Consider the following 72089-nt stretch of genomic DNA (forward strand, 5'->3'; position numbering starts at 1 on the left):
TGTTTGGAGACTACAAGTGAATAGTGCTTCTTGGGGCCCCAATACACCATGCTTTGTCCTATTAAAAAGGCATTCTGAAATTTTATCAGGTCATAAAGATGCAGTGTTTTTGGCTTTGGCTTTGGAGAGTGCATTAAGACCTGTTTCATAGTGATAGTTGAGGGAACTATGGTTGGGGTATTTCTTGTGAGGAAGCTGGGGAAAAAACTGTGAAAAACTGGAGATTAATTTATCAGCCAGTAGATTTTCTATATCCTCCAGCTCTGTATAAATAAGAGTCTGGTGGTTTTCCTTACTCTGAGAGGCTAAGTTTTTATCTCAGATTTGTCTTGAATAGGCTTTATTAATCCAGAGTTGTTTATTTAGTTTCACAGGGGAGGTTCTTACATTATTAGGTATTGTAGTTCCTATTTTTGTCTATAATTTTCTTTCTTTTGTTATATAACCAACTGATGTTGGGATTCTACAAGGCTGGCTTGTTTTTTTTTTTTTTTTTTAGTTTGTCTTTTGCTTATTTTGGTGGGTACCAATGCCTCTATACAGATGTGTATGTACATGATTGTAAAGTTTTTTGTGGGGAATGCTGCTGAATAGGAAGTGTGTTCTCTTGGTTTGGAAGGCATTGACATTTTGCCATGGTGTCACTTAAACATAGGAAATTTGCAAATGAAGAATTCCTACAAATTCCAAGGTTACCTGTTATCCCATGTTTTATTTTTATTTTGAAGGAGACAGCTTTGTTTGTCCTATCTAACCATTTTAGACTTTATGACCAAGGGGAGGGGGGTTGCAACATTTCCCATTGTTGCTAGTGAGGACTAGGCTAAGGATATTGGCTATCCTAGTAGGTGTAAGGACTAGCTGGTTCAGGACAGTCATGCTGACAAAGTAAATGTTGTATTTACATGATCAGAATAAATGGCATAGTAGTTTGGACCCCATATTGTTGCATTATGTGTAACAGCTCTATGTCTAGTCTACCATCTGCCATCACTTTATATATGTAGTTAATGAAAGATAAAGAATACACAACCCACAGGTGTTACTAGTAAATATATATGTCAAGAAGTGATGATTTTGACATGCAAAGGTACAAATCAAATGTGCTTTACATACTACATTATTTTTTCTCAAAAAATGGTGCTTAAAAAAATCTGAAAACTTCATTATCTGCACTTGTTAATAAAGTAATGTGTATAAAGAGCTGGGTTCACAATCTGTCAAGTCAAAAACACTTAGTATTCCACTATTTGTTATCATGACCTAGAGTGGCTGTTGAACATGTATACTCTAAAGCAGCCATAGGCAGTTCTAAAAGTGAACTGGAAAAATGACAAATACATTACCTATATTATATTTCTTTGCCATATTTCATGTAAATGCAGTTCTTCACAGTATCCATCATTGCACAAAGGATGTAATATACAAAATCTGTTTCAGGCCATAATTCCCTGCCATTTTTCCTGTGGATCTTGGAAGGAGACACATGGCTATATTAGTTAGGCCATGTTCAAATATGAGACATTAATGAAGCTCCAGGTAAATGCTATATATATATATATATATATATATATATATATATAGATATATATATATATATATATATATATATATATATATATATTAATAACATTGAAATACCATAATGTGGAATGTCATGTGGTCAAGATATATGATCAAATTGCCAGAATGTCCAGCAACAATATAAAAACAAAAATCTATTTTTTGTGAGGGGGAAAGGCTGTTCCCCCCATAACATATGAACTCTGAGATCCCACTACAGTAGGAAGATGGGTAAGCTTCCTGATCTCCACTGTAGCATGATCATACATCAGCTTCAATGTTCTGGCAATTCGATCATGTGTTCTCGACCATATGATGTTCAACATTATGTAACTTTGATCTGACATGAACCCATTTACCTATACATATATATATATATATATATATATATATATATATATATATATATGTACACACACACACACACACACACACACACACACACACACACACACACACACACACACACACACACACACACACACACACACACACACACACATACATCCAGGATGGTCTCACACAGACTAACGACTGGTGTATTAGTCACGGTCCCAAATTGAATGCAAAGAAATGCATCATCAATTCCTTCAGCACAAACAATGTCAATAACAATACCCTAAGTACCCATGAAGTCATAAGGGAACTGGGATCACGTCTTTGGAACAAGCTACCAACTTGTGTGAAACAGAGCACCTCTATGACTCTGTTCAAGAGGAACATGAATCAGTGGTTGGGGCACCATAAATTCTTACCGGGGACAGTGCCCACAACCCTCCTGGACATGGGCAGTCATCACTAAATGCAATCTTGGGCGTTGAATAGTATCTCTACAGTATTACATTGGCATATATATATATATATATATATATATATATATATATATATATATCTATGGGTCCACCTTGTAATTTTGAAATACTGAAATCCCGAAGTTCAGTATTTCGAACTTACAAAGTCGAACACTCACATTACCAAAACCAGCAGAAGATCGAAATTTAAAATACTGAAGTATTGATATTTCAAATGTCGGCTTCCGGTGGAACGGAATGTGGATGTTTAGGTTTTATTTTGATAAGTTTGTGTGTGTTAGTATGTTGGTTAGTGGTTTAGTGTGTGTATGCGTGTGTGTGACTGCAGTGTGTGTTTGATGGACTGTAAGATGTGTGTTTTGAGTTTCGTTTGTGTTACTGTTTGTGCGATCTCGGAGTTAGAATATATAAGTGGGAAAGTGTGGGGTAGTTTAGATTAATTTGTTTGATTGTGGGGGGGGGGTTGTGTATGTTTATATGTGTGCTGTATGTGTAGTGTGAGTGCAGGATTTTGAATTTCGCTGTTGTGTGTTTTCGAATTTGTGAGTTTGGTTGGGTTTTCGGCTTTGTGGTTTCAGAATACTGAAATTTGGGATTTCAGTATTTTGAAATTACAAAGTGGACTTGTGTGTGTATATATATATATATATATATATATATATATAAAATAGCAGGGATATGCCTCATTTTTATTTGTCTAGTGTCTTGTCTGCTACAAAAAAATGGCACCCAAGTTGTTTTATCTAAATTAATCTTTAGATAATGATGAATCAGCTAATGTTCAAGAAGTCTAGACTTGACATTTTTGATAGTCGTGTCATCTTAACTCATTCATACTTATAAGGCTTTTTGGAGGCCTCTGTATAATGGCTATAAGTCCGTATAGAATTCTGACATTTGTTGGGGGAAAGGGGGCTGGATTCCTTAATTAAGTGACTGACCAATTAATAATAGGAATTTTGAGAAAGGGCAAATTATAAATAAAATAATTACAAAGTCTGTTAAGCTAAGTCATCCTGTAGTGAAGATAATAACCTGTTTTTTACTTATTATTCATATACTCATATTTACATTTTTATTTTCATAGCTGAGTGAGCTACATATTACTAATAGGCATGGTGCAATATTATGGTAGGAAACAAAAAATATATTGTCACTGTCTATATATAATACACTTTACTTGAGGCATTAATAGGTAACTGCATTGGGTCCTGAAGATATACAATATTTCCATATGTAGATCAAAATGTCCAATGCTAAGTGATCTACACACAACTGCATGCATTCAGGTGAAACCATAGTTTATTTTGCACAAAATTATTATTGATATTTGAGAGATAATCTGTGCTGTTTTTGTTGCTAACTATTACAATTTGCACTGTTGCATATTTATGCAAATAAGTCAGAAAGCAAGCATTCAAAAAGGGCTTTCTTGCTGTCATGTTAAAACACAAACTTGAAAAAACAAATATGCTACGACTCTTTTTGTCTACACTGTACAGTTTACACAACATGAAACTTTGTGAAAGCTTAGAAAAAAATTATAATTCTGGGTTTGTGTGCATTATAATATATATATGTAGCACTATAACAATATTTTACTAATAGCATTACCATTTGTAACTTTACAGTAGCATTTGATGTTCACAAAAATTCATAAAAATAACTTGGTTTTCATTAACTTATCTGGAACTTAAAGTTGTTTTAAGGTTACTAGATATCTGACTTTCCACAATACTGATGTGTCAATGAGTTAATGGACTCTGCTGTTCCTTCTTCATCTCCCTGTTATTGTGCATGGTGGCCACACCCTGGAGTTTGGTCTCAAAATGGCCGCTCTTCATGTGATAATTGAGGATAAACTAATGGTGTCAGATAACATCTTTAATACCATTATGACATTTTGTTACCATCTTTGGAATGTCATCACAATCATCTTTCACGCTCCTGCTCAGGACATTCTGATAGCCATCCATGTCTCTAACTTTCCTTTCCTTTAAATGTTTTTTACTCATTGCTTAATGATATTATGTGAATTGTTCATCATGTTTAACTATTAACCAGACCACAAGGACAAGGATAAATGTAATATATATGGATTGCATGTTTTGGAAAATGAAATGACACTATTGTATCCAGAGAAAATCTATAGAGACAGGAGGAGATAGAGCTAACTCCACACAGACATTGAATAAATGTCCAATTTGAGCTTTATAACTGAAGTTGAGAAGACGCGAGCCATTTACTCGTCTTGTTGCTCTTCTTATTTGGTTTGTTGCAGCACGTTTCGCCTGGACTGAGCAGGAACAAGGAGCAAATTCTTTTAATAGGAACAACAACTACAAAAAATTATAAAGTAGGATTTTTTTCCTCAAATGTTCAAGGTCATCCTCCTTTTGATGTATTTTTGGACTTTGAGAAAAGCAAAAATGGTAAGTTAAATAATGTTTGTTTTGTACCTATAATGTTTAATTACATTGGTAGGATCCTGACTAACTTTACTGCTGCAATTTTGAAAAGTGGTTTGAAGTTTTATCTTATGAATATTCCTAGAGCTCATGTACATTTTCTGGATTTAGGGAAACTTGTTTGAAAATTGCATTTTGAGGTACCTTTTCTAACCATAATCCACAGGATTTGAACCTGTATGCGGAAACCTCAATGAATTTTAAGCCCATCACTTTAGACACTAAGCCACAATTATATAATGTAATAAAAGCAATGTGCAGTATTAGAACAGATCAGGATCTATCATGCACTATCACAAATAACAAACTAAAAATCTCAGCATAGGTGAAAAAACTTAGAAGATAGGCAGGTAAATATAAAGGAAAGGTACACACACACACACACACACACACACACACACACATACATCCAGGATGGTCTCACACAGACTAACGACTGGTGTATTAGTCACGGTCCCAAATTGAATGCAAAGAAATGCATCATCAATTCCTTCAGCACAAACAATGTCAATAACAATACCCTAAGTACCCATGAAGTCATAAGGGAACTGGGATCACGTCTTTGGAACAAGCTACCAACTTGTGTGAAACAGAGCACCTCTATGACTCTGTTCAAGAGGAACATGAATCAGTGGCTGGGGCACCATAAATTCTTACGGGGACAGTGCCCACAACCCTCCTGGACATGGGCAGTCATCACTAAATGCAATCTTGGGCGTTGAATAGTATCTCTACAGTATTACATTGGCATATATATATATATATATATATATATATATATATATATATATATATCTATGGGTCCACCTTGTAATTTTGAAATACTGAAATCCCGAAGTTCAGTATTTCGAACTTACAAAGTCGAACACTCACATTACCAAAACCAGCAGAAGATCGAAATTTAAAATACTGAAGTATTGATATTTCAAATGTCGGCTTCCGGTGGAACGGAATGTGGATGTTTAGGTTTTATTTTGATAAGTTTGTGTGTGTTAGTATGTTGGTTAGTGGTTTAGTGTGTGTACGTGTGTGTTGTGACTGCAGTGTGTGTTTGATGGACTGTAAGATGTGTGTTTTTGAGTTTCGTTTGTGTTACTGTTTGTGCGATCTCGGAGTTAGAATATATAAGTGGGAAAGTGTGGGGTAGTTTAGATTAATTTGTTTGATTGTGGGGGGGGGGTTGTGTATGTTTATATGTGTGCTGTATGTGTAGTGTGAGTGCAGGATTTTGAATTTCGCTGTTGTGTGTTTTCGAGTTTGTGAGTTTGGTTGGGTTTTCGGCTTTGTGGTTTCAGAATACTGAAATTTGGGATTTCAGTATTTTGAAATTACAAAGTGGACTTGTGTGTGTGTATATATATATATATATATATATATATATATATATAAAATAGCAGGGATATGCCTCATTTTTATTTGTCTAGTGTCTTGTCTGCTACAAAAAAATGGCACCCAAGTTGTTTTATCTAAATTAATCTTTAGATAATGATGAATCAGCTAATGTTCAAGAAGTCTAGACTTGACATTTTTGATAGTCGTGTCATCTTAACTCATTCATACTTATAAGGCTTTTTGGAGGCCTCTGTATAATGGCTATAAGTCCGTATAGAATTCTGACATTTGTTGGGGGAAAGGGGGCTGGATTCCTTAATTAAGTGACTGACCAATTAATAATAGGAATTTTGAGAAAGGGCAAATTATAAATAAAATAATTACAAAGTCTGTTAAGCTAAGTCATCCTGTAGTGAAGATAATAACCTGTTTTTTACTTATTATTCATATACTCATATTTACATTTTTATTTTCATAGCTGAGTGAGCTACATATTACTAATAGGCATGGTGCAATATTATGGTAGGAAACAAAAATATATTGTCACTGTCTATATATAATACACTTTACTTGAGGCATTAATAGGTAACTGCATTGGGTCCTGAAGATATACAATATTTCCATATGTAGATCAAAATGTCCAATGCTAAGTGATCTACACACAACTGCATGCATTCAGGTGAAACCATAGTTTATTTTGCACAAAATTATTATTGATATTTGAGAGATAATCTGTGCTGTTTTTGTTGCTAACTATTACAATTTGCACTGTTGCATATTTATGCAAATAAGTCAGAAAGCAAGCATTCAAAAAGGCTTTCTTGCTGTCATGTTAAAACACAAACTTGAAAAAACAAATATGCTACGACTCTTTTTGTCTACACTGTACAGTTTACACAACATGAAACTTTGTGAAAGCTTAGAAAAAAATTATAATTCTGGGTTTGTGTGCATTATAATATATATATGTAGCACTATAACAATATTTTACTAATAGCATTACCATTTGTAACTTTACAGTAGCATTTGATGTTCACAAAAATTCATAAAAATAACTTGGTTTTCATTAACTTATCTGGAACTTAAAGTTGTTTTAAGGTTACTAGATATCTGACTTTCCACAATACTGATGTGTCAATGAGTTAATGGACTCTGCTGTTCCTTCTTCATCTCCCTGTTATTGTGCATGGTGGCCACACCCTGGAGTTTGGTCTCAAAATGGCCGCTCTTCATGTGATAATTGAGGATAAACTAATGGTGTCAGATAACATCTTTAATACCATTATGACATTTTGTTACCATCTTTGGAATGTCATCACAATCATCTTTCACGCTCCTGCTCAGGACATTCTGATAGCCATCCATGTCTCTAACTTTCCTTTCCTTTAAATGTTTTTTACTCATTGCTTAATGATATTATGTGAATTGTTCATCATGTTTAACTATTAACCAGACCACAAGGACAAGGATAAATGTAATATATATGGATTGCATGTTTTGGAAAATGAAATGACACTATTGTATCCAGAGAAAATCTATAGAGACAGGAGGAGAAAGAGCCAACTCCACACAGACATTGAATAAATGTCCAATTTGAGCTTTATAACTGAAGTTGAGAAGACGCGAGCCATTTACTCGTCTTGTTGCTCTTCTTATTTGGTTTGTTGCAGTACGTTTCGCCTGGACTGAGCAGGAACAAGGAGCAAATTCTTTTAATAGGAACAACAACTACAAAAAATTATAAAGTAGGATTTTTTTCCTCAAATGTTCAAGGTCATCCTCCTTTTGATGTATTTTTGGACTTTGAGAAAAGCAAAAATGGTAAGTTAAATAATGTTTGTTTTGTACCTATAATGTTTAATTACATTGGTAGGATCCTGACTAACTTTACTGCTGCAATTTTGAAAAGTGGTTTGAAGTTTTATCTTATGAATATTCCTAGAGCTCATGTACATTTTCTGGATTTAGGGAAACTTGTTTGAAAATTGCATTTTGAGGTACCTTTTCTAACCATAATCCACAGGATTTGAACCTGTATGCGGAAACCTCAATGAATTTTAAGCCCATCACTTTAGACACTAAGCCACAATTATATAATGTAATAAAAGCAATGTGCAGTATTAGAACAGATCAGGATCTATCATGCACTATCACAAATAACAAACTAAAAATCTCAGCATAGGTGAAAAAACTTAGAAGATAGGCAGGTAAATATAAAGGAAAGGTACAAAATAAGCAATCTATCGATGACCCAAAAAAGGTTTATGGAGAACTGGGAAACAAGGTAAAAGGAATTGAAAGACCACCAAAAAAAGAAGAAATAGATACATTTTGGGGAAGTATTTTTGAAGATCCTGTGAAACATAACAAAGACGTTAAATGGATAGAAAAAGTAAAAGAAAGAATACGAAGTTTAAACATACAGGATGGGAAGTGGGATGAAATAACAGCCAGAGAGATTGAAACAAAGTAAAGAAAAGCCTCTAATTGGAAAACTCAGGCCCAGATGCAGTACTTAACTTCTGGTTAAAAGTATTAACATCTTTGCTTGAAGATTTAGATACAAGTAAGAACTATTTATATGTGTACCCCCAAAAGACACCAACCTGGCTAACAACATGAAATACAATGTTCCTACTTAAGAGTGAACCTGCAAAGTACCCTAAAAGTATACACCCACGGCCAGCCTTAGGCATAGGCAAACTAGGCGACCGCCTAGGGTGCTGTACAGGCTGGCTTTGAAAAGGGCGCAATTTTTATCTATTTATCTATTTATTTATCTGTTCAAGGGCACCTGAACCATTGGGAGAGGGGGAGGGCGAGTGCCCTCCCACTTATAGTTGCAGATTGGCCAGGAGGCTTTAACATCACAGCATGCGTGATACAGGAGTCTTCTCCTTTATGCGTGTATCATGATGCTAACGTGGATTTAAATACGTTCTGAAGTTCCACGTGGAATTTAAGCCAGCAGTCATTTTAAGCGATGAATAATCCAACCTTCGTCAATGAAACTACGATAAAACCAAAAAGCTCACGTTTAGTCCAAAAGAATCCACAGCTCGGCCAGGGAGATAAAAAACGTTTATTGAAACAGTTATTTGTGGTTAAGCGCTTTCATCTGTTTCAACAGACTTCTTCAGAACTCCAAAAAACTCAATCAAACACATTTTAAGCGATGAGTTAAGTCCATGTGTTTGCATGTGGCCGTTTGGTTTAGAAAGAAGGTAAGTGTGTGTGTGTGTGTGTGTGTGTGTGTGTGTGTGTGTGTGTGTGTGTGTGTGTGTGTGTATGCATATAACTTAAATTGTCTGTTTGTGTATGAGAGAGAATATGTGTGTGTGTGTAATTTAAATCATTTGGGTACTTTTCCGTTAACGGGGCAGCAGTCGTCCACAAACATAAATGTTGCCGCAAAATGTACAGGTCAAACTTCCTTTTTTTTCTTGTAGATTTGTTTCTGTGTTTTTGCATTAACTGGTCAAGGGAACCTGGATTATTTATTACAGGTTGAATTAGGGGAATGAGAAGCAATAACCGTTGTTTCTACAGACTACGGGTTGTATCATACCATTGGGTATAGTAGATGGCAGTGAAAAGAAGGATATAATGGTGCCTGAGCATGCGTATTCATGTGATGGTTTTGTAAACAAAAAGTGGGAACTTTTATTTAACTTGGTTTATGTTTAGCTAGATATTCCGGACACATTCATGTATTTAATGGTTTGTTTAACTTTGTAAGAAAGTGAAGAAATGAAGTAAAACAAAAATCACACAATGATACAACTTTACGGATGAAATTTCTGTGTTGATAGATGGCAAGTATTCTTACTTTGCACTTATCAGAGACTGAAGCAGTGTCGTTTGTGTATGCGTGTGTGTTTGTGTCAGAGCATGAAGTGATGGAAAATATTGTTTTTGTGTGTTAGGGATTATACGATTTGTTTTGTGTCAAGGGTTTATTCTTTATTTGTATAGCATTAAATGCCTTTTTATTATTGCAGAATAATATATGCTTGTATGTGTGTAGATTTTTTTGAGATTGTAAAGATTGGGTCATGCCTCATATATTCAGTCTTTATTCTTATTTTTTTGATTTGAACTGTTCATTTGTCATAACAGACATTTCAGAATATAGCATAGGACAGTTTTGCTTGTCCTGTTTGAACTTACGTATGCTAGTGTGACTCCCAAAACTGTTTATTAGGTTTAAAGTGCTTTCATAACAGCTCCCAGCATACACACAGTCAGACAAAATATGATAGATTGCTTTACATTTTGTGGTTTTACTACCAAAAAATAACAGTTGCAGACCCAAATGCCTCACTCATCTCTACCTCATTATAAAAAAAAAGTTTATCAATGTACGTATGTATATATATATATATATATATATATATATATATATATATATATATATATATATATATATATATATATATATATATATATATATAGAGGGAGAGAGGTATATATGATGTTACAATAAGTGTAGGTCATACACCTTTATTGTCTCTAGCACTTCGGCTAAGAAAATACAACAGCCTTTGAAAAACAGCAACATGTGTTGAAAATGTGAACTACAAAGGGAGATAAAGGGTTTTGAGAAATAGGAGCATAGGGTGAAAATGGGAACATGTAAGTAGGATGAAATGTGCAGGAAGTTTGACCTGTACATTTTATGGTAACATTTATATTTGCAGACAACTACTGCCCCGTTAACGGAAAAGTACCATCATTTGTTTGTGTATGAGAGAGAACTCTCTGCATCACTTACAATTCTGATTTGGACTTATGTTTTTTTTTATTAGCCAACTGATTTAGGACTCTCTAAGATGAGACTTGCAATGTTCTTTTTCTTTTTTCTTTTTTTTTTTTTTTTTTTTTGAGTCTACTTTCACCTCCCACCTTCTGGCTTATGAAGGCCTTTCTTTGCAAGGTATTTGCAGGCTACCTGTAGGTCCCAGCTACTTTATTGGTGTATTTATCTGTTCCTAATTGGTAGATGAAACACTGAAATGTAAAACTGTTTGCCAGTAACAGACTGTTCATTATTAAAAAATCTCTTTAATGTAGAATTATTCGGATGAGCTTTACTTCTGCAGATATTGTGCTTATTGACTTGTGGATTGTAATGACAGAACTTTGAGTGGCCTTTTATAGGTTCATAGTTTAGTACTAAGCTAACTGCCCTTGTGAGTCATTTTAAGCCTAGCCAATTATCCCTTTTAAGACTCAAACCCTGCACTTTGTGTTTGTAAGGCAAACACCATAACCATGAGGCCATACTCCCATCCCCTCTTTATGGTTAAAATGTTTTGAAATGGGCAGGTTTGTCGTTACTGGGTCATGCATTTTGTTTTATTGCTTACTGGAAAAATGTTCAAATCTACAAATTTAAAAAACACACTAACAGTGGTACTTTATTATACAAGGAATGTAATTTAATACAATCAGGAAGGTGAATCAAAGAACACATACATGTATGTATGCATGGCCCTAAAAATGTGTGCAAGGAGGCCATTTTGAAAATAGCCCAAAGGTAAACTTAAGCTTCCACTGGCCATATGCATTTTTTATGAATGTGGATTTTCATTCCGTTTCAATGGCAGAGAAGTTCATTGCTCATGCTAAGTCTGTTTTCATTGTGAGACTGTATTGTTTAGCAAATGTCTGTCTGTGTTTGTGCTATTCAAACTTAAGCTACTGTACACAGGGAGGAGGGAGATTGCTATTCTGCTTTCACTGAGCTGTAAGGTTCACTCGCCTACCCCAAAGTAAATTAAAATGTTTAGATTAACTTAAGCAACTCTTTGAAATAAGGCATATGAGCTTCAATTTTCTGAGGACATGACTTTTATACTAAAATATATGTGAAGGGGCAACTGATAAAGCAGGTTTATTAAAGGAAAATTCCACTGTCCTTCACTTGCACTTTAACTACATTACAAGGTATCTTTTCTTCATATGCATTTAAATGAAGGAAATGGCTGGAGTGGCTTTCCTGGGGAGTGACTGACCTGTGGGTGTGGCTTATAGGGGTGTTTCATGATCACGGTATGGGTGGGGCTTAAGGGGCGCCAGAGTACTACTTCACCTAAGGCACCAGTTCAGCTAAGGCCGGCCCTGTATACACCAGTAACTTGCCTTCTGATAACATATAAACTATACACTGTAATTGATGCTGACAGAGCTTATAGTCATTTAGAAGAAAACTCAATTATGACAGTAGAATAAAAGGGCAATAAAAGAAAGTCATATGGAACAAAGGATCATTTGTTGTTAAATAAAGTCATAGTAGAAACTGCAAAAAGAGGAAGAATCCAAGAATGGCATGGATTGACTACAAAAAAAGCATTTGATAGTATCCCACATTCATGGATAAAAGAGTGTTTACAAGTGTATAAGATACACCCTATACTAATTGACTACATTACAGTGATGATGAGACATTGACAGAACACTCTGCAATTAAGCCAATTAAAGGACAAATTATTATTCCAGGGATAAAATTTCAAAAGCGAATATTCCAGGGTGACTCTCTGTCCAGTTAAACTGTCTCTTAACAGCTTAGGCCATGGCTATAATTTGGCTCCTAGAAAAAAACAAAGTGTAAAGATGTTTCATCTTCTCTTTGTCGATGATTTAAAACTGTATAACTCATCATATGAGGAACTGAAAGCACAACTGCAAGTTGTCAAAACATTTTCAGAGGATATAAAAATGCCATTTGGTCTTGATAAATGTGCAAAAGCAACCTTTAAACCCTGGAAAACTGCAGAACCAGGAAAACATCAGTTTATTACAAGAATGTGACATAAAAGAACTTGAGCAAGAGGGAGTGTATAAATATTCGGGAATTGATGAAGGAGGAACAATAAAACATGAACAAATATGAATAAAACTTAGTAAGGAAAACTTTAGAAAACTTAAATGAATCCTGAAAACCATATTGACATCTAGGAACAAAATCCAAGCTATAAACCAATTTGCTCTTCCTGTCCTAACTTACAGTTATGGAGTGATTGAATGGCCCCAAAACGTGTTGGATAGATTATATAGGAAAACAAGAAGGATGCTTCATGCTCACCAAATGATTTATAAAAAAATCAGTGCATACCAAGATTATATCCTCCTCCCTTCCAAAGGAGGGATGGGTCTCCTTGGTATTGATTACATGTCCAGATCTGCAGTCATGGGACTCCACACATATCTGCTGACCTCACAAGACTCAAACATAGTGAAAGTTTTGAAACATGAGGAGATTCTCTGCTTAATCCAGCAGAAGCATATCAGCATCAAGCAGGAATAGAAATCAAACCAGAAGTTGATAAAAATCAGGCAGCAACTAAATGTGACAAAAAACAAAAGAAGGAATATAAGGTGAAGGAACAGATGAGATGGCAAAAAATGTGGAAAATGCATAAATATAGTCGCAAGTATAGAAAACTTCTGGAAGAACCTCATGTTGATCAGGAAGAAATGTAGGGATAGTTAAGGAGAGGCAAATTCAAACCAACAGATGAAAGGTTAATATTGGTGGCTCAAGATAGAGGGCTATGCACACGTTAGTTTAGAGATCTGATGGCTTAATGGTCAAGGTCTTTCTCTCCCATACATAAGGTACAAGGTTTGATCCTGACCTCCAACCAATGCCTGTTTGGAGTTTGCATTTTCTCCCTGTTTCTCTGTGGGGTTTCTCCCATGTCTAAAAAACATGCTGAGTGTTTCCATCTCAAACTCATCAATGAATGGAGCTGTGGGCAGTAGCGCAGACTCTACATGGTGGCCTGTAGGGGGAAGAGTTGTACAGATCAATCATTTTGGGGCAACTACTGCAGTGCGCAGTATCCACAAGATAGGAGAACATGGATCACAGACTGCATGCAGTGGCAGATCTAGCCATTTGACATTGTAAAATATGGCTCTAGGTGATGACTAATGTCATCAAAAATGGGCATGGGTAGTTACCGGTGATAAGTGGGTAGAGGACCCAGCCTACTCTGACAAATGCCAGGGACCCTTGCTAACAGCAGGAGGGGTATATGTGCCCCTATTGGCCGGTGAGTGCCTGCCATAAAGCCCAGCAGCCCTGGGTCAGTAAGCTACTGGCTGGCTGGTATCTAGTTGCTCTGCCTGGGTTACCTGGGATAGCTCTGTTGAGCAAAAGTTTGGAGTAAAACCAACCAACCTGCCAAACATGAACTGAGAATTGCCATACTTAATGTAGGTTCATTGACAGGATGCAGCTTGGAAGCAGATGACATAATGATACTGAGGAGGGGATCCAGACTCTACTACTCAGGCGGGGGGACAGGCTAGAAATGGTATAGGAATTGTGGTGAGAGACAGGCTTCAGAAGGCAGTGAGGGATATCATCAGAATTAATGACAAACTCATGGCAATCAGACTCCAGTGTAATGATAGACCAGTATTCATTATCTCAGCCTGTGCCCTACAGCAGGGTTGTGATAGTGAGGAAAAGAGTGCATTCAGACAGCAGTTGTAGGACCTACTAGATAAACCAAGACAACATGAATTAGCATTGATAATGGGTGACTTGAATGCACATATCAGGACAGACAGAACAGGATATGAGGACTGCCTTGATCCACATGGGTGGGGCAACAGGAATAAAAAAGGAGAAGCCATTCTTGCCTTCTGTCTGGCAAATGACTTGATTGTAGCCAACACATAGGTTCATAGTTTGGTACTAACTAGGCTATAGGCCCTAGGGCCTACACAAGCCTAGCCATAACAATTCCCTGGCTATTTCTTCCCACAGTATTTACTTCCCTGGACCCCTGTCTAGCAGGGCAACTGATGTGATCTTCTGGGTGAATTTCCTAGCTCCCATCCAATCATCAAGGTTCCTTTTGAAGAGGGCCAAAGAGTTTCAGAAAGAGACACAGTCACAAGATCACATACAAGAGTAGCCAACATGCAACTCAGGTAGACTTCCTCCTTATAAGGAAAAGGCATTGGGGTAGAATCCATGATTGCAAAGTCATCTCCAGTGAAACAGTCGGCCCACAGCATAAACCAGTAGTTGCCACAATCAGCTGCAAGCAGTGGTCAGAGAAGGCTCTAAGGTCAACAGAGACCAGGCTGAAGACCTGGAAGTTGACTGGAGAGAAAGTACAGCAGTTCAAGGAATTACTCAGGGCTCTAGCACCCCAAGAAGAAGAGGAAATAGGTGGAGTTGAAGAACAGTGGCAGCGCCTAAAAACAGCACGTGTTAGGACTACAGAAAAAATATGTGTCCAAGCCAGGTATGGAAATAAGGTACATAAGGAAAGCTGGTGGTGGAATGCAGAAGTCTAGGAAGTAATCAAAAGAAAGAAGAAGTGCAGGAAGAAGTGGGAGATAGAAAAAAATGACCAGACTAGGAAGGACTACTGGGTGGCTAACAAAGAAGCTAAGAAAGAAGTTGCAATAGCAAAGAATAGGGCATCGGAGGCACTCTACCAACTTCTAGAAAGTGACTCAGTAAGGGGCAAAAAGAAACTATATCAGGTTGCAAGGCAAAGACAGAAAGATAAAGAAGATAGTCAGACACCCTTCATAAGGGATGCCAGCAACAACCTGCTCACCAGTCCACTGGACATCAAAGGCAGATGAAAGGAGTATTTACAGCAGTTTCTGAATAAAGAAAACCCCAGTACTTCCCCAAAAACAGCCTACAATGAGAGAAGAAGAGGAGCCCACCTTAGAATCAGTAAGAACAGTACTAAGGAAGATGAAGTCAGGGAAAGCCGCAGGCTCAGATGAGATCACAGCAGATATGATAAAGCTGATGGGTGAGATAGGGGAAAAATGGCTCTTGAGGGTAGTAATAGCAGTGTGGATAGAAAGGTGTATCCCAGATGACTGGAGAATAAGCATACAACTGTCAGTGTAGAAGAACAAAGGGGACATCCACAACTGTGGGTAGTACAGAGACATCAAACTCCTACCACATTGCATGAAAGTTCTGGAGAGGGTGATTGACAAACAGATATGCAGAGTAGTAGAATGTAAGATGGGAGATGAGCAGTTCAGATTCAGATTAGGATGCAGCAAAACTGACCCGATGTTTGCATTGAGACAGATACTTGAGAATAACCTAGAGATGATGAGAGAGTCCAACTGGGCATTCCTAGACTTGGAGATAGCATATGACAAGGTCCCAACAAAGCTGACCTGGGCAGTACTGTGGTGGTTTCATGTCCCAGAAACACTGGTGGAATTAGTACAGGCTACGTAGAAGGACCCTGTGACTCAAGTACGAACAGTGTTCAACCTCACAGAGGGGCTACTAGTGGGAGTGGGTGTACACCAGGGTTCATCTCTGAGCCCACTGCTGTTCATACTGGTGATGGATTACATTAGCAAATAGGTTGGAGGGGATAGATCAACAAAGCTGCTGTATGCAGACAATGTGACAGTACAGGCAGACTCTGCGCTAGAACTTCAGCAAAGGATAGGAGAATGGAATGCAAGTCTGAAGGCACATGGGATGAAACTAAGCACAGATAAGATGGTGGTAATGGCAGCAAAGTGGGGCAATCAGAAGAAGCTGAGAATAGAGATAGAAGAGAAGATAGTGGAACAGGTAAACAGCTTCAAGTATCTGGGAGGGGTGGTTGAGGAAAAGGGTAGTCTGAATGAAGAGGGCAAAGCTAGAATCAGAGGGGCTGCACCCAACTGGCATAGAGTATCAGGTGTAGTGTATGACAGAAGAATGCCAACAAAGCTGAAAAGTAAGGTGTACAAGACAGTGGTGTGACCAGTACTACTGTATGGTACAGAAACCTGGGCAGTAAAGGCCGAACAGTTGAAGAAGCTAGAGGTGATGGAAATTAAGTGCCTGAGATGGGTGGTAGGATGCACACTGTGGGACAGACAAAGAAATGAGGACATAAGAGCAGAAGCCAGAGTAGCTCCAATTGCAGGAAAGATCAAAAAGAGCAGATTACGGTGGTGTGGGCACATGTGTAGAAAAGCAGAAGACAAACTGGTGAGGAAGATTTGGGACAGACAGGAAGAAGGTAAGAGGATGTGAGGATGTCCAGCAAAGAGGTGGATGGATTGTGTGAAAGAAGATTTGTGACAGTCAGGCATGAGTGTTGAAGAAGGCAGGAGTGTGACACTGAATCGAGAGAGTTGGTGACAGTTAACACAATGGCCAATCCCAAGAAGAAAAAATGGGAAAAAGGGGGCTGATGATGTACACATTGGTTTACAAGGTCCATTAAAAATGTGGAGAAACAGACAAATGTAGGTTTTGTAAAACAGTTGCACACCTCATTGCTGATTGTGACATACTAATGGCAGAAGAACTGTATACTGAAAGGCATAATAATGTGGTAAGACTGTTTCCCTGGGGATTGTGCAAACATTAGTACTGAAGTGCCTGAAAAATACTGGAAACATAAGCCACAAAGCATCATAGAAAATGATGAGGTCTACATCACATGGGATCACCCATTACCAGCAGTTCAAAAGATAAATGCTAGAAAACCAGATATAGTGGTGAATGAAAAGAAGACAAAAGTAGCATTGATTATTGAAATTGCCACACCCAGTGACTACAGTGTATTGCATACAGAGAGACACAAAGTCATAAAATATCAGGATTTGCAGGCAGAAACAAGATCAGTGTGGGAGAAAGATACCCAGACAGTTCCAATAGTAGTAGGAGCAATGGGTCTTATAAAAAAAAATCTATAATCATATTTAGATATGTTACCAATACATGTAAGCCTATATGAATTTCAGGAGTCATTATTGTGCACATTGCGGGTGCTGCGATGAGCACTTTTGGCTGACATCAAAGATTGAAACAATACTAATTTCATGAACTTTAATCGTACTTTGACTTAAGAATGGAGTCCATTCCTGTCATGGTATTAAAAACCCAAAAGATTTGGAGAAATTAAAAAAGGAAAAAAACACAATTAGATTCATAATAATAAAGATCAAGCCACTTTTCAAAATTGCAGCAGTAAAGTTAAGGGTCCGAATAGACAGATGATAAAATCAGCAAAAGGACAGAAGTATTGCTGGAATTGAATTTATCCTCAAGTCTTAGGTTCATAGGTTCATAGGTTCGTACTAGGCTATCTGCCCTAAGGCATTTATAAGCCTAGCCAGAGTGTATGTGGCTTACATCACCCCTTAGGATGAGAATACTATGCCCTTTTAGGGTTTAGTTTACTATGCCTCTGTCTAGTAGTGACACAGAGATGACCCCCGGGGTAAACCTACGATCTCCCATCCACTCGTCGAGATTTCTTTTGAATAGAGTCAGTGAGGGGCTCTGCCTAACATGGACTGGGATTCTGTTCCAGAGTGTAGGGAGCCTCTGGGTTATGAATCTGTGCCTCCAGCACATTCTATTTATTTCTGTGTTGAGGTTTAAGTCACTTGTTCTCGTGGCTCTGATGGATTTGGATTTTCTGAGGTGGAGCATGTCCATTAATTCAGGATTGGACATGGCCTTGTACGTCAGGCAAAGATCACCTCTGAGTAGGCGGTATGCGACTGAATAGAGCTGGAGTTTTTTCAGTCGGGCAGCATATGACATATGTTTAAGACCCTTTATCCTCTTGGTGAGGAACTTTTGGGGTCTTTCCAACTGCTGCAGGTGTCGGGTGAGATACATCCCAAATGGGGCATTGTACTCAATCATTGGCCTGATAAGAGAAGAGTACAGGGGCACAATGACCTCTCTTGATCTAGATGTGAAACCCTTCATGATAAGGTGGGCAATATAGAAGGTCTTCCTAACCACTTTGGCAATGTGAGTGTCAAATGAGCGGTTACTGTCAACCTGGGTCCCTATGTCCCTGATTACCTCTTCCATACTTAATGGATTACTGCCTATGTGGTAATTTGTCGGTACCTTGTTTTTCCCAAAGGGTATGACTATACATTTTTTGGCGTTCAGCTTAAGGCCATGGCTCTGGCACCAATTATCCATTTCTATGAGGCCTCTCTGAAGGATGTTTGTGTCCGCTGGAGTATCAATTATGGCGCCCAGTTTGCAGTCATCTGCGAACTTTGTCAGCCACAATCCTCCTATGTTTGCCTGTACTTCGGAAAAATAAATGCCGAACAAGAGGGGTCCCAGGACTGAGCCCTGTGAGACACTGCTTGTGACTGGCTTAGAGTCTGACATAGCTCCAGCAACTCTGACCCTGTGGGTTCTGTCCTTGAGCCAGTTTGCAACCATCTTGTGACATATGGGTTTACATTTAAGCTGATGAGTTTGTCTATGATGCCCGAGTGGGGTATTGTGTCAAAGGCTTTTGCAAGGTCAAGGTAGGCTGTGTGAACTGCCTTACCCTCATGGCCTTAGTGACTGTTTCAAAAAAGTTGACCAAGTTCAAAAGGCAGGATCTTCCCTTGACAAAGCCAAATTGAGTAGGATCCAATGTCTGTAGGTCCCCAATGTCTTTGTTTATGAGTTCCATAATGATCCTCTCCATAGCTTTGCAGACCAGGCTCATCAAGCTTATGGGGCGGTAATTTCCAGGGTCCGTAGAGGCACCGCCTTTGTGAAGTGGGACCACTGTTGCCGTACGCCACTCTTTGGGTATGTATCCTGTAGTAAGGCTAAGATTAAACAGCAGCCTTATGTGTGGGTTTAGTTCCTCTTGGAGTTCATGTAGCACACAGCCCGGGACGCCATCTGGTCCCATTGATGCTGTGTTTTTAGCTTTAGAGAGGGCGGCTCTCACTCACTACACTCTGCTGGGATAGTTATTTCTCCTTTTGGGGGGGAGGGGGAAGAGAAATTTGCACTGAACCTGTCTGCCAGAATGTTGGCAATGTCAGTGGGTTCAGTGTATTTTGTGTCATTTTGGACTAACTCTTGGTGTGTACCTTCAAGAGGTGAACCTTGTTTTCCACAATAACTCACCAAGACAACACTGATGTATAGACTGAGTTTTATATAGCATATATCATGGACAGAAGTAGGTTAAAAAATAAAGATAGCTGGGTGCACATATCCCAGGATAAAAAAGTGCCCAGTTCTGGTAGGCGCACTGGTACCAGAATTGGAAAAAATGACAGTGTAGAGTCCTCAAGACACGGGAATATTCTTACAATGGGGCTAAGTCAGGCCCAGGTGGAGGATGGCCCCCCTGTTGTAGAAGGAAGTAGCAGTCCACAAAAATCACAAAAACTGACAGGCCAAAAAAAGAGTCATACAGACGATAGAGTGGACTATTGAGGATAAGAAAGAAATTATGTATTGTTACTAGTATGCATTACACACAGAGATATCTGAGGAGGAGCAGCTGATCTGTGATATATAGCAATAACTAGCCTATTTTTTTTGCTTATTTGTAGTAGTTATTGCTTATTCTAGATATTTATAGCAATTTTATTGTATACTGCATACTTGTACTGTATTAAATAGCTATTGGCTCACTTGTGATAAACATTTCTATAGTGTTTTCTCTCACCCTCCCTCCATATTGGCATCTTGTCTTTATACCTGCTGGCCTTGCAGTTGCCCGACCCTGCTCTAAATTTGATCTTGAACACTCCTTCCAGTCTAGTGTCATTAGCTTATTCTAACTAATACAGAGAGAACATCTGAGAAGGCAAACCCACTTAGAAACTTTCCTTCTTTCCTTCTGTTCCTCCTTTCTCCCTTTCTAAAAAAAAAAAAAAAAAAAAAAAAAAAAAGTTGCCTTATTATCCTTGTGTTCTGACTGTGCTTCTCAACCATTTTGGAAATATAAAGTATATTTTGGTGCATTTATTAAAACTGTATTTGCCTTAATATTGCTACAACTCAAGTCCTCTAGGTTGCACTGCATCTGAATTGTTTTAGCGTCTTTTAGCTGCTTTTCTGTATATATAGACTTTTCGGTATATGTAGACTTACTTAATACAGAGTTACTTATTCTGCTGTATTACTGCCTCTTAAATCGTTTTTCAGTTGTGCACTTGCCTTGCTTTATTTAAATAGTTTTAAATTCTAATTGTGTAGAGTTTTAATTGTATTTACTGTTTAGGGCTACACACTCAAATGTGTTAGACTTTTCTGTGTTTACTTAGTGTATTATTGCATTGTTTAGCCTGTTTTAATAAAAAAAAAAATATTATCTTGTTTGCTTGTTTCCCGCCTTTCCTAGCTAGTATAGTCCAGATCCCAGGCTTTGCTGGTTTCAGGACTTTATTTTCTGTGTTCAGAGCTATCCAGACCTTGCTGTGGTAAAGGGAAGTCCTACTGCTTACCAGTGGGAGTGGTGAGCATTGTACTGCCTATCTAACGCTAGAGGAGTGGTTTCCAGCTCTGAAAATGTAATTTTATCCATTTTGGGCTGATTTCTATTCCTTTCAACTTTCTGGCTTAAAAACCCACATTTTTTGTACATTTTTTGCATCGTGCAGCACCGCGGGACTACGGTTAAACTATTCCAGGTGTCAGAAAGTCTGCTCTTCAAATTTTCCCTTACGACTAGCTGGTTTCTCAGTAGTAGCACTAAAATCTGTACCCCTGTGACTAGCACTTGCTCTAGAACCTGCTGGAAAGCACTAGGAAGCCTTAAACTGATACAAGCACTCAACACTCCTTATTAATAAGGAAAAATTAATCATAGGCACTAAACAGCCTATAACTGCAAAGTACCTTGCAAAGGTAAGGGAAAACAGCTCTTGTACTTTACAAAAAAGCACCTAAACAGGTATGTCCAAGGGTCAGTTTCTGGTAATTTCTCCTGTCCACCTGGTGAATCTGGGCATACTGGGGCAATGCAATAACTGTCTCATGTACACAGACAACCCTTTCCTCCTACCACCCAACACTACAACCTGTGAGAGATGCACTTACATAGCCAAACTGGAAGCAAAGCTCTCTCCAGCCAAGATTGTGCTAGACAGTCAAGAGGAGAAGGTTAACACCTGCACTACACCTCAAGCAACACATAGCCCTTCAAAACCCACACCACTGGGATTCAGGTTACTGGCTAAAGCTCTTGCCACCCCTGTAGTGCCTTTTATAGGCAAGGCTCAAAGGACAAAGCTACCACTGTAACAGATACAACCATGCAAAATCTGAAGATAATGCTACTCAATGCTAGAAGTCTAAACCTCAAAATGCACTCTCTCGAGGCACTCCTAAAAATTGAGAACATCAATATCTGTGCAGTAACTGAGACCTAGTTCAAGGGTCCAGAGAGCACCCCTGCAATACCAGGCTACAACTCTTACCACACTTTTTGGCCAGCAAAGACTGAAACACTAAAGGTGGAGGAGTGTCCATATTCACCAAGGATATTCACACCTCTAGGCTAGTTGCCCAACACAATGCATCTGAAATTCTCCAGGTGCAACTAACACTAGGTAAGACTAAAATGCAAATTGTAGCTTGCTACAGATCCTCCACGATGCCCCAAGATTCTCACTACACCTTTCTAAACATACTGGAAAATATTAAGATACAAACAAACACCCTAATACTGGGTGATTTAAACTACCTTGCTATTAACTGGGAAAACTACTCAGGTACCAACACCTTTTCCCAACGGTTCTTGGAATTCATAAATTCCAATGCCCTGGATCAACTAATCCAATGTCCCACCAGAGGCTCCAATATCCTAGACCTGGTCATTACCAACATGGGAGATAGATGCTCCACACCAGTGGTCACCCACTCATTGGTCAGGTCTGACCATAAGCAAATCACCCTTGACATCCACATCCCAACCCCACCCCCCAAGTAAGGAAACCTACGTAAAAAAACTCCTACAAAGCCAACTTCATGCTACTCAAGTCAGAAGTGACAAACTTCATGACACCCATGCAGACAGGAGCTGAAAGTACGACTTCTGAATCCTACACTAAGGCACTGCCGAGCACATCCACTCGTGCATGAATCGTGCCATCCCAAATAGAACCAAGACGCTCTGCTACCAAAAAAAGGAAGCCAATATGGTGGTCCCCTGCCATAAACAAACTATAAAATAGAAGAAAGAAACCTTTGCAGAAAAGAGGAAAATCCCAGGATGCAAAAAACTCCCTTACCAGTCTCAGTAAGAAGCTGAGATCCTCATAAAATCCTCCAAAGCTAGTTACGACAATAAAATTGCCAAATATTTCAAAGACAATAACAAGGCATTCTACAGTTATGTCAAGAATCTAAAAAAAAATCTAAAAATCACCCAAAACTTGATATTTGTCATGGTCAACTTTAAATATGCTCCAGTTCTTATGCAAAACATCTTTAACTTGTTGATACAGGGGACTGTATTGTAAAATACAAGTATGCTCAAAATTGGTTTCATTAAGTTTTTTATCAATCTTACCAGAAGTTTCGTTTTTTTCTAGTCCCTTATGTAATAATGGGGTATATCTCTTACCCCATTCAACGTACACTTCATAAAGAGTTTTTTCCACCAGACCCATAGGGTAACCCCTATCCAAAAACATGTTTTTTAGATATTCAAACTCAGGTCGAAGATCTTCCACAGAAGATGTCATTCTAGCTACCCTAATTGCTTGACCCTTAATTATACTTTTCTTCTGACTGAAAGGACGATGACTGTTAAAATGTAGATAATTATTACAAAAAGTTTTCTTACGGTATATTTTTTATTTAAATTTGTCCTTATCTTTAATAATGAGTGTATCAAGATAACTAATTTCATTAGCATCAAACTGAAAAGTGAACTTCAAAAAACTGGTAGTACTGTTGAGATATTGGATGAATAAAGGAATAGTCTCAACTGTTCCCTTCCAAAAAAAAAATATCATCCAAAAATCTACAGTAGTAATTAATGTAATCAAAATATTCACTTCCAAACACATATTCTCTCTCCCATCCTAGTAAAACGATGTTTGCATAAGTTGGGGCGCAAGCAGCACCCATTGCCACACCTCTAACCTGCTGGAAATATTCTCCCTCAAAAAACAGGTAGTTGTGGTCTAATATAAGTAACATCATTTCACAAGTTAACTTGATTTCATTTTATTTTTTGGTAGGGAACAGTTGAGACTATTCCTTTATGTTTTTGGATAGGGGTTACCCTATGGGTCTGGTGGAAAAAACTCTTTATGAAGTGTATGTTGAATGAGGTAAGAGATATACCCCATTATTAGGTAAGGGACTAGAAAAAAACGAAACTTCTGGTAAGACTGATAAAAAACTTAATGAAACCAATTTTGAGCATACTTGTATTTTACAATACAGTCCCCTATATCAACAAGTTAAAGATGTTTTGCATAAGAACTGGAGCATATTTAAAGTTGACCATGACAAATATCAAGTTTTGGCTGAAAAAACAGTGTTTACTACAAAAATTGGATTTAATTTGAAAAAGATTCTAGAAAGTGGACCAAAATGTCTTGTAACAGATGAAGTCATTAACAATGGTACTAGGTATTGTGGGAGATGTAAATATTGTTCTTACATCTTACAGGATACTAAAATATGTTTGAAAAACCAGAACAATAATACAGTTTACCCTAGGAGAGGCAACTGTTTTTCTAGCAAGTTAGTTTATATTGCTATGTGTGACACCTGTAGTTCTTTCTATATTGGGAAGACTGAGAGGCTACTCAAGAAAAAGAATTTACGAGCATTTGTATGACATAAAAAATAAAAAAGCTACAAATGCTTTGTATAAACATAGTATGACATGTAATGATTATACAGGTTTTCATTTTGCTATTTTAGATTTAGTTCATTTGGAAGCCAGAGGTGGAGACTGGCAAAATCTATTATTGAAAAAGGAATTGATATGGCAGCTTAGGCTTGCAGCAAATGTTCCCCCTGGCTTAAAATAATGTTTGAATTTGGCACCAATTTTAAAGGAAAGGGCAGAACAAGTTTAAGTAAAATGAGAAATAATTGATATTTGTATACAAATAATACATATTTATTTACTTGTGATATTTGTCTTTATTACCATTACATATTGTACTGCTACAATGTTTTTAGAACATTAAGAATTTTGCAGACATTTTATTAGATGTGATAAATTAACCTTTGGTATTTTAAATCTCCATTAAGTTAATGGACTTGTTAATTGTTTAAATTACTGGATCAATCACTGACTAGCAGTCCATATATTACAGCAGGGTTTTATCTTTTGAATTTAATTCTGATGAAGTCAAGTTTCAACTAACGAAAGCGCTTAATTTATTTGGTGTTACAATAAAGAAGGTATTGGACTCGCAACGAGTAGTGCTTCTTTTGGGTTTTACAGTTTTTTACAAGCACTATTGCACCTTTCTTAAGTTATGTTAGGAACCTGGGTGGGAATTCCCAGATATGCTCAGAATTAGTCCAAAATGACAAAAAATACACAGAACCCACAGACATTGCTAACATCCTAGCTGACAGGTTCAGCGCAAACATCTCCCCCCTTCCCCACCAAAAGGGCAAATATCTATCCCAGCAGAGTGCTGCCCCCCTGACATCTCAGATGTTCAGATAAGAGCTGCCCTCTCCAAAGCAAAAAACACAGCATCAGTGGGACCAGACGGTGTCCCGGGCTGCGTCCTACATGAATTCCAAGAAGAACTAAACCCAAACATAAAACTACTGTTCAATCTCAGCCTTACTACAGGATATGTACACAAAGAGTGGTGTACAGCAACAGTGGTCCCTCTCCACAAAGGTGGTGACTCAATGGATCCTGGAAACTATCACCCCATAAGCCTGACTAGCTTGGTTTGCAAAGCTATGGAAAGGATCATCATGGACCTCATAAATAAAGATATTGGGGACCTACAGACACTGGATCCTACCCAGTTCGGCTTTGTTAATGGTGGATCCTGCCTCTTAAACCTGGTTGATTTCTTTGAAACAGTCACCAAGGCCATTGACAAGGGGAAGGTGGTCCACACAGCCTACCTGGACCTCGCAAAAGCCTTCGATACAATACCCCACTCAGGCATTATAGATAAGCTCACCAGCTTAAATATAAACCCCTTTGTCACTAGATGGGTTGCAAACTGGCTCAAGGACAGCACCCACATGGTTAGAATTGCTGGAGCCATGTCAGACTCAAAACCAGTTACAAGTGGTGTCCCACAAGGCTCAGTCCTGGGACCTCTCTTGTTCGGTATATATTTCTCGGAGGTACAGGCCAACATGGAAGGACTGTGGCTGACCAAGTTCGCAGATGACTGCAAACTGGGTGCCATAATCGACTCTCCAGCTGACACAAACATCCTACAAAAGGGCCTCATAGAAACAGACAACTGGTGCCAGAGCCATGGCCTCAAGCTAAACGCCAAAAAGTGTATAGTCATCTCCTTCGGCAAAAACAAAGTGCCCACAAATTACCACATAGATGGTAATCCATTAAGTACGGAAGAAGTAATTAGGGACCTGGGGACCCAAGTTGATAGCAATCTCTCATTCAACAACCACGTGGCCAAAGTGGTTAGAAAAACATTTTATATAGCCCACCTAATCATGAAGGGATTCACATCTAGATCAGGGGAGGTCATCGTGCCTCTTTACTCATCCCTCATCAGGCCCATAATTGAGTACAATGCCCCTTTTGGGATGTACCTTACCAGACACCTGCAGCAACTGGAAAGACCCCAAAAGTACCTCACCAAGAGGATCAAAGGGCTCAAACAGATGCCATATGCTGCCCGGTTAAAGAAACTCCAGGTCTACTGAGTGGCATACCGCCTGCTCAGAGGCGACCTGTGCCTGATGTATAAAGCCATGTCCAACCCGGAATTAATGGACATGCTGCACCTCAGAAATCCAAATCCCATCGAGCTACGCGCTCGAGAGACTTGAACCTCAGCACTGACATAAATAGGACATGCTGGAGGGACAGATTCATAACCCAGAGGCTCCCTTCACTCTGGAATAAAATCCCAGTCCAGGTTAGGCAGAGTCCCTCATTGACTCTCTTCAAGAGGAATCTTGATTAGTGGATGGGAGATCATAGATTTACTCCAGGTATCACTTCCGTATCACTGTTAGACAGAAGCACAGTATACTAACCTCAAAAAAGGGCATAGCAAAATTCATTTAAAATGGGTGGCGAAAGCCAAACACACTCTGGCTAGGCTTGTAAATGCCCTAGGGCAGATAGCCTAGTATGAACCTATGAACCTATGACCCTATAAAGGTTTAATGTGCATTTATAAACTCCAGACCCATGCACACCCTAGTGCCATTTTGTAAGAGCAGCCAGAGTGAAAGCATGCATGATTGCACTTGGTAGTTTGTATATGTTACTTAGGTTAAAGTCAGCAAACTTCTATCATGATGTGTTTGTATAAAATAAAGCTCCTTGAACAGAACCCATGAAAACTCTTCTATTGTGTCCAAAGTAGGAGAGTGACATTGTGTCAGAACTGGGATAGAAGAGAATAATATCCAGAGCCATGAGGTGCAGAGACGACACTGAAGATAAAATTAAGAGAAATGAGCGCAAAAACAGCTGGAAAAGAATCAAAGGTAATGAGAGATAGCACAAACTGTTTATGTGATAGAAGAGACAAAACAGGGCATTAGAAGGACACAAACCGCATTACTGAGCAAGCAGAAGGCACGAAAAGTTTGTTGGCTAAAAAGAAATGTTTAAAGATAAAACAAGGATATTTAAAGTAAAATGAGTGTGTTTAAAGCAAAACAGCACATGTTTAGAGTAAAACAAGCACAAGAAAAGTACATTTATTTATTTCCAGTTTGATTACCGGGGAAGTCCACTGGGCCCAAAGGACCCATTTTCAGTGGAGGCCTGGGGAGAAAAGCTCCAGTAAACATAATACAGTACAAATATAAGAGATACAGTGATACAAATTATAGGACATACAGGGAGATACATGGTATAGGACAATTAGAAAATATGCACAGAGTAAGTCAAACAAAATAGCTTAAGGCTGTTCAGAGGATTATACAGATACTTTTAAGCAAACACTCTAAGAAACACAGCAATAAAATAAGGGTAGAAAACACTTTACATGCACTCATTTAAATATGATGCTATTTACAATATTTACACAGTTGTGTTGTGTGATAAGTAGTTCTCGGAATTGTGGAGACCTTAGACACACTCATGGTGAAGTAAATACAGGAGATTTAGAGAGGTTAGGAACCTGTGAGGAAACCACATGGGGGAAAATACTTAGATAGAAATTAGGTAGGGTGATGGCACGTACATTTCCATTTAGTGGAGAGGTGTTTGAAAAGCTGGGATTTAAAGTTATCTGAGTTTGGTATAGTTCTTAGGGTGGAAGGAAGGGAATTCCATTTCTTGCCTATAGAGAAAGAGAGGAGAAGTTGGCCAGCAGGATGTTTAGGCTTGTAGATAGCAATTAAGTTTTGATGTACAGATCTGAGAGTTCTGTTGGGGGTGTAAGGGGGAAGGATATTTGCTAGAGCAGGACATTTAGTAGGGTGAAATATAAGTCTGTGTGCAGTGGTGAGTTGGAGGTAGTTTAGGTAGTTTGGGAGTTCTAGCCATTTCAGAGATTGTAGGGTAAGGCAGTGATGGGTGGAATTTCTGGATTTGGTGGCAAAGAGATTTTATTATAGCAGTTTTCTAGTTTAGAGGAGATGGAGGTGGACAGGTTGGTTAGGAGAGGGGCTCTGTATAATAAGAAGGAAAGAAGATAAGTAGTGGCCAGAGTTTGCCTAGTGGGGTTTGAGAGAAAGCAAGTATTCCTGTATAGCATGCCTAGTTTTTGGTGGGTTTTCTTAATATTTTGTTGAATGTGGATGTCAAACTTGAGGTATTTGTCAATAGTAATGCCGAGCAGTTTAACAGAGTTAACCACTTCTATAGGTGAATTGGATTGACTAAGGACTTTGAAAGTACTTGTGTTGTAGGTGGCAGTCTTAGTGAGGGGTGAAGTAACATTTTTTATTTATTAGCATTGAGAGAGAGGTGGTTTTGGCACATCCATTCTTCGGTGGTTGAAAGAGCAGTTTGGGTTTTGTGGAACAGTTCAGAGAGGTTAGAGGCAGAGCAGACTAAGGTTGAATCATCTGCATATTGAATGATTTTGGCATCAGGAATAGCAGTGTGAAAGTTATTGATGAAGATGTTAAAAAGCATAGGCCCAAAGATGGATCCCTGTGGTACACCAGTTGGGGTTGGTAAGAAGGAAGAGGTGGAGTTCTTCCATTTAACTGCCCAAGGATGGATCCCTGTGGTAACCCAGTTGGGGTAGGTACGTAGGAAGAGGTGGAGTTCTTCCATTTAATTGCCCAAGGATGGATCCCTGTGGTACCCCAGTTGGGGTAGGTCAGAAGGAAGAGGTGGAGTTCTTCCATTTAACTGCCCAAGGATGGATCCCTTTGGTACGCCAGTTGGGGTAGGTAAGAAGGTAGAGGTGGAGTTCTTCCATTTAGCTGCCCAAGGATGGATCCCTGTGGTACACCAGTTGGGTTAGGTAAGAAGGAAGAGGTGGAGTTCTTCCATTTAACTGCCCAAGGATGGATCCCTGTGGTACACCAGTTGGGGTAGGTAAGAAGGAGGAGGTGGAGTTCTTCCATTTGACTGCCTGTGATCTGTCTGATAAGTAGCTGGAGAACCAGGATAAAGTGTTTGGTGAGGGATGGAGGTTTGAGAGATGAAAGAGATGGTGTTTGTGGGAAACAGTATCAAATGCTTTAGACAGATCAAGCAAAACTATAGAAACCAAGTGTCCTGAGTCTCGGGCTTGATTAACAGTTTCTAGGAATGACATTAGAGCAGTTATAGTGCTATGGCCTGGGTGGAAGCCATGTTGAGTAGGTGTTAGAAGATGGTTTTGGGTAAGAAAAGGCATAAATTGGAGGTGGATAAACTTTTCTAGGATTTTGGAGATTGGTGAGAGCAGAGCAATAGAGCAGAAGTTTGAGATGTTGATGTTTTTGCCTCCTTTATGAAGAGGAAGAATATAAGCTGAGCGTCAGAGTTTGGGGACACATGATTCCTTTATGGATCTGTTAATAATGATGCTAATTGGGAGAGCTATTCCATCAGCTGCACATTTTAGGAAGGAGGAGGGAATATTCTCAGGAGCATTAGAGCAAGGTCTAAGTTTGGAAAACAGCTTTTTTATAAAGTTAGTGGAGACAGGTTTGAGCTCAAACATAAGGGAATGGCAGTTAGGGGAATTAGATGGAGAAGAGTGAGGGGCTGGAGGGTTATTGTTGGGAATGTCTTGGTCAGGTCAGAAATAGTTTCTATGAAAAATTAGTTAAATTCAGAGCCTAGTTCAAGATCGGATTTACTGGGGTCAGGATAGGGGTTATTCTTAATGCTGGGATTAAGAAGTGAGTTTACTGAATTCCAGAATTTCTTGGGGGTTTTATTATTTTTAGATCGAAGCCTGATATAGTAGGATTTTTTTGTCCTTAGTGATTAGCTGTTTTGGAAGGTTGAGGAATTGTTTGTATTGGAGCAGGGTATTGGGCAAATTATTGTTCTGGTAAAGCTTCCATAATTTGTCCCCTTGGAGCATAATTTGTTTTGTATGTTTGGTTAACCAGGGAGATGTATTAGTCTTTATCCTTTTGTTTCATAGTGGGGCAATAGAGTTTAGTGCCTAGGAAGACAGAGATGAAGTAGTCTATGGCACTGTCAAAAGGAAGGGTGTTTAGAATTTGCCAGTCCATTTGTCTGAACATGTTAGAGAAAGTTATGGGCTTGAAGTTACTGATGTTATGAGTGAGAATGTATTTATGCTGATGAGATGAATAGGTAGTTACACGATGAATGAAAGCTGGGAGTTGGTCACTGATGGAGTCAGGGATTGTGCCAAAGTTAGTTATTTTATTTAGGTCAAAGACTAGGATCCAATCAATAGTGGATCTGGGGAGGGTTAGTTTTGTTAAGTCGGGTGATGGGAAGAATCATCTGAGTGAAGTTATAGAGGTTAATGGATAGGGAGGGAGATTGACTGTTAACTTTATTCCAGTCAATATTTACATCACCTAGAATGTAGGTTTCATATTTAAGTTCAGTAGATGCCCATAGGAGAATGTCTTCAAGGGTAGAGATATTATTACCAGGAGAGATATATAGAGCAATAATGCAGATATTTTTGTGTTTATTAAGTTTTAGTAGTCCAGCTATAAGTTTGGTGTTGTTGAATTGAGGGATTGGAGTTTGGAGTGGTATTAAGGTTAGAAGGCTAGAGTAGACTAAGGCAATGCTACCAACTTTTTTGTGCGTTCAGTTATGTCTGTGAGTATGGAATCCTGGGGGCATGATGTCAGAATCGGAGATATGGGGTTTGAGCCATGTTTCAGAGATGGCTAGGATGTCTGGATGGTTATGGTTTAGCCAAGCTTGAAATTGGTGAACTTTGTTGTTGAGACTATGGGCATTGATAGTGAACATTTTTTAGGATGTGGTGGGGGGGGGATAAGGGGTAGATATAGTAAACAGAGGGACTGGGATCAGGGTTGAGGTGAATATCCCCAGCTAAGATTAGATTGTTGAAAGAAGTAAGATTTAGCTGTTTAGGTTTGCAAAGTAAGAGTTTGGGTTGATCTAAGATTAGTTTATGTTTCAGTTTATTAGCAGAGGTGGAGAAGATTTTAGGGTGGAATAGGTACAGAGGGTTAGGCTGAATGAGTGAATGTGATATAGAAAGAAAATGAATGTAAGAGTGTGGGTGGAGGTAGGTTTGTATGGAGGTTATTTTTGTAGGTAATATTGGATAAGTATCAGAGGAGTATGTGGCGGCATAGAATAAGGGAATTAGGAACAGAAGGAATAAACAAGGGTCCAGGAGAGTGCGAAGCATGATGGAAGGCATGTGAGTGCAATGAGAGAATGATAGGTGTAGATTAGGAGAAGAGGGATGGTTATGTGGAAGAGAGGCTTTAGAAATAGATATAGTTGGTTTTCTTAGAATAATATGAAAGAAGAGGTGACTTTAGTTGTTAGGGAGGAAGAGTGATGTAAGTAAGTGGGATTGATGTAAGTGGGTGGAGTAATACGGGATGGGCATCTATTGGATAATAAGTCTGGCTGGGAGGGGAAGGGAAGAATAAAGGTAGGCGTGCTGTGGGCAGGTGGTAATTGGGGGCAGGGTAGGGGAGCGGAGTGAGCCCGCAGTGCGAACAGAGCGGGAAGAGCCATGTAGGTGTGAGATGACAGAGCAGCAAGAAACAATCAGTTAATAGGGCTCTGTAGTTGGGACTGAGTGTAGGCTAAAGGGAAGTAGATTGCAGAGATTTAGTAAGAAGTAGAGGTTAAGGGCAGAGCTGTTGAAAACAGGGGTGGGATTCAGCATAAAACTAGTTGCCTTTGGGGAAGAGGGACTAGGGAACAGAGTAGCCGGGGGGGGGTAAGGATCTGCATTTGGCTGCTAATGTGCTCGCTATGGGTAGGTTATTGTCAGTATTTTAAACATTCCAAGAGCTAGTCTTGATACATATATGTTAGTCTAAGCAGGTTAGAGGGGTAACACTATGAAAGGCAGTCCAAGGCAAGCATCCCTTGCAGGGGTTTTTCCAGTTAAATTTTAAGTTTGGTGAGGGGAGGCACCGGAGAAGCAAGCTGTAATGAGAGAGAGGTGGTTAGCGTTTGCAGGACAGGTGGGAAAAGTAGAAATTTCAGGGGACTCTAGAAGAAGTTAAAGAGTGAGTGAGTGTAATTAGGGGCTCAGGTAGAAGCTGAGTAGAGAGTGAGTGTAAGTAGGGAGGTACAGCTAGGAAAATATAAAATGCAGAAAAAATAGTAAGCATTCATTTAAGCAGACCTAAGTCAGTTCATAGTTTACATCACATGAAAAGCTAAGGCAAAAGCAAATAATCATCTATTGCAAAAACAGCTAGGAAAAAAATGCAAGGAGTAACAAACATTCATTAAGCAGACCTCAGTCAATTGTGGTTTGCAGCACCAGAAAAGCTATGGCAGAAGCAAATAAGCAGCTATTGCCATATATCCAGGCACAGTAGTTAGCATTCAGTCCCAGTATCACAATACAGGCTACTTACAATGTCAAAAACCAGCAGTGGTAGCTATCAGCACCAGTAGCACAATCTGAGCTATTTTCAGTAAAAATACAGAAATGTAGAAGCAATTGTTAAAGCGTCTAACCCCAGAAGCTCAATCCGAGCTAATTGCAATGTTTAGGCCAGTGTTTGAAGCATTCAGCCCAAGTAGCTCAATCCAGGTTAACTATAAAAGTTTAAATGCAATAATGTTTGCTTACAGTGCCAGGAGCTCAAACCGAGCTAATTACGATACTGAAACAATTTTGAAGATCTAACTGTGTTAGTGTTCGGCCCCAGTAGCTCAAACCGAGCGAATTAAGTTGTTATACAAGCAACTTTAGCAGCTTTCGGCCCCATTAGCTCACACTGAGCTAATCCCAAAGTTTGAGACAGGTAAGGAAGCAACTAATGTAGCATTCAGCCCCAGAAGTACGAAACAAGTCAGTTACAGTGTATTCAAATTAGTGATGCTAGCGTTCAGCTCAATCCGAGCTATTTGCTAGCGTTCAACTCAATCTGAGCTATTTATAACCTAATAAAAGCAACTATTATAACTGTCAGCCTCAGTAGCTCAATCCAAGCTATTTATAACATAATAAAAGCAACTAGTATAACTGTCAGCCCCAGTAGCTCAATCCGAGCTATGTGTAACATAATAAGAGCAGCTATTAAATCTGTCAGCCCCAGTAGCTCAGTCCGAGCTAAATACAATGAAAGGAACAAAGTATAGAGGTGGCTGTTCTAGTGTTCAGCCCCAGAAGCTCAGTCTGAGCTAAATATAATGGCAGGGACAAAGTAAGGAAGCAACTGTTCTAGCATTCAGCCCCAGAAGCTCAAACTGAGCCATTTGCTGTGCTTAAAACTGTTGGTTATAGCGTACAGCCTCAATATCCTTCTCTGAGTTAACCACAATACTTTTGAAGCATCAATTTCAGCTTAGAGCCCCAAGAGCACTTTCCTAAAATAGCGCAATAGTAGGAGTGAACTATTATAGCATTCAGCCCCAGTAGCTCTCTTGTGAAGCATTACTATGCCATAAGCATGATTAAGGTTAAAACATAACTCCAAGAGCACATTCCTAAAACAGTGCAAATAGTAGGAGCAATCTGTTATAGCATTCAGCCCCAGTAGCTCTCTTGTGAAGCGCTATTATTCTATAAACAGTGTGCATGAAAAGGGCTTAAATGAGCAAAACGAATACAATAAGGGCAAAAAGGGCACATTAAGGAGAAATAAAGCAAGGCAACTGCATGTGTTTTGACAAACCGCTATGTTTTGACATAACTACGACTTCGTATTGTATCAAGGGCATAACTTAAGTTATTTGAAGTATCTCAAAGTGTGTAAAAGTGCTTACAGTGTGTGTTTATCATTTGGCATGTATTTTAAAGAGGTTATTACGTGTGAACTACAACAGTTTCGTGAGATACAGAAAGTTATATCCATTTTGAAAAGTTTCTTGTACTGGATGTGTCTATTCATAAAATGCCACCATTACAGAGTGTTTCTTGCACTGTAAAGAGTTGCCTAGCAAGGTACCACCATTGGGAGACGTTTTAGTGTGCTCTATTTTGTTATTCGCAAAGTGCAACTACTTCAAAATGCTACTGAGTTTTGGGCAGGACAGGTTCAGTTTATTTGCATTGTACAGTTGTTTGATGTTTCTTAACTGATAAGAGATGATTTATTGCAAAACAATATTACAATATTATTACAGTGCCCAGGAGTTTATTTCACTCACATTGTAAAGTTGTTTGAGATGTTTCTTAAAATGATAATAAGTGTATTTAGCAAAATGATGATAAATGAATGACTTTAGCATTTTACAAGAGTGTTAAAGTGCTATGAGAAGTTTATTTTGCAAAGTCCAATTATTTAAAGTTACTACGAGTTTGGTATTATCATTATTTCTAAAAGCCCAAAAAGCATTAATTCAGAAGCAAAAAGGCATTGGACAAAGTTACAAATACTGGCATAAGTTTCTGACATATGTTCATGAGTGTATGTTTATGCTTATTTGCAAAATCCTTCACTGGTATGTGTTAATATGGCAGATTGATTTCAAAAGTCCCTACCACTTGTATTTGATCAGAATATTGCAGATAATTGGAGAATATTTGAGCAAGAGTATGATATTATTATACAAGCAGCTTATGCAGATAGAGATGCACAAACCAGGGCATTAATTTTGCTAAACCTAGCTGTGTCAGAGGCCAAAGAAAGAGAGCGTTCATTTGCGTATGCACCTACAGTATATGAAGAAGAAGGTGAAAACCATCATATTGTTTTACAGGCTAAATCAAGAGAAGACCCAGAGTGTTTGAAGTGCAAGTTCAGAGAAATGTGTAACCCCCCAGACAAATATTACATTAGAGAGGCATCTGTTTTATATGAGAGATCAAAAACTAGGGGAAACAATTGCAGCTTATATAACTTACCTGAGAAACAAAGCTAAAACGTGTTGGTTTTGTGACTTAAAAGATGAGCTGATAAAGGACAAGCTTATGTGTGGTATTAACAGTGCTGCTGTGAGAAAGATTTTACTTCGTGACAGTGATTTAACATTGAGCAAAGCCATAGAGATTTGTGAAATCCATGAGGTGACAGAACAACAGACAAGTATGCTTGCAAATGACAAGATAAATGTAAGCATGGACCTGGCAGATGAACCATTTGCAGGTTACCTATGTTCTTTAGAGACATAGGTACCAAACCAGGGATGAATTTCTGGTTTCCCATCCAGTTTTCCAAGTTGCACTTGAATTGGGTTAGGGAGGAATTCTGCTTCATATGGATGGGGAACCTATTTCATAGACGGGGTAATCTTTGGGATACATACCTATCTTTCCAAATGATTATTTTTCCTGGCATGTATTCAAGCCCTGCACCTACTGCTCATGAGGCTGTACCTCTACCCATGTAGCTGTGATTTCTGCATGCTAAACGGAGTCATGTGAAGGCTGTACATGCATGTATAAATTCCAGACACGTGCGCTTCGTAGTGCCATTTTGTAAGAGCAGCCAGAGTGAAAGCATGCATGATCACAGTTGTTAGTTTGTATATAAGTTACTTAAGTTAAAGTCTGTAAACTTCTGTAGTGTATAAAATAAAGCCGCTTAAACAGAACCCATGAAGACTCTTCTATTGTGTCCAAAGTAGGAGAGTGACAGCTTCCCTTTTTTAGTCTAGCAGAAGCATATCAGCATCAAATGGGAATGGAAATCAAACCAGAAGTAGATAAAAATCAGGCAGCAACTGAATGTGCCAAAAAACAAAAGAAAGAATATAAGGTGAAGGATCAGATGAGAAGAGAAGAAATATGGAAAAAGCATGAATATAGTTGCAAGTATAGAAAACTCCTGGAGCAACCTCATGTTGCTCAGGATCTAATGTAGGAATGCTTAAGTAGAGGTTAATTTAAGCCACAAGATGAAAGGTTAATATTAGTGGACCTAGATAGTGGACTATGTAAACGTTGGTTTACAAAGTCCATTGAACATGTGGGAGAAATAGACAAATGTAGGTTTTGTAAAACAGAATTAGAAACAGTTTCCCATTGTGTTGCTGGTTGTGACATACTAATGGCAGAAAGACTGTATATTGAAATACATAATAATGTGGCAAGACTGTTGCAGTGGGAATTGTGCAAACATTATAATACTGAAGTAGCTGAAAAACACTGGAAACATGAGCCTCAAAGCATCACAGAAAATGATGAAGTCTATATCAAATGGAATCACCCACTACCAACAGTTGAAAAGATAGGTGCAAGAAAACCAGATATAGTTGTGCATGGAAAGAAGACAAAAGTAGCATTGATCATTGAAATTGCTACACCCAGTGACTACAGTAAATTGCATACAGAGAGACACAAAGTCATAAGAGATGCAACCATATAGCCAAACTGGAGGCTAAGCTCTCTCAACTCAGTACTGGCATAACCAGTCAGGAGGAGAAGGAAACCACACTCACTACAATTCCAGTCTCACATAGACCTACCACGACAGCAAACCAAACACATAATCACACAAAAACATACTCAGAGGCTCTAAATAAAGATCTGCCTAAGCAGCAGAGACCTCCAAAGCAGACACCCAAGCAACCGCTACCCCAAAACAAAACACGTGCAACACATATCTCACAAAGCCAGTGTGCCGAACAGTCACAGCCCTTAAGGCTAAACAACACACCTGATACACTTGTAATAGGTGACTCTATCATCAGGCACACTGGCGTCCCGCTCACCAGGCTGAACAAGGAGAAGGTCACGGTGAGCAGCCTGTCTGGCGCTAGGATCCGCCACATAACACAAGCACTCAGGTCACTCCAAGGCAAGTACAAATATGACTCAGTCATTGTCCATGCTGGTGTGAATGACCTGAGACGTACCTCCCTGGACTACATGAAAAGAGACATAGAGGAGCTCTCTGAGCATGTAGCCCAGGCTGGTATGACCCTGACCTTGAGTAGCATCTTACCCTCACCAAGAATGATGCCACAATATGAAGACAAGATGATCAGTTTCAACAATTGGCTTAAGTATTGGTGTCATTCAAAGGGGATCAATGCCTGTCAGCTTGGGATGATATGCACGACAAGCCACGATGCTTTGCTAGGGACGGCTTGCACCTGTCACCCCTGGGCTTTAGGATATTGGCAAAGGCTCTTGCTACCCCCATAGTGCCTTTTTTAGGCAAGGCTCAAAAGACAAACCCACCTCCATAGGTATCACAAGGGATAAGAAACTAAGAGTAATGCTACTCAACGCTAGAAGTCTAAACCTCAAGATGCACTTCGAAACTCTCCTTAGCATGGAGAACATTGATATCTGTGCAGTAACAGAAACCTGGTTCAGGACTCCCGAGAGCACCCCAGCACAACCAGGTTATACCTCATACCATGCTTTTCGGCCCCAAAACTTGGACCGAACCACAAAAGGAGGGGGAGTATCGATATTCATCAAAGATACCCACACCTCCTGGTTGGTGGCAAAGCACGAAGCATCAGAGGCTATCCATGTGCAACTAACAGTGGGTAAAACTGCCTTCCAGTTTATAGCCTGCTACAGACCACCCTCCCAAACCCAGGAACCCCACTCGGCCTTCCTGAGAACACTGGAAAATATGAAGGTCTCTCCGAACACCATTATATTGGGCGACTTCAACTACCCAAACATAGATTGGGAGCATTACTCTAGCTCCAACACCCTTGCCCAAAGGTTCCTAGAATTCATAAACTCAAATGCTATGGAACAACTTGTTACCACTCCCACAAGAGGGGAAAACATACTGGACCTGATCATCACTAACATGGGGACTCTATGCTCCAGACCAGAAGTGTATCCCTCACTGGTAAGATCAGACCATAAACTGATCTCACTGGATATTCACATCCCAACCCCACCCCCTGCCCAGAAAACCACAGTGAAAAACTTCTCTAAAGCAAATTTCACACTCCTCAAAACTGAGGTGGAATCCTTCAAAGCCTCCGGGCCTGTGGAAAATACGGCCCAGATTGCAGAATCCTTTATAAATGCATTCTATGAACACCTTCAGGAATGCATGGATCATGAAATCCCAAATAAAACCAAGACCCAATCCTCCAAAGGCAGACGACCTGTCTGGTGGACCCCAGCCATAAACAAACTATACAATAGAAGGAGGAAGCTACTACATGATACAGCAAAATCCCAAAAAGGGAAGGCATCTCTGATCAGTATTAGCAAAAAACTAAGGGCACTCATAAAATCGTCAAAGGCCAGCTTCGAGAGAAAAATTGCACAGGACACTAAACATAATCACAAGGCTTTCTTTAGTTATGTTAGGAACCTGGGTGGGAATTCCCAGATATGCTCAGAATTAGTCCAAAATGACAAAAAATACACTGATCCCACAGACATTGCCAACATCCTAGCTGACAGGTTCAGTGCAAACTTCTCCCCTCCCACCAAAGGGCAAATATCTATCCCAGCAGAGTGCTGCCCCCGACATCTCAGATGCTCAGGTGAGCCGCCCTCTCCAAAGCAAAAACACAGCATCAATGGGACCAGGCGGTGTCCCAGGCTGCGTCCTACATGAACTCCAAGAAGAGCTAAACCCAAACATAAAACTACTGTTCAATCTCAGCCTTACTACAGGATATGTACCCAAAGAGTGGCGTACAGCAACAGTGATCCCTCTCCACAAAGGTGGTGCCTCAACGGACCCTGGAAACTATCGCCCCATAAGCCTGACTAGCTTGGTCTGCAAAGCTATGGAAAGGATCATCATGGACCTCATAAATAAAGATATTGGGGACCTACAGACACTGGATCCTACCCAGTTTGGCTTTGTTAAGGGCAGATCCTGCCTTTTAAACCTGGTTGACTTCTTTGAAACAGTCACCAAGGCCATTGACGAAGGGAAGGTGGTCCACACAGCCTATCTGGACCTCGCAAAAGCCTTCGATACAATACCCCACTCAGGCATTATAGATAAGCTCACCAGCTTAAATATAAATCCCTATGTCACTAGATGGGTTGCAAACTGGCTCAAGGACAGAACCCACATGGTTAGAATTGCTGGAGCCATGTCAGACTCCAAACCAGTTACAAGTGGTGTCCCACAAGGCACAGTCCTGGGACCTCTCTTGTTTGGTATATATTTTTTGGAGCTACAGGCCAACACGGAAGGACTGTGGCTGACCAAGTTCGCAGATGACTGCAAACTGGGCGCCATAATCGACTCTCCAGCTGACACAAGCATCCTCCAAAAGGGCCTCATAGAAACAGACAACTGATGCCAGAGCCATGGCCTCAAGCTAAACACCAAAAAGTGTATAGTCATCCCCTTTGGGAAAAACAAAGTGCCCACAAATTACCACATAGGTGGTAATCCATTAAGTACAGAAGAAATCATTAGGGACCTGGGGACCCAAGTTGATAGCAATCTCTCATTTGACAACCACGTGGCCAAAGTGGTTAGAAAAACATTTTATATAGCCCACCTAATCATGAAGGGATTCACATCTAGATTAGGAGAGGTCATCATGCCTCTTTACTCATCCCTCATCAGGCCCATAATCGAGTACAATGCCCCTTTTGGGATGTACCTTACCAAACACCTGCAGCAACTGGAAAGACCCCAAAAGTACCTCACCAAGAGGATCAAAGGGCTCAAACAGATGCCATATGCTGCCCGGTTAAAGAAACTCCAGCTCTACTCAGTGGCATGCCGCCTGCTCAGAGGTGACTTGTGCCTGACGTATAAGGCCATGTCCAACCCAGAATTAAGGGACATGCTGCACCTCAAAAAATCCAAATCCCATCGAGCTACACGCTCGAGAGACTTGAACCTCAGCACTGAAATAAATAGGACATGCTGGAGGGACAGATTCATAACCCAGAGGCTCCCTTCACTATGGAATAAAATCCCAGTCCAGGTTAGGCAGAGTCCCTCATTGACTCTCTTCAAGAGGAATCTTGATGAGTGGATGGGAGATCATAGGTTTACCCCGGGTATCACTTCTGTGTCACTGTTAGACAGAGGCACAGTATACTAACCTCGAAAAAGTGCATAGCAAAATTAATTTAAAATGGGTGGCAAAAGCCAAACATACTCTGGCTAGGCTTATAAATGCCCTAGGGCAGATAGCCTAGTATGAATCTATGAACCTATGAACCTATAAAATATTAGGATTTGCAGGCAGAAATGAGAGCAATGTGAAAGAAAGACCCAGATAGTACCAGTAGTAGTAGGAGCAACGGGTCTTATAAAAAAGAAACTACAATCATATTTAGATATGTTACTGATACATGTAACTCCTTATGAATTGCAGAAGGAGTCATTACTGGGCACATTGTGGGTGCTACAAAGAGCACTTCTGACCGACATCAAAGATTGAAACAATACTAATTTCATGAACTTTAATCATATTTTGACTTAGGAATGGGGTCCATTCCTGATCATAGTGATAGAAACCTAAAAGATTTGGAGAATTTAAAAAGCAAGAAACCACAATTACAATGTAAGTAATGCTGATATACTTCATGATGATATTTTTTTTACTTGTGGGAATGTCCGTGTGGTTTGTGACAATGATAATTTGAATAATTAATGTTTGTAAGCATCCTGCTAATTTTGTATCACTATTCAGAAACAAAGTGCTAAGAACATTTTCTGACTATGTTACAATTGAAATTGATCTAATTTTTAGAAGTTTTAATTTTAGTAATAAGGTCTGCATTTTGGCACAAATCATGCTTTAAAACAGCTTACTCAAGATAAACATGTAGTGGTTAAATCTTATGACAAAGATTATTTTAACACATAAGCAGTACTTTTAACAAGTTTTATGAACATTTATTTGATAATTGTACATATTTGATGGTTAGTGAAGAAGATTATTTGTATGCTCAATGTCACTTTTAATGTCTGATTAATAGACTTGCTTATTTTGTTTGGAAATGTACTTATTTGTGTATTTAATTCTAATGGTTAGGAACATAGGAAAATATGTTGCATTTTTATTGGTACACATCAAAGTCAAAGTAAACTTTATTATCATTCAGAAATCACACAAGTGCAAAAACTAAACAAAATTCCTTGTCTCCGGACACAATGTACAGACAACATATAGACTATTTTCATAGACATTTACACGTATAACAACTAGCTATTACAACATAGACATGCAGGTAGACAGACTAATACTTCACATAATTAGAAACACATTTTAACACTTTTCACAGTGAATACTTACTTGCATGAGACTTTAGTATTGCACAGGTACTTGGTTAAGACATGCCATTGATCCTTGCACAGAAAGAGATATTTGATTATTGTACTGTGAACATTAGAGTGTTTCACTATGGACCTTAAGAGTATTGCACTACGGTTAGTTTATGAATTCATAACATGTATTGCACTGAAAGAAGAGATATTTTACTACATTGCAACTGCGCTAGATCGCCAATAAGTTACAGTCATGATGAATATTAGATGAGTCTGGTAACCAGGTTAATGCACAATTTGAGAAAAGCTTCTACAGTTTCTACTAATCCAGATGGCCATCATGGAGTGTAGTTGTTACTAGAGTTCAGCAGCCTGATGCCATTAGGAAAGACACTGTTACTGAATCTCGTAATTCTGCAATGTGTGCTTCAGAAGTGCTTTCCGTATGATAATGTAGGAACAGTCTGTAAGCAGGGTGAGTGCAGTCTTTAATTATTCCTCTTGCTCTGCTGAGACATCTAGATAAGTACAAGTCATGGATAGGTGGTAAGGTGGTCTTGATGATCCTCTTGGCTGTCTTCATCACTCTCTGGAGGGATTTGCACTCAGAGGTAGAGCAGCTTCCATACCATACTACGAGGTTGTTCATCAGTGTGCTTTCTACTGTACCTCTGTAGAAGGTAGTGAGAACTATCAATGGGAGATTCTCTCTCCTCAGCCTTCTTAAACAGTCCAATGTTTGGTGTGCTTTCTTGACTATGACATTTTTATTGGTGTTCCAAGACAAGTCCTCATCAATGTGCACTCCCAGAAATTTTGTGCTTCTCACTCCTTCCACTGTTTCCCCATTGATGGTGAGGGTAGAATGTTCCTTGTGATTTTTCCTGCTGTCCACAATTATCTCTTTTGTCTTGTTCAAGTTTAATGCTAAGTTGTTATTTCCACAGTTGTTCCACCTCATCTCTATACACTGTTTCATCATCATTACTGATGAGGCCCACCACTGTTGTGTGTCCTTGTGGGACTCCAGTGTTAAGAGTGATGCTGTCTAATGAGTTATTTCCTATGCACACTTTCTGAGGTCTGTGTGTGAAAAGTCAAGAATCCAGTTACAAAGTGGAGTGTTGATGCTAAGTTGGAGTAGCTTCATTACCAGATGAAGAGGGATGACCATCTTAAAGGCAGAGCTGAAGTAGATGAATAGTACCCTCATGTAGGTGTGTTTATTCTCAAGATGTTCCAGGGATAGATGGAGTGCTAGAGAGATGGCATGTGCTGTAGAGTGGTTTGCTGGGTAAGCAAACTGCAGAGGGTCAAGATCAACAGGCAGCCCAAATGTTATAGCATCCATGACCAGCCTCTCAAAGCACTTCATCACGGTGAGATGAAGGCTACAGAGCGGTAGTCATTCAGGCAAGATGGTGGAGACTTTTTTGGTAATGGAATGATTGTTATGTCCTTGAAGCATTTCAAAACTATTTGCTGACTCAGAGAGTTATTGAAGATATATGTGAGGACATTAGTTAGTTGGACTGTGTAGTCTCTGAGTATATGCCCTAGGATGATGCCAGGCCCAGCTGCTTTTCTCAGGTTAACTCTGCACAGTGTCCTCTGGTCATCAGTTTAGTTGAGGGTGAGCATCTTCTCTTTATAACCGAAGGGCATTTTCTTTGCTGTCGCTCTATTCCTTTCCTCATATCTGCTGAATTAGTCATTCAGCTTATTTAGGAATTCCTTGTTGTCCTCACATTGTGAAGATAGGGGTGTGTAGTCAGTTATGGACTGGATACCCTGCCGTAGGCACCTGGGGACTTTTTGGTCAGAGAAGTAGCCCTGGATCTTTCTGCCATAAGCACATTTTGCATCCCTCACTCCCCTGTTCAGATTTTCTCTGACTGTTCTAAGGGCTTCCCTCTCTCCAGACCTGAAAGCTGCTTTCCTTGCTTTCAGTAGCCTGTGCACCTCACTCATCAACCAGGGTCTCTGGTTGGCTCTTGTAATGATAGTTTTGGTGACTGTCACATCATCCACACATTTTGAGATGTAGCCCATCACCTCTCAGTGTACTCCAGGTTGATACACTGGTTCTCAGTAGCCACCTCCTTGAATATGCTCCAGTCTGTGCTCCCGAAACAGTTCTGGATTGCTGAGACTGCACCCTCTGGCCATACTCTCACTTGTTTAACTGTTGGTTTCTCTCTAGTAAGCAATGGTTGATATGCTTGTATAACAATATGCAGTGGTGGTCAGAGTTTCCCATGTGTGGGTGAGGCACTGCCTTAAATGCGAGCTTAAGACTGCTGTATACCTTATCCAGTGTGTTCTCCCCCCCTTGTTGCAAAATCCACATATTGGAAATAGTGGGACAGAACTGTTTTCAAGTTGGACTGATTAAAGTCACCTGCCAAAATATGAACACAGTCTGGATTCTTGTTTTGCAGTTTGTTTACAACCTGGTATAATGTGGTCATTGCCTCATTTGGATCAGCACTGGGAGGACTGCAGACAGATGTGATGCAGATACTGTTACATTCCCTGGGTAAATAAAAGGGTCTGTGTTTCAGTGACAAAAACTCTATATTATCTGAGCAGTGTGAGGATGCTATCTCACAACTGGTAAACCAGTTGTTATTGATGTATATGCAGACCCCTCCCCTCTGGACTTACCACTGAGAGAATGTATTCTGTCTGCTGTAAAAAGTGATAGCTTGTCCACATGGACTGCACTGTCATTAATGTTAGAGTTTAGCCAAGTCTCAGTAAAAATAAGCACACAGCATTTCCTCACCTTGTTCTGAGTAGATAATTCCAGCCTTATATAGTACATGTTGCTTTCCAGTGATCTAACATTTGCCAGCAGGATGGATAAGACTGCAGGCCTGTATAGATTTGCTTTTAACCTTGCAGTGATTCCAGCCCTAGATCCTCTCTTGCATGTTCTCTCACACCTCTTCCAATTCCTTCTCTTACCATGATCCAGACTCAGACCTCTCAACTGTCCTTGATTTTCAGGGACATCCCTGATTTTGAGTTAAATTTTAGCTCTGTCCCTCTTAATCCCTCTTAACACTGGTACCCTTTGGACAAAAGGTGGTGAGTTATACTTAATAAATAATGACAATAATTAAGAACTAAACACTTATTTTACTTCAGGAAATGTATATTAATTCATATTCTCCAATAATGTTAATGCCTCAAGTTAATAGAACTAATATTTTAAAAGTATCCCTAATTGTCCCTGCTTTTTTCTGGATTTGTCCCTGATTCTGTTGAGATTTTTCCCTGACTGGTTAAGCACTATGGATGCAGTAATGTCGTTTCTGTACATGCCAGGCATTTTGTTCCACGTTTGAGTAAGATTCCCAGGTACTGTAACTCGAGAAGTGCTGTAGGCCTCGCAGGCCCAACAGACAGCATCTCATCAAACCTGTTACACAGCAAGCATGATGATCAAATTTCCAGAATAGCCTCTCTACTGTAAATTCACTTACTGTTAGCAATTTTCCCTAATTATGTTTTCTTCTCTTAATTTAGGCATAGAATAGAAGAAACACTGCACATTTGCTTGTGGAGACAAAGTAGCCACTGCCACATAGGGCGGCACCTTTTTTTTTTTTTTTTTTGCAAGATACATGTTATATTGCATTTTGTTGGATTTTATTTGGATTTTTTAAAATATGATGATTGTTTGTTTAAACAATAGAACGGCAATGCTATGGTAGCCACCTTTGCCCTGTCTTATGCTAATGTATTTCATAGGTTCATAGGTAAGTACTAGGCTATCTGCCCATGGGCATTTATAAGCCTAGCCACAGAGTGATGGCTTTCGCCTCCCCATTAGATTAGTAACCTGGGCCTCTGTCAACAGGGCTCCTGAAGTGATCCCAGGGTAGAACCTACGATTACCCATCCACTCATCAAGATTTCTCTTGAAAAGGGTCAGAGAGGAGCTCTGTCGAATATGGATTGGGATTCTATTCCAGAGTGAGGGGAGTCGCTGGGACAGGAATCTATCCCTCCAGCATGTCCTGTTTATTGTTTTACATAGGTTCAAGTCGCTAGAACGAGTGATTCTGAGTGATCTTGTTTTTTTATGGTGAAGCATGTCAATTAGTTCAGGGTTTGACATGGCCCTATAGGTCAGGCATAGTTCACCTCTGAGCAGATGATAAGCGACTGAGAAGAGCTGGAGCTTTTTTAGTCGTGCTTCATAGGGTAATTGTTTAAGGCCCTTAGTCCTCTTAGTGAGGTATTTCTGTTGATAGGTTTGTTTGAAATTGAATATGTGTATGGTCTGAGAATTTTTTTTTTGTATAATATTTTTTCTTATTGATGATACATTGTTTATTTTTAAAGTGGGCACGCCTGGTGTACATGCTTTTAGAAATACTTTTTTTTAACAATATAAATCAAAAAAGTTTTAGTTTGAAGTTTACTTATAGCCCAAAATTCAACAGTATTTATAGTTCATATGTTCATAGCTATGTACTAAGTTAACAACCTTGGGATCTTTTTAAGCTTTGGCATGTATACACAGTCTCTGACAAAATGCTGTATCCTTGATAAGTGTAAGCAGGGGGTTGGGAGATGAAATATTTCAGCCGGCTTGTGTCCATTAGAGATATAGGTGCCAAACAAGGGATGCATTTCCTGTTCCCCATCCAGTTGTCCAAGTTACATTTGAATTGGATTAGGGAGGGACTCTGCTTCACATGGATGGATGGACTGATAGGGATCCTGTTCCATAGATGGAGCAGTCTCTGGGATACATACCTGTCTGTCCAGCAGGTCCTATTTATATCACAGGCAAGGTTTAAGTCTTTAGAACAGGTAATTCTGGTGCTGTTTGTTTTGCAGATATTTAACAGGTTCATCAGAGTGGGATCTGACAATGCCTTGTATGCCAGGCATAGATTTCCCCTCAACAGCCTGTAAGAGACATAATACAGGGATAGGGCTTTGATTATTATTTATTTATTCATTGACATCTGTTAACCGGGAAAGTCCACTGGGCCCAATGACCCATTTTCAGTGGAGGCCCGGGGAGAAAAGCTCCATTCAATCACAGAAATTTTTACATGACATCAGCTTAACTTTGAAAGTCAAGAAAGTTTTTATATAATACAAATTGAAGTAGATATACAAGGCAACTAAATATTATAGAGGTATACAATACAAGAAAATAAACCCAGTGTATTACATTTTTAGTAATACTATTTGTATATTCTCATAAGTAAGAATACTGTTTAATCAATTCTGTTTATTCAGCCAAAGAAATAAAGAAAGCAAGAGAGATTGTATACGAAGACAGATAGTGTAAATTGCAACTATATTAAGTTAGTAAAAGTATTTGTAGTGTATAGTGGCCAAAACATTTAAGGTGGTTTAATCATATGACTGCAAGAACAAACAAGGTTATTGAGACAGTGCCCTTGTAGTGCAAATGTAAATGTTTTTAAAGAGTCTAGTTGAGTAATAGAGAGAGTGAGTGCATTCCAAAGTTTGGCAATGGCTTGGGAATAGAGACATTGTCCAGCTCTATTGTTGGGTTTAGTTATGGTTAAGAGTTGTTTGTTAGAGGACCTAAGATGCCGAGTAGGGGTGTGTGTTTGTATTATAGTTTGAAGCGATGGGCAGTAGTTTAGATTATTTAGTAGTTTGTGGGTGAGAGTAAGTTGGGAGTGACACTCACATTGCCAAAGTGGTTAGGAAGACCTTCTACATAGCCCACCTGATCATGAAGGGATTCACATCCAGATCAGAAGAGGTCATTGTACCCCTGTACTCTTCACTTATCAGACCAATGATTGAGTACAACGCTCCATTCGGAATGTACCTTACCCGACACCTGCAGCAGTTGGAAAGACCCCAAAAGTTCCTCACCAAAAGGATAAAGGGGCGCAAACATATGTCATACGATGCCCGACTGAAGAAACTCCAGCTCTATTCAGTCGCATACCGTCTGCTCAGAGGTGATCTGTGCCTGACATACAAGGCCATGTCCAACCCGGAATTAATGGACATGCTCCACCTCAAAAAATCCAAATCCACCAGAGCCACGAGAGCAAGAGACTTAAACCTCAACACGGATATAAATAGGACGTGCTGGAGGGACAGATTCATCACCCAGAGACTCCCTACACTATGGAACAGAATCCCAGTCCATGTGAGGCAGAGCCCCTCACTGACTCTGTTCAAGAGAAATCTTGACGAGTGGATGGGAGATCGTAGGTTTACCCCGGGAATCATCTCTGTATCACTGCTGGACAGAGGCACAGCAAACTAATGGGTATAGTATTCTCATCCTAAGGGGTGGTGAAAGCCACACACACTCTGGCTAGGCTTATAAATGCCCTAGGGCAGATAGCCTAGTATGAACCTATGAACCTATGAGGGAACTCATACCAGTTTATAGATTTAATGGCCAGGCAATGATGTGTGCGAGCTGGCATGTTGGAGACAAACTTAGCTATTTTATAGTAGCACGACTGCAGTTTGTTCAAGAGAGATGTGTGTAGGTTAGTGAAAATGGGGCAGCCATAGAAGAAGGAGGGTAGAAGTAGACTATTAGCTAGTTTCAACTTGGTAGACTTGTCCAAAAAGAGTTTATGCCTGTAGAGTTGCCAAGCTTAAAATGGGTCTTTTTGATTTGGCTGAGTATATGATTCTCAAAGGATAGCTTGTCATCAATTGTGATGCCAAGTAGTTTTGCTGTTTTTACAGTTTCAATTTCCGTATTGTTTTGAAATAATATTTTAAAGTCTAGAGTTAGAAGTTTGGCTGTGAAGAGTAAAAGTTTTGATTTATTGGGATTAAGTATCAGTTGAGTTTCTTTAAGCCAGGATTTGATGGAAGTTTTTGTGTTAACTTTAGGAGATCTGAGGTGTTGTTAGAGGATGTAATTATAGTTGAATTGTCCATGTATTGAATTAGTGCACTTTGCAGGGATGCTTTATGGAGATTATTAATAATATGTTAAAAAGCAAGGGCACAAGAATAGACCCTTGGGGAACACCTGTGTTGTTGAGCAGGTAATCAGATTGATTACTTTTCCATCTAACAGATTTTCTGTTTACACCCTGTATGCTTTTAGTGAGGAATCTCTGTGGATGTTCCAATTGGTGGATGTTACAGTTAGGTACATACTTAAGGGGGCATTGTACTCAGTGACAGGTCTGATAAATGCTAAATACAGTGGAACAATGACCTCCTTGGATTTAGATTTCATACCTTTGTTTAGAAGTTGCTCAACATAGAATGATTTCCACACTACTGTAGGCATATGACAGTCAAAGGCCAGATTACTGTGCAGACTGCCCCTAAGTCAATGACAACTTAGTCAACACTTAGAAGTGAGTTGTCAATATGATAGTTAGCAGGTTTGGCAGACTTCCCAAATGATACTAATGCATTTATTGGCACTTAGGTTTAGTCCATGGTTCTGGCACAAGTTGCTTGTCTGTGTCAGCCACTACTGGAGAACATTAGTGTAGTGGGGGGATTCTGTAACTTCAAATGTGCTCATCCAGAGGCTCTTGATATTGGTCATGACTTCAGAAAAGTTGATACCAAAAATAAGTGCCGAAGGGCCAATCTCTGAATGACTCCACTGTTGGTTGGCCTCTTTGCAGAGGTGGGCACCCCATTTCTAACTTAATGGGTCCTGTCCTTTAACCATCTGGCTATCCATTGGGAGACATGACATAATTTATACCTAACCTCTTGAGGTTGTCAGCAATGGCTGAGTGGGGTATTGTGTCAGTTTTCTTGGCCAGATTAAGGTAGGCTGTTTGAACTGTTTTGCCATAGTCCACTGCTTTGGTGACCTTTTCAAAGAAGTCTTCCAGGTTACATAGGCATGGCCTGCCCTTGATGAAACTAAACTGGGATGGGTCTTGTGTTTGGAGGTATCCTATCTCAGTATTGATCATTTCCACAACAATTCTTTCCATGGTTTTGCACATGAGACTAGTGAGACATATGGGCCTATAGTCTCCAGGGTTTGTAGATGTTCTGCCTTTGTGCAGAGGGATGATGGTCACTCTTCTATATTCCTGAGGTACTAAAGCTGTTTGGAGGTTCTATTTAAACAGTAATTCCAGAAAGCCTAATAGCTCATGTTTCATGCCGTTTAGAAGGCCATTCTTCAGTGCCCTTGGTGTTAGAGGACTTGTTTCCTAATGATAGTTGGAGGAGTTATATTTGATGTTATTTCCTGAGGGGAGGCTGGAGGGAGGGAGAGGGGTAAAGTTAGAGTTGAATTTGTCTGACAGTACATTTTTTGTATCTTCTGGCTCTTAGGTGTCTCCATTACCAATGAGATCTGCTCACAACCGTGTATTGCAGTTGCAGAGGTTGCACAGGCACTCTACCATATCTAACCCTTACTTATCATAAGGGTATAGGATGGTTGAAAAAATGTATTAATGAGACATGGGAGATGTTCAAGGAAATGTCTACCAAAACTAATATTTTCCAGCGCATGATTAAGTACAGCTTTAGGAGAAACAAAAACATTAAGAACATCCTTGAAAGAAAGAAAACAACAAATGCAGAAGGGATTTGCAAGAAATATGGAACCTTTAGATGTGGTAGATGTGCACAGTGTACCTATATTGCTGGATTAAAAGAAGTTAGAATACCCAGCTTGGAAGTGACATTAAAGGCCAAAAGGTACAATAGTTGTTACACAAAAGGAGTAGTGTATTTAGCATTCTGTAAAGCCTGTTGGAGTTATTATGTAGGAAAAACTGAACGACACCTCAGGACCAGAATCTACGAGCATATTAGAAATATTAACAAGCACAATGAGAATAATGCCCTATATAGACATGTTTTGATCTGTAAAGAAGCGGATTTTAAATTTTGGGTATTAGAAGAGGTGGATTACCCAGAAAGGGGAGGTGACTGGGAGACACAACTGGAGTTTAGAGAAATGATTTGGCAGCTGAGACTCGATGCATGTTGTGGCAAGAGTCTCAATGACCATATCTCTATTACCCCAGCATTAAAATTACTTGCAGCAGACCCGAAGAAACACATCAATATTAATAACAATAAAAACAAAAATAATAATTAGAAAATAGATTGAAAGGGCAATTTGTGGTTGAGTTCCTCTTAGTAATATAAGACCAAATAGTAGTAATGGCTATTATACCTATTTATTAGATGTTTGTAGGGACTATTTTAACTCATATGGGTATTTTAACTTCATTGTAATCTTACTGTCATTATTTATTGTCATTATATATTTATTTATTACATATTTATACATTCACTATATTTATATACCTACATTTATATGTACCACTTATTTAATAATATTTTGGTATACATACATATACTAGGGGTTTTATATGATTTTTATGAATTCCATGTATTTTTATGCAATTTACTAATCACAAAGAAGTATTTATGTATTCTTATATATATATATATATATATATATATATATATATATATATATAAATAAGCACAGATATTTATTAACAATGTATTTATATTTATGGTGATTTATTATGACAATTATTTATAAGCCTATATATGGGCATCATTATTTAAATATCAATATTTATTTTTGAATACAAAGGTTCGTATTTGTAGGTGTTTGAAAAGATAGATTAAGACAGCACGGAATTGCCATTATTTTGGTGGAACATGTTGTCTTGGATTATTTTACTAAACTGTGGTGTTATATTGTTCCTGCATAGTATGAATTCATTGTTTTTAAAAAGGTCAACCTATCATGGCAACTTATTTTTGATGGCCTAGTATGTATAGTAGGTCTTTAAGAAACAATCAATCAATTAATTAATTAATCTTTATTGCCAGCCCAGTTTGTATATAAGATGTTAAAATCTGTCAGTTAACTGATTCTGAGGAAGCCTCCAGAGGGAGACAAAAGTGCTAAATCAGTGGATGTTTTGTTTTTTGTTATTTTATTTCTGGTGTACTCATTAAATCTGTTTTTAGAAACATCTTTATTGGATTATATTTTGCATTTTTGGACAATTATATTTGCCATTGAGAAGACAGCCTTCATTGTCACCGGAACTACACTGTTTTTGTTTTAGTTTCACTGCTCTTTGTGCTTGGTTACCAGATGATGGTCACTCTTCTATATTCCTGAGGTACTAAAACTGTTTGGAGGTTATATTTAAACAGTAATTCCAGAAAGCCTAATAGCTCAAGTTTCATGTCGTTTAGAAGGCCAGCTATGCAGTGTCCTTGGTGTTAGAGGACTTGTTTCCTAATGATAGTTGGAGGAGTTATATTTGATGTTATTTCCTGAGGGGAGGCTGGAGGGAGGGAGAGGGGTAAAGTTAGAGTTGAATTTGTCTGACAGTACATTTGTTGTATCTTCTGGCTTTTAGGTGTCTCCATTACCAATGAGCTCTGCACACAACTGTGTATTGCAGTTGAGGTTGCGGACATAGCTAAAGAATGCTTTGTGGCAGTTGTTTGACTGGGAGGCCAAATTTACCTTAAATCTGGCTTTGGTAGACTTTATCTGTCTACTGAGTTATTTGTTTAGTTTCATGAGAGCACTTTTATCTTGATGGGTGCTGCACATCCTGCTTTTTTTCCCATGAGTTTCTTCTTTTTGTTATACACCCTACTGATGGTGCGATTCCATCTGGGTGTCTTGTTTTTTCAGTTAGTTATGTACTTATTTCTAGTGGGTACATATAACTCTCTGCAGCTGTTAATGTTTATTTTTTTTGGATATTTTATTGAATGGTGATTTAAGTAGTAGGATTTATGGTAAACGTTGTGGGAAACCTAAATATATTTTTTATGTAGCATTAGCTTTCATCCAGCTCAGACATGAATACGTTTGACTAGATGGCAGGGCTTTAAAACTGAAGCTATTAAGATGGTGACTATGTTTTGTTAAAGGGTTAAAATATTAATTTGTAGTTTAGATGTAAGTCAAGTGAATAAAACATCTTATGATAGTTCAAAAAGTTCAAAGTATGAATCAGATATTTAGGAGTTTTTAGGTTCATATGTGATTCCTAGGCTAATAGATCCAAGAGGCCTTTTTTAAGTCTAGCAATGTATTTCTGTTTGTAAATGGTATAATAAATTACCCAAGGGAATATAGTTCTGTTTAGGTGGCAGAACATTCACACGTTTCATCTATCTGAAGCATTTCTCCCCAGGCCTCCGCTGAAAATTGGTTTTGTTCCAAGTTGGACTTTCCTGGTTAACAAATAATAAATACATAAATAATAGGGGGATAGGTGCCAGTCCAGGGGTAAATTTTTGATTTCCCATCCACTGGTCCTTGTTATGTTTGAATGGCATTAGGGAACTACTCTGCTTCAATTGGATGAGAGGTCTGTTCCAGAGCAGGGGGTACTCTCTGAGACACACATTTGCACCAACTTGTTGTGTTTATGTTGAAAATTAGGTTTCAGTCCTTACACTGGGTATTTCTAATGCTGTTAGACTTGTGGATGTGCAGCATGTACTCCAATACTGGATTAGATGATGCTATGTATGCCAGACACAAATGACCTTTCACTAGTCTGTAGGAGACTGAGCATAAGGATAAAGCTTTGAGGTAGTCTTTATATTCTTTATGGTTTACACTTTGTATTCTTTCTGTAAGGAACTTCTTGGCATTTCAGTTGTTGCATTTGCCTGGTAAGGTACATATCAAAGGGGGCACCATACTTAATGATTTGTCTAATGCAGACTGATTTCAATAGGATAATGGCATCTCTGGACCTGGATGCCATACCCTAACTATTGAGTTGCACAGTATAGAATGATTTCTCAACAATACAGAACACATGGTGGTCAAAGGCCAAGTCACTGTCCACATATGTTCCCATGTCCTAGCAACTAGGCCTACTCGTAGGCATATATTGTCTGTGTGATAATTCTCAGGGGAGTCCAACTATTGAACATATACCACTATACATTTTTGTGGAATTCAGTTTTAGGCCATACCTCTGGCAACAATTATTAGTTTGTTACAAGACATTTATGGGATATTACTTTCTTTGGGAGAATTCCATAATTATGAAGAGCTTGCAATTGTCTACAAATATGGTCAGAGTCCTTTAATGTTGCTTTGACCTCTTCTTCTGGAAGTGGAGCCCCATATCCTGACTTCTGGTGTCCTGTCTGTAGTTGGCTATCCAATAGGTGACATAGGGGTTTACTCATAGTTTATGAGTTTGTTGACAATGCCAGAATGAGAAATAGTGTCAATGTTTTGGCCAGATCAAGATAGGCAGTGTATACCCTTCTCCCTCATCTGTAACTTTGGTGAATTTCTCAAAGAATTCTATCTAGCAGAGCAAGCAGGATCTGCCCTTGATAACTCCAAACTGTGTTGAACACAGCCTCTGAAGATTTTCTATGTCTTTATTTATAAAATCTGTGATATATATTTTTTTTATTTATGTAACATTTGTTTACTGGGAAAGTCCGACTTGGAACAAAGCCAATTTTCAGTAGAGGGCAGGGAGAAATGCATGCCTTTGTAACATGGGAGGAAACCGGACTACCTGGAGAAAACCCACATGAATGCAGGGAGGAAATGCAGACTCCACAAAGAAGGCACTCCAGCCGAGGATCAAACCAAAGAACCTCTTGCTGTGAGGCAACAATGCTATCACTGCACCACTGCGCTGTCCTAATCCTGATAATTCTTTCCATGGCCTTACATAGACTTATAATTACCCAGGCCAGCAGACTGCCTACCCTTGTGCAGAGGGATAACTGTTCCTTCCTCCATTATCTAGGAATGAAAATAGTTTGGATGCTAAGGTTAACCCATGATTGTTAACAGCCTGATCGGTTGTGTTTCATGAAAAATAGGAGGAAATATGGACTATTATCAGGGCTAGAGATGTTATATTTTTTACTACAGAGAGCGCATTTAGGATCTTTTCATTAGTGATACCCTGAGGCTTTATGATAGACGGTCTCTGTAGAAGGTGTTGGTGGGGGCAGGCTGAGATTGGAATTAAATGTATCTAGTAGATTTGCTATATCCTCCAGCTCCATATAGAGTGCTCCGTTTACAATTTGGTAAGTACACTGTTATGCATTACCTTTGAGATTCCGGACATAAGTGAAGAAGTCTTTATGGCTGTCTTTTACCTACAAAGCTATCTTTCCTTCAAATTTGGCTTTGGTGGATTTGATAAGACTCCCGAGTTGTAGTTTGATGAGTGTTTTCTTGCCTCGATGGGCACTGCACTTCCTAGTTTTGGCCGTGGTTTTCTTTCTTTCTCTTATTGAGTAACATGTTGATATTGGGATTCCACCAGGGTGGTTGCAGGTACAGCCGATATGCTTTTCACAAAAGTCTTTTTTTTTCTAAAATAGAAAAAAATATCATTAAGAAGTCATGGAAAATGTTAAGTGAAGATAATAATTTGGAAAGTCTGTTGCAGGCAATTCCAATTATTTATAAGATAAGGAAGACTTTATCTAATTGTTTGGTCCATACAAATAGTTCCAGACATGCCATACGATGTATTAATTCTTTACAAAACAAGGGTAACTACTCTTGTAATGATTTGGCGTTTGTACATTTGCAGCTATTACATTTTCCAGTATTAACTGTAAGAACTTTCAAACTGCTGGAAGTTGTAATAGAAATTCAGAAATGTTATTTATGCCCTTAGATGTCCTTGTGTCTGGTATATATAGGTGAAAAAAGCATAGAAAAGAATTCAAGAATATCTTAAGGGCATTATTATTATTAATGCTTGCTACATGTTTGCTGCATCTCATTTTAACAAATTTTATGATGTGTGTAGTGATGGTGTTTCAACTACAATTTTGCGTCAAATTAATACTTGTTGTGCTGGTGATGTTAAAACAATTTTAGTAAAAAAGGACACCATAATAATAATGAAAACTCATACCCTAAAGCCTAAATATTTGAACCTTGATTTTAACTGGAAAATGTTAATGTAACGATTTGATTGGTTAATTAACATAATGCAAATTATTGTAGATTAATTAATTGCTATCTTATTTGATCAATGTATATAAGGTACGTGTTTTTAATATTTGTTGTATCCTTGTAAGGTCTGTTTGACAAAGGCACTGGGTGAATAATGCTTACATCTTTTACTGTTCATCTTTATTACTTATTATTATTGTTATTATTTTATCTGTTAACAGATAAACCCATTTGTAAACATGGCACTTTACTGAATGACTCATTGACTCATACTGCCTGATTAAGCCATATGCTCTTTCTCATAACAGGGTAAAAAGAGCGATGAAATCAAATCGTAGATGGCGACTAAAATTATAATGAGCTTTCTTTACAGTATACCGACCGTCCACTTGGGTTTACTAACTTTTGCATATGCTGCCTATAGATAGCTTGCATGTTTCAAATTTGACTTAGATATTTTACTCTTTTTATTTATTGTTATCTAATCTCGGCTTTGCTGTGCTCTGCTACCTAGCATTTGTAGGGACATCAAACCTGAAAATAAAACCAAATTTGAGCACAGCTGAGAAAGATGAGCTTCTGTCTCAAAATCCTGTGGCGGAGGTGCCAATGCTTAATGAATCTGACAATCTCTGTAAACGTTCAGAGCTTTCGTTTGGTTCATCTACATCATTTACATAAGACAAGCAGGTAAGTTTTCACAAACTGCCTTACTGGATATTGTCTTAGAAGAAAATGTCTTAATGCAGTTGGCATTTCAAAACTTTGTCTAAATGTCTTTGTCTTTACAAAGCATGTCTAAATGTTGGGTATAAGATGAAATCTGGAATTAACAGATCATCATCATCTCTGTTTCCAGTTCATGGTGAAGTGGAATTAATAAATGTTGACCGGCCTTTTCTCTTTCATCAGCCATCTGTTTAGTGGACCAAATTGTTTTGATTAAACAAATGTCAACTAATCCTTCTTTCAATCAAATTTATGTCTTCTATTTATCTATTCTATATAGACAGATATGTGTATATGTGTGTGTGTGTGTGTGTGTGTGTGTGTGTGTGTGTGTGTGTGTGTGTGTGCATTTGTAAACATGCCTATATATATATCTATAGATATATATATATATATATATATATATATATATATATATATATATATATATATATATATATATATATAGATATATATATATATACATATCTATATGGGTCCACTTTGTAATTTTGAAATACTGAAATCTCGAATTTCAGTATTCCAAAACCACAAAGCCGAAAACCCAACCACAACTCACAAACTCGAAAACACACAACGGCGAAATTCAAAATCCCGTACTCATGCTACACATACAGTAAACACATAAACATACACAAAACTCCACCCAAAATAAAACAAACTAATGTAAACTACATATAAGCAGGGGGGCAAGCCCCCCTGCACCCCCATGTGGGGGGCTGCACCAGCCACACACCCCCACTTATATTTTCTAACTCCAAGATCGCACAAACAGTAACACAAACGAAACTCACACACACACACACACACACACACACACACACACACACACACACACACCTTACAGTCCCTCAAACACACACACTTACACACATTAAACCCCTAACCAACATACTTACACAAACAAACTTACTAAAATTAAACCCAAACATCCACATTTTGTACCACCGGAAGCAGAAATTTGAAATATCCGTACTTCAGTATTTTGAATTTAGCCCTTCTGCCGGTTTTGGAAATGTGAATATTCAGCTTTGTAAGTTCGAAATACTGAAATTCGAGATTTCAGTATTTTGAAATTACAAAATGGACCCATATATGTATATATATATATATATATCTATATATATATATATATATATATTTATATATATATGTGTGTGTGTGTGTGTGTGTGTGTGTATATAACAGGAATATATATATATATATATATATATATATATATATATATTTATATATATATATATATATATATATATATAGAGAGAGAGAGAGAGAAAGCTCCACTTTGCAATCTCAAAATACTGAAATATCGAATTTCAATGTTTTGAGATGCAAATAACGAAAGTGCAGTTATTTGAAACTGAGTATTCCCGAATGTTAGGTTTTCAAATTTGCAGTAGTAGTGGTGTGGTGTGTAGCCAATAGTGTGCTATCTCTTTAAGGGATAATTTATTCTGGGGTTTAGACATAGTGGCCAATGTGTGCTTATGTCTGCATATTGGTAAGTATGTGTTTTTTACGGCTTTTAGTGTTTTGATTTTGAATCTTTATGGAAATGTTAAGAGTCAGTTGGTTTTGGTAGGTGAGAATGTGTGTGTGCATGTGGGTGTGTAAGTGTTGATGTTTGTATAAGTGTAGTGTGTGTGTTTTTCTCGGGTTTACACGTGAAAGTGTGCAGTGGACTATAGGGCAAGTAGCGGTGGGTTTGACATGTTGTTTGTGGTAGTGTGACCTTCGAGTTGGTATATATAATCAGCGGGGGTGTGGGGGGGCACAGATATCCACATGGGGGTTGCAGACGGGCTTCCCCCCGCCTTTAAGTTCTTGTGTTGAGTTTCGTGGTGTGTGTGTGTGTTCTGTAGATTATTTTTGATGTAGGGTGGATTGTCGTGTGTCTATTTTTGTTGGTGTGGTGAAGTTTGTGTAGAAAAACAGATAGTCACATACTGCAGCTTCAGTATTATGAAGTTTCACTATTTTGACGTTTTTTTTTTTAGTTTTTCATTTTAGTGGATTTTTGACTTTCTCTTCTCAAAATATATATAATCTGTGTGTTTGTGTATACAGAAAGACAAACCATACAAGATTAAAGCTCTAAGCTGTTAATGAATCTCTTCATGTGGTGTTTGATTCCTTCCACCTTCCTTTGCCTAATGTGTGACTCAATGCAAGTATCTTAGCTAGACACAGTGCTGCATGTTCACCACTGTAATCAGTCAATTTGTCCAGGAGGTTTATCCAGTCAAATAAAAAAAATAATATATATAGATATATATATATATATATATATATATATATATATATATATGGATGTAGGACTATTGAACGAAAGTTGAATAGTCCGAATCCACAATCACCGAACACACTTTAACGAAAGTGCTTTTACCGAAAAAGTGCTTTCGTTAAAGTGTGTTTAAAAAAAAAAAAAAAAACATTACTTTTACATTTTTGCAGGGGGGGCAAGCTCCCATACACCCCCACACCCTCCCTACTTAAATATTCTCACTCCAAGGTCACACTACAGTGGGGAAAAGGGAATTATCCTTTATCCCCACTGTAGTGCTATCTCCGCAACAGGCATACTTACGCGAAAGTGCCTTTTGGTGAAAAGCACTTTTGCACAAGTATGCCCCGCTGAATCTGCTTCAGTTATGTTGCCATTCGGTGATCTTTACAGATCCCATTGTTGTTGTATCTTTCGACTTTTCCCGGTTAGGGGTCACCACAGCAGAACTCCGGTCTACTAATGATTTGCAGTAGATTTTTACGTACCGAGTTGCCAGCCCTGATACACAACCTTCAACGAAGGTACGCCCATTCACGCATGTCTCCACACAGAAGACGCTTTAGCTGTGAATCGAACAGGACAATGTCTTACTGTGAAGCGACAATGCTACCACAGCACCACCACCACAGCATCTATATATATATATATATATATATATATATATATATATATATATGTATATATATGTGTGTGTGTGTGTGTATATATATATATATATATATATATATATATATATATATATATATATATGTATACATATATATATATATATATATATATGCACATACATATATATATGTATACATATATATATATATATATATATATATATATATATAGTATATATATCTATGGATCTACTTTCAAATTTCGAAATACTAAAATCCTGAACAATGTTGAATGTCTTATTTCCTGAATGTTGACAATATCTAACTGGAAATGTTGAAAGGAAGTTAAGTGTTGTGTACTGTAGTGTGAAATTGAACAATATCTCTTTAAGGTGATGGAGTTCTTTATTGAAAAGGTATGGCAGCTGTTAATTTCAGAGGTAGTGGTCTGTTGAGTTTTATGCAGTTGTACAAGGTTTGGAATGCTCATTCTATTTATTGCAATGGAAGGGTAAGCATGCTATGTGGACTGAACAGTATAAATAAGAATATATAATAAAACTATTAGAAAACTAACTGCCAGACAACCTGATTAACACCCCGTAACCAAATCCAAGATAAAAATAATGAGATGTACGAACTGATAAGGACGAAGTGAAACAGGTTAGCAATACCAATAAAAACGTAGTTTATTCACAGGTGTCTAGACATAGATAAGCACTTTCGCTTGAGAAGCATCATCAGATCTTTAATACATACACCTTTAAAACACAGTGCTATATATATAACTTCAATATATGTATAGCCCAATCAAAACTAGCATCCAATTAAGACTTTTAAAGTAATACTATATAAAACAAACTAACATAATAAAAAAACTAATTACTCCACATACACTTATTACAGAATTTATATATTATTTTAAGATAATACTATAAAAACAACTATAGTGTTTAAAAACAAATCACTTCTACGTGCTATGAAACAAAAAAACTTAAGCTGGTATATCAAAGGCAAGACACTTCTACAGGCTGTACTTATTTTAAAATTATATAAGTATAATTAATACTTTCATGTATGAAAGCTTAAACATTACATATAAACATATAACACATCTCCTATCCTTCTATAAATGTGTATATGCTAAAATATTATATAGAACTATGAATATATATGGACTTATATGTGCAAGAAGTAAATATGTACAAGAGATTGGCATTAATAGTGAATTGATATATAAAAAGCAAAAACTGATATTTAACCTATTATAGAAAACGGAACTATACATAGGAATATCAAATAATCTTTAAGAACATTGACTTGTAAAATAATGTCCTTTATAGTTCTGTTTTTCTGTAACAAGTGTATGTGAAGTAATTTGTTTTTTTTTTATTATGTTAGTTTGTTTTATATAGTATTACTTTAAAAGTCTTAATTGGATGCTAGTTTTGATTGGGCTATACATATATTGAAGTTATATATATAGCACTGTGTTTTAAAGGTGTATGTATTAAAGATCTGATGATGCTTCTCAAGTGAAAGCGCTTATCTATGTCTAGACACCTGTGAATAAACTACGTTTTTATTGGTATTGCTAACCTGTTTCACTTTGTCCTTATCAGTTCGTTCATTTCATAAATAAGAATATACTGGTGGTGTACGAGTTATTTTTAAGTGCTAGTATACATTTGCGGGCATACATCATGGAACGGTATATTTACCATGTTCTTTGGTGTAGTATGGTGTCAGAGTTGATATATTTAATTAGCAGGAATGTGGGGGGTGCAGGGGTCTTGCACCCCTGCTTAACATAGAGAAGTATATAGTTGTTTATTTGTATTGTTTAGTAGTGTAGGATAGGTAGGTTAGGCTTTGCTTGTTGAATTTCGATATTTTGGGTGTCTGTGTTATAAAGATATGAGATATAGGAGTTTGGACATTGTGGTCTTGAGATTCAGAATTTCATGATTTTGGTATTTTGATATTTGAAAGTAAATCCACACACCCACACACACACACACACACACACACACACACACACATATATATATATATATATATATGCGTGTGTGTGTGTGTGTATATATATATATATATATATATATATATATATATATATATAAATGTATGTGACAAATGATGGTCCCACCACTGACAACCAATATGTGATACATGATGGTCCTACCACTGCCACTCTTCAGTGAATAAGTTGCAAGCTTGCCAGTGTCCAAGTCACCCAGAATGGGTATCTGAGATGGCACCCTGCCAAACATGAACTTAGAATTACTACACTTATAACAGATTTACTGATGGTATGCAACTTGGAAGTGGATGATATGATGCCAGAACAGACAATTCACAGTCTGATGCAAACTAGAAGAATCTCAGTCCCATGTTGTGCTGCAGTGCTCTGACCCATACCTCTCAACCAGCTGATACAGAACATCTGGACAAAGGCGCTTGAAAAGTGGAAACATGCCAAAAAAATTCTGGACACTGAATTTTCATAAACTTTACATACACAGTAGCATAACTTCTCCCCTTCCAGCAGGTTTGTGGGGAACTTTGTTGCTCAAAAACACAAGTTAAAAAAAAACCAAGAGAGTAATAAAATAATGCAAAATATAAGAACATTTTATTGTGTAATAACATTCAATTCCAGAAAAAAAAACATTCAACCAAGCAGGTGAGCAGTGATTAATGCTATATAAGATTAACAAGCTACTTCTCATGGCCAAATGTCTGATTTCCATTAGCTCAACTTGCACATTGTGTGGCACTTGGCAAGTAACTTAACCACACAGACCTATGAGAGTAAATAGGAGTAATAACATAACTGTGGAATTTTGGTTCTTTAATACATCTGTGATGCCCGTGCACTGGGCAGTAATCAAGGAGCCTCAGTCCTCACCACTAGCATCAGTGAGGGGTGTCCACATTGGGAGGATAACAAGTACACACACAGTAAAGTACAATTTCCCTTAAGAGCACACAGAGGTCACAGTCAATCTGGGGCTGGTTTCTCCCTGTCACTCCAGATCTCCAGTATGACTTCCCACTGGCACAATTTGTGCTCCTGCCTCCTGGCTAGAGTTAACATTACTGACCTTCCTTACCACCTTGAGGGTCCCTCTCAAACTGCCTGCAGCTTGTTGTGTCTGACAGGAATGAGAACCAAAACTGGCTACCCCACAGCATACTCTATAGCTCACACATTCCTGTCATACCAGACCTTTTTCTGCTGTTGGGCTTCTGCAGGTTCTCCTGGGCCAAGCCCATGAGTTCTCCTGAGCCTTGTCCTGAGGTTTAGGACATATGCCACAACAGACTTCTTGTGGGATTCACATTCACTCTCCCACTCATCTCAAATTAAATCTAGGGGCTCCCTCACCCTATGTCCATACAGCAACTCAAAGGGTGAAAAACCTGTGGATTTCTGGGGAACCTCTCTGTAACCAAACAACAGATGGAGCAAATGTTTTTCCCACTTCCTCTTAAATTGGTCTTCAAATGCCCGTATCATGGACTTGAGTGTAGAGTTTAACCTGTCAACAAGACCATTAGCCTGGGGATGGTAGGGTGTGGTCTTTAGGTGATTCACCCCACAGTAATTCCACAGACAAGCCAGCAGGTCTGACATGAAATTGGCACCTCTGTCAGTCAGTATTTCTTTTGGGAAACCTACCCTGCTGAAAATCTCTGACAAAGCATTTGCCACCTTTTCTGCCTCAACGGAGGAAAAAGCCACTGCCTCAGTGTATTTTGTAGCATAATCTACTACCACTAGGATATACTTTTTCCCTGTGGAACTTGGGGTACTCAGAGGCCCCACAATATCCATAGCTACCCTCTGAAATGGCTCCTCAATCACAGGCAAAGGCATCAATGGAGCTCCCACCTTGTCTCCTGCCTTGCCTACCTTTTGGCACTGCTGTTAGATCTCTGGAAATTCCAGGCCAAGAGAAGTTGTGCATAATATGTCTCTTGGTATGCTTTATGCCCATATGACCTGCAAAGGGAATATCATGTGCTATGGCTAGACATGCCAGATGGTAGGTTCTAGGCACTACCAACTGCTGTATCCTCTCATCTTCTAGCCCTCTCTCAGGGCTCCACTCTCTATACAGTAACCCTTTGTCCCAGTATACAGATTCCTCCTTCCCTTGAGAATCAGGTGCCTCACTAGCTACCTGCCTTAGGCCTTGTAATGTAGTGTCTGAGAGCTGAGCCTGTCTCAACTCTCTCTCTTTGTAACCCTTCCCAGCTCCCCTTCCACAGAAAGTCTGGTATCCTCTGACAGCGGTGCCTCACTGTCAGCCCGGGTACTACTACTCACCTTTGCCCTTGCAGTCACTCTGTCCAAGGGAACATCAGTACCCACAAGCAGCTGTGGCTCACCTTCAGTCTCACTGCTACAGTGTAGCTCCCTCCTTGAAGTAACTCCCTCACCAGTCCTGGCTGCAAGTGTGCGGTCTGTCTGGGTCTCCCCAGGCTACCAGACCCACATGCTTGTCTTCAAGCCTGACTGCATGTAACTGCATGAACACATAGTACTGCATTATCAAAATCATTCCCTATCAAGACTTCTGCAGGGATATCCTCAAACACCGTACCAGTCATGAAAATCACACAAAAGCTGGAATTTCTCACTATCACTTGCATTTGCATGTCTTTTTAACAGTAAAGCTCAAAAAATCAAAAACCAGCACAGGACTGTTTCAGATAAGCTTTGAATTGTCCTCTGTACTGTCTCTGTGAAGTTTTATCTGACTAGGCTCCTTGGGAGGGCCTTTCAAAAATCCATTCCTTTCTAATGACAAACAGTGACAATTAGAGGTAAAGCAACAAAATATAAATCAAAGTAAATCTTCTCACGTGCACACTATCTCTTTCTTCCTACAAACAGTGAAAACAGTGGTAACAATAAAATATAAATCAAAATAAATCTTTTCTTATCAGGCAACTGCACAGTCAGTCACAAACTAACACAGGCCTGCCTCAGATAAACTCTCAATTACAGTCATTAAGAAAATAAATCATGGTAATACAACAAATGGTAAAAAAGGCATATGGAAAAAATGATAATCTGTAGCTAAATAAAGCCATAATAGAGAAAATTTAACCACGGCATGGATAAATTACAAAAAAAGCATGTGACAGCATCCCGCATTTGTGTATAAAGGAATGCTTACAGATATATAAGATACACACTATACTGATGAATTACATTATGATGACAATGAAACAATAGCAAACTACTTTGCATTAGCCATGAAAATGTGCAAATTATTATCACAGGGATAAAAATTCAAAGGAAGATAATCCAGTGTGATTCCCTGTCATGGCTGCTGTTTTGTGTTGACCTTAACCCATTAAACAGTTTACTTAACAGATTAGTCTATGGCTAATATTTGGCTGCTAGAAAATAACCTTATTTAAAGATTGTTTTCTAGTACTCAGATGGTAACCAGAAAAAAAATATTTAAAGATTTCTCATTTACTTTGTGTTGTTGGCTTAAAACAGAATAGTTCATCAGATGAGGAGTTGAAAGCATAAGAATAACATTTGATATTAACAAATGTGTAAAAGCAACATTTAAATTAGGAAAACAGTAATATTTGGAAAACATTAACCTGGTACAGGAATATGATATAAGGGAACTTGAACAAGAGGACGTGTATAAATATTTGGAAATATTTGGTAATCCAAGAAAGATCAACAATAAAACAGGTACAAATGTGATTAAAACTCAGTAAGAAATACTGTAGAAGACTAACACTGATATTGAAAGCTGCCATTTTGCTCTTTCTGCTTTAACTTACAGTTTTGGGGTGAATAAATGGCCCTCAAATTATTGGATTAACTGGACATGAAAACAATAACAATACTTCACCCTTACCAAATGATATATAAAAATTATACCAAGATTATATTGTCCTCATTCTGAAGGTGGTACAGGCCTCCTTAAATTGATTATATTAATATATCTAAAATCATGAGGCTGCACACATATCTGCTGACCTCACCAGATCCAAACATAATGATTTTTTTTAAAGAGTAGAAGTTGCTGAAGATGACAACCTTGTTTAGTTTAGCAGAATCATGTCTGCCTTAAGGAAGAATGGAAATTAAACCAGAAGTAGACAAAAAAACAGACAGCAATGGAATGTGCTAAAAACATAAGGAAAATGATCAGATCAGTAGGGAAAAATTTGGAAAATCCATAATAGCAAGTTCGGAGGCCTCCTAGAACAACTTCATGTTGAACAACATTTGATGCAGGAATGGTTAAAGAGAGGTGACTTGAAATCAAATGATGAAAGGTTAGTAATCATGGCCCAGGATAGTGGACTATCTACATATTAGTTTGCAAAGTCCACCGAGAGGTGAGGAAAACAGAGAAATGCAGGTTTTGTTAAAATGAACTGAAAACAATCACATATCTTTTTGTTGGGTATGATATAGTCATGGCAGAGGGCCTATATATTGAAAGTCACAATAACGTGGCAAGATTCTTGTATTGGGGATTGTGCAAACATGACAATATAGAAGTAGCTGAGAAGCATTGGAAACCGTTGAACCACAAAGCATTATAGAGAATGCTGAAGTGAATATCACATGGGATCTCCAATTAAGAACAGTTAAAGAAATATTATCAAGAAAACCAGATACAGTAGTCCATGATAAAATACAAAAGTAGCATTGATCACTGAAATTGCTACACCTAGTGATTACAGTTTTGTATGTACAGATACTTAAAATCATAAAAAAAATCAGGATTTGCAGGCAAAACATGAGCAATGAGGAAGACAGATACTCAAATATTTCTAAAGGTAGTAGGACCAATGGGTCTAATAAAAATAATTTATTGTTGTGCTTTAATATGCTACCATAGGGGAAATGACAGGGAGGAGTGGGACACGTTTAGGAGAGGAAATACCCCAACAACTGAGAGTATATGTTGGGCACACATTAAGTGATACAATTTGAAAACATTTGAGGAAAATGCAGGGAACATTGGATAAGGAAGACTTAAAAAATAACATACACACAGCTAGGTAGAATCAGTGTGATTAGAATGATGATTCTCCCTGTTAAAATGCTTGTATTAAAAAAAAACTGCAAGTGAATCCAAGGGAGACCAAGCTATTCAAATTACAAAAGGACTTGGAAATGTCAATACAGAAAATAAAGGGACAATGGTCTTAAAAAAAGTTTAGATTAAGTAAGAAAAAAAGTGAGTATAGGGATCCCATACCCATGCAGGCTTTATCCAATAACCTAGTTAGGTGGATAGACAATAAGGGATGGAACAAATACCCAAAGAAGGGAGGTTAGAGGATGTTGGGAAAATAGAATGAATGAATAGGCACTGAAAAATTGGGAAGAAATAAATATATGGAGGGAAGGAAGATGTGGTGCTTTCATATGCAGGAAACCAGTAGAAAATGGAAGGAAGAATTAATGAGAGGGGACTAAATGTTAAAAAAGAAGGGTAAAAGGACAGGGAATATTATAGACCCTACAGGTATTTTACACTGGAATTTGGATTAACAAAAAATGATTGGTAAACATACACCAGACTGACAGAACAGTGATTAGAGAAGAGAAAGATAGATGAAAGCCGTGAAGAGACATGAAAGGAAAGAAGAGAAAGTACTGCTTCAAATTCCATATGTTTTCTACATATGTAACTTATCTACCCATATTTAATGATTCCTAATGCATATTAATGTAAACCCAATGAAGTGTTAAATTGTACTATGTTTTTGCCTATTATAGTTGTATAATTTGCTGAATCAATGTTAAACATTGTAAACTTTGTAATGCATGTGGAGCTTTTCTCCATGGGCCTCCACTGAAAATGGGTCCCTGACCCAGTGGAATTTCCCAGTCAACAAATGTTAATAAAATAAATAATAAAAAATAAAATAAGAGCTTCATTTGTGAGATGGGTAAAACATGGGGGAAAGTAAAAGCAGAATGATTTTTGAAGACCTGAGGAGAAAAATAAAGGAAGTGACAAAGGAACAGATAAGAAAGTTATGGGAGAAAGATGAAGGGTGTCAGTCTGGAGAAGTGAAATAATGAAAAGTCTGTAAAATAACATCAGCAATGCAGAAAATGCATGAGATAAGAGAGCAGATATTAAAAGTGTTGCATAGATGGTATATCACATTAAAAATATTATATAGGGGAGGTAAGGAAAACAAACAGAACATGTTGGAGGTGGATGACAGAAGAGGCCAGGCATGAAACATATGTTCTGGGAGTGTGCCCAGAGCAAAACATCTAGGCAGAAGTGCTAGAATTATTAAAAAGGATATATAGAAAAACGGGGGGAAAAAAGCCCCTCTGAATTTTGCATGTGTGGTATAGGGAATGAAGACGTTGTTTGGTAAGAAAAAAATGGAGGTGAAAATGTAAAGGTGTTGCTGCTTATTGCTAGGAGTCTAAACAAAAAACTTCACTCCCTAGAAGCTCTCTTCACCCTAGAGAATGTTGACATCTGTGCAGTCACTGAGCTGTGGTTTAAAGCACAAGGCTATGATGCCTTCCACACATTTAGACTAGCTACTACACAGAGAGGGACTAAAGGTGGATGTGTCTCGATTTACATCAAAAATAAATATACCTCAAGGCTGGTCAAACAGGACAATGTCCTTTGTTCTGCTTCATGTTCAAATCAACATAGTCAAAACCCCATACCACATCCTTGCAAACTATAGGCCCCCCTCTATGACCCTGGAAACCCATACCATGTATTTAAATTTATTGGAAACACTCGCCATCCAACCCAATACTATATTCATGGGTGACTTTAATTATTCCACTATTAACTGGGAATCATATACAACACCATACATACAAGCACAGACATTCCTGAATTTTGTAAACACAAAGTCCCTGGACAAGATTGTCAATACACCAACCAGAAGTGCAATTATACTGGATTTGTTCCTCACTAATATGGGAGAGTGTTGCACACCTGTTAGGGTAATGTCTTCTATGGCAAGGTCAGACCACCAAATGGTCTCCTTTGAAGTGAAAATAAAACTTGGAAATCCAGCTAACCATGGAATATTCAGCAACTACTCCAAGGCTAATTTTCGACTTTTAAGTGATAACCTGGCAAATTTTCAAGGCCCCATAAACCCTGAGAACACTGCTGCCCTACTCAAAATGTTGACAGAAAACCTATACAAGCATGTTAATAGCTGCATAGAGACAGCTGTACCCACCAGGAAGAAGTACAGAACTAACTAAAAAAACAAGCCACCCTGGCAGAATCGCAACATCAATATAGGGTGTATAACAGGAAGAAGATATCATGGCAAAAACGAAGAGGTGCAGCACCCATCAGAATAAAAGCACTCTCAACAAACTAAACAAACAAGTCAGAGGACAAATAAAGTCTGCCAAAGCCAAATTTGAGGTAATGTGATGGTCTGTGGAGTTTGGTTCATTAAAAGCCTTGAAGTGGATTTGCGGTTCTGCAGTTTTCCTTGGCTTGCAGCACTTTTTTTGTTATTTGTTGGTCAAATTTGAGGTAAATTTGACCTGTCAGGCAAAGGACAACCACAAGGCATTCTTTAGTTAAGTCCACAGCCTCAAAGGTAATACACAATTTCTGATTACCCATCTATTGTCCAAGTTGCGTTGAATAGGGGTAAGCAGAAATTCTGCTACACATGCATAAGATGCCTGTTTCAGAGAGCAGGAATTCTCAGAGAAACATACCTGTCTCTCCAACACATCCTATTTATTCTGCCCACAATATTTAGGTCTCTTAATCTAGTAATTCGTATTCTGTTTGTTTGTCAGATTTGTAGAATATTCATCAAAATAGAGTCCAAGGATGTCTTGTATGCCAGGCAAAGAACACCTCTCAGAAGTCTGTAAGATACCATGTAAAGTGATAGGACTTTGAGGGAATCAGCTTAGGACATTATGTTTACTCCCTGTGTTCTTTATGTAAGGAACCTTTGGAACTCTTCAGTTGCTGCATGTGTCTGCTCAGGTGCATACCAAAGAGGGCATTATACTCCATGATGGCTGCGATGAAGGTTGAGTACAGTGATATAATGGTCTCTGTGGACTTAGATGTCTAGTCTTTGCTTATAAGTTGAGCCACATAGAAGGATTTTCTTACTACTTTGGACACATGTTGGTTGAAGGCTATGTTACAGTCTACATGAGTTCCCAGATCACTGACTAATGAATCAACTTTTAAGGGTGGTGTTTTATTGATGATATAGTTACCTGAGGTGTCGGACTTCCCAAAAAGTATTATAATGCATTTCTTGGTATTGAGTTTTAAACCATGGCTTTAACACCAAGCATTTGTATTAGACCTTCCTGAAGTGTGTTCCTATCTTGGGGGATTCAGTGACTCTTCCAAGTTTGCAATCATCAGAGAACTTTGTCAGCCAGAGGCCTTTGACACTAGTTTGACATCCAAGAACTAGATGCCAAAGGGGCGTAGGCCTAACACAGAGCCCTGCTAGACTCCACTTGTATCCAGCCTCTTTGTGGAGATAGCCTCACCAATTCTAACCTCCTGGGTCCTATCAGTGAACCAACTAGCTAGCCAGGCTGATATAAAGTGGGTTTTACTTAGATCCGTAAGTTTGTTGACATTGCTCTAGTGGTGTATTATACCAAATGCCTTAGCCAGATCTAGGTAGGCAGTATGCACAGCTTCCCTCTCATCCATTGTCTTGGTGACTTTTCACAGAAGTCCACCACATTCAGTAAGCATGACCTTCTTTTGAAAAAGCCAAAATGGGATGGGTCCAGAGTCCGGAGGTCTCTTATGTCCTTGTTGATAATTTCCATGATAATTTTTTCCTTGGCTTTGTAAATAAGTCTAGTCAGACTAATGGGTCTGTAGTTTCTAAGACACGTTTAATGTCCTCCTTCCTTATGAAGAGGGATGACCATCACAGTCCTCCATTCATGTGGCACAATGCCTATTTTAACGCTATACATACTTAAATAATGCCAGTTGTTCTGAAATGTCGTATTTTATACTGTTCAGGAGGAATCCTGGAATGTTGTTGGGGCCCATTGAAGCCATGTTCTTGGTCCCTAGTTATAGTTGGAGGGGTTATGTTTTAGGTATTTTGGGGGGGGGGTGATTGGAGTTGAGAGGGGGGCAAAGTTGGAACTGAATTTGTCCACTAACAGGTTTGCTGTATCACCAGGCTCAGTGAATGTGGAACCATTAACCACCAGTTCAGCACATTGCTGTCTGCTGCCCTTGAGGTTTATGACATAGTTGTAGAAAGCCTTCAGCTTTTGTTTTACCTGGTAGGATATCCTAACCTCAAAGCTGGCTTTGCTTGACTTAATTAGCTATCTTAGTGGCTTAATTACATGGGGGCGGCCATGGTGGTGCAGCGGTTAGAGTTGTTGCCTCACAGCAAGAAGTTCTCTGGTTCGATCCTTGGCTAGGGTGCCTTCTGTGCAGAGTCTGCATGTCCTCCCTGTGGTTGCATGGGTTTCCTCTTGGTGTTCCAGTTTCCTCCCACATCCCAAAGATATGCTGTAGGTGGATTGGACACTCTAAATTGGCCCTAGATGTGCATATGTGTTCCTTCCATGGAAGGTTGGGTACCAGGCTGGCAATGTGACACCATAAAAAAACTCTACTGCCAATCATGAATGGACAGGTGATCCACTGTGGCGACCCCTAACTGGGAAATGCCAGAAGAAGAAGTGGCTTATTTACATGGATGAGAGAATTTTAATCCTTACAGGAATTATCCTTCCTGAATTTTGCCATATGTTTTTTTTCCCTTTTGTTGTATATCCTGTTTAATTTGAGGTGCCACCAGAGTGGATTGTCTCTAGTACTAGTTCTGGGCTTACTTTTGGTAGGTACAGCAGCCTCTACATCACCATTGACATGGTTGTACAGAGTTTCTGAGAGAAATTCAGCACAGGCTGCTGTGTTTTCGGGGTTTCGAGGGATATTGAATTAGGACAAACCATCACGTAATGACAGATAATTTACCTTCTAATAGTTCATGCTACTGGTTTTAATGGGATTATGGAGTTGATTTTGATTTTGAAGGAGACAGTTTTATATAGTCGGACCTCACCTGTGAGGACAAGACATGGGGAGGGGATGCAGCATTCTCCAATACTTGTGAGCAAGAGGTCCAGTACATTGGAGCCTCTAGTGGGCATACTTACTATTTGGTCAAGGTTCTTGTATTTATGAAGTCCGGCATTCTCTGTGCCTGTAGATTTGAGGCTGGGTAGGATTCCCGATCTATGAGGGATAATTAAAATCTCCCATGAGAAGGGTATTACTTTGGGTGGTAAGTTTCTACAGTAGGTTCAAGTATGTATTCTTAGCTTCTTGGGACATAGAGGGTGACCTACAGCTGGCTTGGATATGGTACGTTATTTTGTCTGTGGTGATCTACACGTGAAGGAACTCTAGCACATCATCCTATCGGACCACAGTAGAGGCATGCTTGTAATTGATGAATATTGAGAGACCTCCACTTTTAGGGCTTGCCTATGCAGCTACTGGTCTGACAGTATGCAGGGCACTGAAACCTTGCACTGCCAGGGTATTCTCTGCCACTTTAAACCATGTCTCAGTAACTGCACAGATACTTATATTCCTGAGTCTGAAGAGGTCTTGGAGGGAGTGTAGATTTTTATTTAGTCTTCAGGCACTGAGCAGCAACACCTTGCAGGTCTGTTGAGT

This window comes from Protopterus annectens, chromosome 1.part1 (genome assembly GCF_019279795.1).
Source record: "Protopterus annectens isolate FY-2018-M chromosome 1.part1, PAN1.0, whole genome shotgun sequence".
Taxonomy (NCBI): domain Eukaryota; kingdom Metazoa; phylum Chordata; order Ceratodontiformes; family Protopteridae; genus Protopterus; species Protopterus annectens.